Raw genomic sequence first — 72,089 nt, 5'->3', positions numbered from 1 at the left:
GGATTGCAGTAACAGCTCCCCAACTGCCCCCCCTGTCAGTACTCTTGCCTCTTCCAATCCATTTTCCACCTGCAACCAGAATAATCATTCTTTTAAAAAAAAAGGGGGACAAATCTTCTCTTCCACTAAAACCTTTTTATGTCATATTTTTCTTCAAGCATAAAGTCCAAATTTAGAACATGGCCTAGAATTCCTCTAAATCTCCAGCCTTATTTCCATCACTTTCTACCCTCAACTTGGCCATACCAAATACCTTCTGGTTCCTCCATGCCCCTGCTCTCTTTCACATTCACTCTTGGAGTTGGACCCAGTAAATGTTTGTTGAATTAATAAACAAAGTCTAACTTACTTTCTGGGCTATTAATAGAGACCTCATAGGTATTTTCTCTGAGAAGATTCCTGTTATTTCTTAATTCTTCTCCTTCTGTTATAAGGAGGGGAGGTGGAGGCAGCAGCGACTATAAGTAACAGTATTAGCTAATAGAAATAATGGTACAGACAGGAGCAACCTAAATGTAATGACCAAACACAAGTGTTTTATTGCCTAATGACATTTCAAAAGTATTTCCTGGCATTTGAGCCATTTTCTACTAGTTGCTTCTCTAGCTAGCATCTAACATTCACAGAGGTTTTACCTCTAGTTAACATTTTTAAACATCTGTCATGTGCATAGCACTTTATATACAATGTATAAATTATTTCTAATCCTTTTAATAAACAGACAGGTGGGTATTATTATCTCAGTTTTAAGGATGAGGAAACTGAGGCTCATACAGTTTGACTGATTTTCCCCAAGGTCACAGATTCAACAAGTGGCGGAAATGGGATTTGAACCCGGTCCTCTTCATGTACAAAACCTTCTCTACTCCCCCACACTGTCTTTCAGCTCAGTAAAAACTGTCATACTGCTAGGCAAGTCTGAAGTGATGAATCATGGATGACAGGAAGGGAAACTAGGGAGAGAAGCACATGGGAGTGACCGAGTAAACAGGAAGGGAGGAGGGAAAGGCATGGAACTTACAAACTCCTTAATTATAAAGAACTCAAGCTAGGTTGTAAATTCTATCAAGGAAGGGTCCAATTCTTTTACTTCTTTATCTCGCACGCTGCCTAGGACAGGGCTGGGAACAGAATGGATGTTTAATGAAGACGTATGAATTACCCACTTATTAATAAGTTGTTGATTAAGTATCACTAACATTCATCACTGCCTGCTTCTCCGCGCCCTTAAGATAGAGAGTAGTAGAGGTCAGGACAAGGTGTGGTGGGTGTAGTAAGGCTTATCAATAGAAGGCATTTGAACGCCTATTAAAGGTCTCCTTATTAACCTTTCTGACCCAAGATAATATTTTAAAAAGTGCTGAGTTCCAATAAGCCAAAGTGCTGTGTTTGGACTTTCAGGGAATTGAGCTGATGGGAAACAAGTTGGATTTCTATCAGTGAACTGTTTAGATACTGGTTCTTATAATCACAAATATTTATTAAGCATTTACTGCAAGCCAGCCAGTGGGTAGGCATTATGACCCAAACATCCAGATGTATCCAGATGGAATAAATATGCCTTGAAATGTCATTTTGTTTGCCTAAAAAGTCCAAACAGAGACCTCTATGGAGATTAAAAAAAAGCCATCTTGATTATTGCAACAGTTATGTCATCCTTGACAAAACAGTTTCAAAGAAGTGTTGTAAAACACTCACTTTCCTGCATAGATGGTCGTGTGTCTGCATTCTGCTTCTTGGTGGGAAAGCTGCTATGGTCCATCTCTGTGAGGAAAAGCCTTCTGCTCCTTCAGAAAATCTCAAGGCCTCTGTCTTGAGTGTGTATATGTACGCTCATGTGTGTTCATTTTTGGAGGATGTAGAACAAGATGCGTCCCAGGAAAATTCAAAACTAAAGAGGAAGTCATATGAAAAAAGAAGAAAATTGTGAAATCTGGAGAAGTTAGAAAGGAAACAGTCCTCTGTGTTAAGCTGGTACCTATGATGTACTTAAACCAGAATTTTCACAGGGCTGTGGCATCAGAAGGCACTTTCCATTTTCCCAGCAGTCAGTGGAACTCCAGTACTTTATACCTTATCCAGGTAACTAAAGCAGGATCCAAAGAGAAGGTATCATAAATGCTTAGAGGTGGAAGATATGTTACAGGCAGCTGGTCCAGTCTTCCTAAATGCTGTTGCCATCAAAAACACCTGAGACACTTTCTTAAAATTGGAAACTTGAGACCCACGCCACGTTCCTAGATTTTCCAGTGAGTAGGAGCTGGGAATCTGCTCTATCAAGTCCCTAGGTTATTCTGAAGAGAAAAGATGACAAATAAATAATGACAAATGTCAAATAATGAGTAGTTATTTTACCATTAAGTGGGGTTTTTCAGGAAGAAAGAACAGATTGGAGAAATAAACTCAGAGAAGAAAGGTGTAACAGAAATTATAGCTTCAGAAATATATTGCTATTACATGGTCAGAAGTAATCATATATAGGCCCAAACCACCAGATGAAAAGTTCAAGGACCGGCTTTCTTCTCTCAGGTGTATGAGCTAGAGGAAGTCACATGACTGCTATCTAACTCCTGAAATCCACTAAATAGAAACACCGTGCCTGAAACATAGGTGTGATCGACATCTAGAAGCTTCTGTGCCTCAGTTTCCTCATTTATAAAATAGGAGCGCTCACATGAATCCCCTGAAGACTAGTTTTCTCATTCCAGAAGTAGAGTTGAAAGAAGTTTTTTCCTCTTAATGAGTGAACCTTTACATAGAAACACTACTTCATAGAAAATGTAATACAAACAAGCAGATTTATCCTGCTCCTGTCTTTCAGAGACCCTATGGGGAAGAAAGTACGGGATCTCTATTCAAAGAGAGGTTTTGTGTTACACTTTCTCACCATTCCTGGCTCGATTCATTGTACATGAAAGTGAGAGAAGACTGAGTGTTATGAGTTGAATTGTGTCCCCCAGAAAGATATGTTGAAGTCCTAACTCCTGGCTAGTGAATGTGACCTAATTTGGAAATAAGGCCTTTGATTTTATCAAGTTAAGATGAGGTCAGTAGGGTGGGCCATAACACAATATGACTGGTGTCCTTCTAAGAAGAGAGAAATTTGGGCACAGACATGCACAGAGAGGAGAATATCACGTAAAGACACACACACAGAAGGGGAAGGCCATGTGATGACAGAGGCAAAGATTGGAATGCTGCAGCTGCAAACCTAGGAATGCCAAGGATTGGCAGCCACCACCAGAAGCTAGGAAGAGGCAAGGACCGGATTCTACCCAGGCTCTCCAGGGAGCATGGGCCTGCTGACACCTCAATTTCTGGCTTAGCCTCCAGAACTGTGAGACAATAAATTTCTGTTGTTCTGAGCCTCCCAGTTGGTGGTGCTTTGTTATGGCAGCCCCAGGAAACTAATGCAGTGAGTGAAGTCCTCTAGATGCGCGACCAAAGCAAACCTCTTCTTGTCCTATCAAAGTAGAAAGATTACTTCCGTCCATGTGTCTTGGCAGTTCAGGGGCACGTCCTTCTGATGCTCAGAGGAACGCCCATCAACCCTTCCCTGGGTATAATCCCAACACCTCCAGTGGCATCACAGTGAGGGTGGCCAGACATTCCAAAGATGGGCTGATAGGGACAGAGTAACTCTCCAATCTATTAAAAGCAAAACAAAACACAGCGTTAAAAGCTGTAACACTCATTCATTTCAAATTTGGAATTAGTATCTAAAAGCCAAAGTGCTGAATCCCACTCAAGTCTTTATCCATTAGTTTTATATTTAAGGCCTATATTTATAACCTTCACATATTCTATGGGACAGTTTGGTGACTAAAATTTTATTACAAAGTGACATTTGCTTGGGAAAACCAGGGCCTCATAGAGGAAATTGTGCCAGGACACCTTTCTGAGATGTTTTTTAAGCCAAAAGCATTACCCCAACATAAGTATTGTTGCTGGTTTCCTCTCAACATCGTCTTGCAAAATAAAAAGAAGAAGGTTTATTATTCCCATCAGTTCACTGGTGGAAATTAAATAACAGGGCCGAGAAAAAAGCAATGTATGTTCTCACTGTCAGATATGCAAATAGAGTGTGTGAAGAACTATCCCATTAGTTTGCTGTCTGCCCAGAGAGCCAGGCCTCTCTCCGTCATCCCCTATAGGTTAATTGGGGACGGCTGCTTGCTTAAAGAGTCTAGCAATTATTCTGAGGAACCAACTAGCCAAATCTATTCCTTTTGATTATGAGTGAAAATGCAGAGCTTAAGTATTCTCTAAAAACAAAAAAAGCAGGTTTTGAAGGTGGGAGGAGGGAAATTTGAATTCTGCCCAACGGTTGATGCTGACATTTAATTCTGTCGAGAATATTAAATTGTCTCATCTAAACTGCTTTTTAAGCCATAAATTACAAATAGGTGAGCTAGACACTCAATACAAAGCAGTTTCTGTACTAGCTGGGGATTTCAGTGATTCTAAAATATTCTAGGCTTGTGGTCTATTTCACTGTCTCTGTAGAATCTTCTGATTAAGTGAGGAAGCCCAGAAATACAGGCATAAAAAGAAGATTTTATTTTTAGTCATTGCCTTTGGCAGAAGTTCTCTGCCTAAATGGAGGGAATTTATTCTCAAAAACGGAGTTTTCTTTTCTGCCACGTAAAGAAATAAAAATAGGAAAGGCCTTGTAAATTATCATTCCTCAGTGGCAACCTGTCTAGTTGTGGAGCAGGTTGTCAGGTGAGGGCTGTTACAAAGTCACTCTGCAGGCAAGAGTCCCCTGCCTATTTCCTAACACTAAAATGACAACTGGGAACAGATGAACAGGCCTTTGGGCAAAAACATATTTTTTTCCATGAATCAGAGATGGCCAGAGATGACACAGACTTCCACATCATTATCATACACCTCTCTTCCACCAGCAAAATTCTCAATGTCAAAAAGTAGTCACAGGCCTCTTGTACCCTTCCTAAAGGATGTCAGAATCGGATGAGCTCCACATGTATAAGCACTAGGGAAACCTTCTCCTCACCCGCCTAAGCCACCTTTTTGATGAGCCTGCTGAAAAAGACTCAGGATGGGTCAGGATTAGTGACTGGGCCACAGCCAACGTATCTCCACAGTTTGATCTAATTGACCTAAAGCAGGAGAAATTTAAAGAGCTCAACATACTGGATCTCAACATCTCCACTGTGGCCTTTACTCTTATTCTAATGGTTCCTTCGCATGCTAGGCTGAATGCTAAGATTCTGCCCCCTGCCCCAAGATTTCCCTCTCTATTCCCTAGGACGTGAATATGACGAGATATCATGCCCATGATTATATTACTTTACATGGAAAAAAGGGGACTTTGCAATGCAATGAATGTTACTAATCAGTTACCTTCAAATAAGGAGATTGTCCGAATGGTCCTATTCTAATCACATGAGCTCTTTAAAAGCAAAGAGTTGTATCCAGCAGGTAGCAGAAGAAGAAGCCAGAGAGATTCAAAAGGTGAGAGGGATTTGATGTAAGAGAAGTTCTCCATTGCTGAGCGGACAAGGCCATAGGCCAAGATCTGAGAGCAGCCTCTAGGAGTGGTCCCCAGACAATAGCCAGCAAGAAAATGGGGACCTCAGTCTTAGAACCACAAGGAACCAAATCCTGCCAACAGCCTGAATGAGCCTGGGGGCATATTCTTCCCCATAGCCTCTAGATAAGCGCCCAGCCTGATCAACACCTTGATTTAAGCCTTCTGAGACTCTAAGAAGGGATCCCAGTGCAGCCCACCTGGATTCCTGAACTACAGAACAGTGATCAAATAAGTGGATGTTATTTCAAGCTGCTAAATCTGTAAATGATTTGTTACTCAGCAATAGAAAGCCAGTATACCCTGCTCCCAAATCACTATCTCTGTGGACTATCCAGGAACCCAATTCATCTGAGACCAGGGTCCTACCTTCCTCTTACCAGAGCCTCCCGCTTCCTAATCAAAATTCCAGCCCAGTGACTGCTACCTGCTACCTGAGGGATTATGTGCTTGCCCAGATTCCTGAAATCCCTGGCCTCTGACTTACACATTCTGGGGGATACCTGATCATTGGGCTCCCTTTCCTCATCATATTAAATACATGCCCACATCCAATGCCTATTATTCATATAAATTTAGGAAAAGAGTGTGGACTTGCAAGCAGCCAGGATTTTGAATCTCAGCTCTACCACTTAGCAGTTATGTGGTATTAGGAAAGTCATGAAACATCCAGGGGCTCCTTTTTCACATTGTAAAACGGAAACAATACCATTTACTTAGTGCGATTTTCAGAGGATTAATCATAATGTATGCAGTTCACAGGAGCTTATCATCATTACCGCTTTTCATATTAATCCACACAACTAAACAGTACATTCTTCCTGCTGAAGTGGAATTCTTCCCAGAGCTTTCAGCTGGATTTGTCCCTCCAATTTCCGCTTCGGTGGGTGAGTCTCCTTCCAAGTCCCCAGCACTCCCAGTTGGCACACCATGTTAACCTCACCATGGCCCATTTCCCAATGTAGCACACCCCCACTCATTCATTCACTCATTCATTTGGGGCCTTCTATATGCCAGGCACTGTAAAAGGCACAGGGAATAATCGTGAGCCAAACAGGTAAGATCTCAGAGTTTACGTTCCGGTGTGATCCTTGCTTGCTGAAGTCATTCCATAAGCTGTGGGACTTTATTGCAATTTTGAAGTTACCTCAAGAGTCCTAACATTACCCTGAAAATGTATGGAAATGTGATCAACATCATTCTTGCCCCAAACAGCAAGCGTTGTGTTTCACATCTGATAGCTAACATTTAATATTTCTTTTACAAGAGAAAAGAACAAAGTTAGTAACTTTTACACGGTAATGAAATGCTTGAGTTACATACTTCAGTGAGTTAGTGAAAACAAACTCTTCGTTTCAGAGATTTAGGTAATTAATCCACAAAGAGAACGTAAGGCTGTGGCCAAGGCTGGGAGTACTGTAGAAGTACGTGAACAATTTGCTGGTTAGATCTCAGCATAGCTGCTGCCTCTTGATTAAAAAGAAAAAAAAAGAATCCTCTTAACCGCCCTTTGGAAGCAAGCCCCGGCTCTCCCTGGAGGCCATTTTGTAACCCAAAAGAGCTTGTTCCAGAGAACCACTGAATTTATCTCAATGGCAGTTTATCACGATGGGTGTCAAGGCTGAACAGCATAACTGCATGAAAAGCCTGTCTGTATCGGACCCGTCCAACACCGTGGGTTTTGTAAGGGAGAGTCCCTCACTGAGGTGTTGGCCCAACACCATCAATATCGCCGTTTACAGCTTGTGCTGCAAAGAAGTAAATAAAAAGTGAGGCTGAAAGGAAAACAGAGTCTTCATTGAGTTGCCTCCTATTTACCAGGAACCCCACCGGGTGTTTTTTTGGATTGGCGAAACTGAGCTCTACATATTTACGTTGGTAACATTTTCCAGGAGGTTCTACCAAAAGGTATCTGAGCACCTTGTGTTGTGAAATTCAGAGAAATGGAAAATATTAAGACAAATAAGCCTTGTCTCTCAGTACAACCTCCTGGAAAAAAAAAAAAAATTCTACCTTTCCAAGGGCATCAGCCTAAATGAGGCCTCAGTTCTTAAATTCTTTAATCAGTTGCCTTAGAAACCAGGAGAACGTGGTGAGCGCCTCCAGTCAGCAAGGTAATACTGTGATAGGTTTAATCACCTGTTACTGGCCACACACACACTTGAGTGAAGGTGAAATTGGTATTATTCATTGTGACTAACTTTCTGCAGTTTGCAGATCTTTTGGCACCTAAATAAAAAGTCTATCTCAGGAGGCTGAAGGAGGGAATGTTAAGTACGCCGGGATAAAGAATTCTTGTTTATCAGTCATTGGTGAGGTATCTCAACTGGAAAGCACTCAAAAAAGGTGGAATTCAATCCAGTTCAACAAATTATTTCTTGAATTTCTACTACGTGCAAGGTATGGAGTGAAAATCAGTAACCAATTATATTCACTCATTCCTGGAGAGCACAAGGGGTTTAGAAGATAAAATATGGTACACCATGATCTGAATATTAAAATAGTGAGAGAAAAATGTTCTATCATTTCTTGAATTTCACCAGAAGCCAGACATTGAGTTTACAGGTCAACTAAGGAATCATCACATTTTTAAGTTCTTTGAGACCTCCAAAATGTTTATTATTCATTCAAAGATATATAACTAAAAGTAAAGATCATAGTTGTGGGTTCAGAAATCTGTGTCTAATTGCATCTGCCAACAAGATTAGATTTAACTCTTAGCTAGCATCATCGAATAGAGGCTCTCGTAGTCCTAAAATCTCCTCTGTGTGTCCCGCTCCAGGCTTATTCCAAGCCTCTTTGTGTGATAGAGAAAGGTAACAACACTTTCTCCATCAGGGCATTTAATTCTGAGCTCCTAGAGTTGTTTGTTGTTTGGGGGTTTTTTCTCTTTTTTCTCATGTTCTTGCTCAAAGTTGATTCTATATATATTGCATCTTTTTTTTCCTTTTCCTTCTTTTCTCACCTCCCTTCCTTCTCTTTCTCCACCTCCCACCTAGATAACAAATGTTGAACAATCTAGTTTCATATTTCTCCATGCTCTTGTCTTGTGGCCTCAAGAGGAGAGGGGAATAGCTGTTTGTTTTACCAAAATGGTGTCATATATGCAAGAATTACATCTTGCTTTTCTCGCGTAACAGTGCATAATATCCTTTCGAGTTAGGAGATATAGGTCTGATTTATTCTTTCAGCAGATTTACAATACCCCATGTTTCAAATACAGCGCAGTTTATCCATCCATCCTTCTATTAATGGTTGTTCACTTTGTTCCTCAGTATTATGCTTCTACAAGCAGAGCTGCTGTAATCATCCTGGTAGACTAGTACCTTTATTTTTATGGGCAGAATCACAGGAATGGAACAGCTGAGTCAAATGGTATGTATATTTTTTATTTTAAAAAATACTGCCAGATTGCTTCCCAAAAAGCGCATTCTATCAATTGTGCATGAGACTATCCTTTTCCCCAAATTCCCACATATTGTAGACATCATCTTCCTTTAAATTTTTCAAACTGATGTGTAAAATGAGTTATTTCATTTTTATTTTACCTTGTACTTCCCTGACTAGTAAAAAAATTGAATAGCGTTTTATTTGTCTATTGCTGCTCTGGACTTGTTCCTTGAAGAACTATCTGTTCAAATCCTTTGTCCACTTGCCTTTGGCGTGTTTGTCTTATGGTTATCAATGTGCTGAGTCTCCTTTTATCTTACAGGTAAGAGCGCTTGAACTGTCATTTGTGTTTTAAATATTTTTTCAACTATCGATTTTTACATAGCGCCTCCTACATTTTCTTGTTCTAGTTTTCACATGTTGTGATTTAATCTTTCTGGAATTTTTATGGCAAAAACGTTGAGGGTCAAATTTTATTTTCTTCTAAATGGAGAACCAGTTTTACCGGCACCATTTATGAACTAGACCATCATTTTCCCACTGAATTCAAATACCATGTCTTTTTTTCTGCCCCTGATCAGTGTGCCAGTTTCTATGTCAGCACCTCCCTATTTGGATTATGGTAGCACTACAGGACGTTTTATTATCTATTGTGCTTAATCCCCCCTCACTATTCTTGTTGTCTTAATTTTATTGGCTGTTCTAAATATTTATTATTCAATATGAATTTTTAAGTCATCTTGACAAATCCTCCCTTCAAAATACCCTCTGGTTTTTAATTGGCATTTGTACTGAATTGACATATTAATTTTGAGAGCATGGATGTTTTTACCATTTTAACTCCTCTCACCTAAAAATATGACTTATTGATCCATTTGTTCAGAAAGTTTTACCTCTTTTACATGAGAGTTTACAGGGTTTTTTCCACATAGATCCTTATGTTTCTCGATGAATTTATTCCTAAGTATTTGACAGGTTTTGTCACTATAGTGAAGGTAACACATTTTCTAAATTTTCTACATTTTATTTCCAGGTGATTATTGCTGATATATGGAAAAACTATTACTTTTTCATACTTGTCTTATTTCATCAATTCTGAAACACACATTTTGACATCTCTGAAAATGGGATGTGTCCTATAATGATGGCATCTTAATTATAATTGGAAATTTTTTCCTTCTTGGGGATACATAAAGTAATGGGATATCTTGAAATCCATGGCATCTTAATTTCTTTGAAAAATACCAGTCAACTTACCGCATTTTCTTCTTCTATTTGGTATTACTGGAATTTCTAAGGTTTTCTGAGTACATAATCACATCTCCAAGACAATGAAATCTCTTCTTTTCCAAACTTATGCCAATTGTTTCATTTTCTTGTTAAGAGTAAATATTGCTGTGTTGTTTTTGTCTTAGGGAATGATTAGCATAAACAATTTTAATTGCTTGCTGTTGGTTTTTTATGTCTTAACCATAGGTAAGTAATTTCTTTTCCTACTTTACATAGTTTCTTTTGGGAATGTCTGACGAATATTAATAAACGCGTTCTAAGCATTTTACTTTTATGGTAAAATCACATGATTTTTCTCCTTCAGCATATAAAAATCATACTGATAATCTTCCTAATTTTGAACCATTCTTGCATTCCTGCAATTAATCCTACGTAGTAATAGTATATCATAGTTTGTGTTTTTTTAAATACAGTTCTGGGTTCAGTTTGATTATATTTTACTTTGAATTTTTTGCCACTGTATTTGTGAGGCTGAACTGGAGCATTTTGTGTGTGCTGCCTTTATTAAGTGTTAAGATTACGATGGTTTCATGAAATACGTGGGGAGATTTACATCTTTTCCCTCATCTGAAATCGTTTAAATAGTTTAATTTGCATGATTTCTAAGGATTTGATTAAACTCAGCCACAAAGCCATTTGGTCCTATTAACCTCTTAAATGGCTTATTTTTATTCACCTTTCCAGTATTTTCTATAGCGTTTAGTATACTAAAGTTATCCTCCTTTTAGATCAATTTTAGTCATTGACAATGTTATAACATCAATTTCCTCTAAGTTTTCAAATGTGTTACCTTAGAGTTTCATGAAATTTTTTCTTAGGTCTTGTAGTCTTTTCCACATCTGTAGTTATGATTCCTTTCTCTTTTCTAATCTTTTACATTTAGCTCTTTCTCTTTGCTTTAGTCGGCTTATGAGAGATTTATCTATTTTATTCATCTTTTCAAATAGTCAGGTTCCAGGTTTATTTGCCTTTTCTTGCTTTTTTTGTTTATTTTCTATTTTATAAATGTTATATTAATCTGGTTTATTTTGTGGATATTTTAATTTCTTAGGATGAGTACAAGCTATCTTCATTTTTAGAGATCCTTTAATAACAATGCCACTTAAAGCTCTAAATTTCATCTGATTCTAAGTTTATGTTTCATAAGTTTTGAGTTGAAGTGTTCTCATTTTTGCTGCCCTGGGGATACTTTGTCATTTCTGTTTTTTGGGTTTGGCGGGGGCGGGGGCGTGGTTTGATCCAAGAGTTATTGAGGGATGTGTCTGAATTTGTATACCTATCAGAGGACATGGATTGTAAAATCTACTGTTTGGGTTTTAAGATTACTTTTTGGCCAGGCACGTGACCAATCATTATAAATATTCCAGGGACATTTAAAAAAATTATACGATCTATTTGAAGGATGTAAGGTTCTGTATTGGACTATTCATAGGTTTTGTTGATTATTCATTTCTTCTATGTCATTACTTTTGTTTACTTGATCTAATTTTGAATATGTATGTTGAAATCTCCTACTTTTTTGCCTTATAGTTTTTGCTTTATATATTTAGTAGCTATGCTGTTTTGTGCCATCAGGTCAAAAAAAAAAAAAAATGTGAGTAAAAATGTATCTTCTGGTTTGGGAGAGTTCAAAGAAGTTCCTGGCCACTGTTTGACCACTATCCAGGCTTATATTCACTCACAGAAAAGATCCTACTGAGCACTGCAAACAAGTTCAACAAATATGCCCGCTTCTATCTGAGCAATATAAGTAGTTCCACAAGCATCTCCTTATCTGTCCAATTATTTTACCATTACCTATGCTGCTGGGAGGCAATGTGTTTAATGGTTAAGACTGTGGGTTCTTGAGTCAGAATGCCTGGCTTCTAAAATCTGGTTCTGTCACATAAATTATGTAATTTTATTCAGCTCTATTTTCAGGTCTGATAAATGGGAGATAATGCAGCATATCTCATAGCATTCCAATGATGGAATCCAATGGGAAGCTCAGAGTCAGGCATGTAATATACACTCAATAAAAATTACCTATTGATATTATACTAAGTTCTTAAAGCTTCTTATTAAATTCTTATTAAAGCAGATAAGAGCAATGCAAGTGCTTCAAAAATATAATTGTTATATATAATTGTAGAGACTAAAATTATATGAAATTATTTCTAAAACAATCCCAAAAATTAAATGCAAGTTCTTCAAGGACAAGGACTGTGCTCCATCCCACAGCAATAGACTCATTGTCCCAAGAACAGAGCTATGTACACTGCAGATTAAAGCAAAATATATTTTGATTCTCTGATTAGGTATTGTTCTCAATAAATGCTTGCTGAATTAAATAGAATAAAGGTTCTAATTTATTATCTCATGTCTCTTTGCTACAAAACAAATGCTTCTAAAATGTCTTATAAAAACACCTTTTGAAGCATCACTGGAGTAGTACAGAGTCATGATTTGAGTCGAGTCATCATTCAGAAGCTCAAAAAACAGAAAATTAAAAACCGTGAAAGCTGACAAACTTGGAAAGACATTGAAAACGTCATGCCTTCATTTCCTAATACAAAGAATAGGTTTATATTTTTCAAATATTAGGATATCTCAATGTCCTTGACACTTTGAATCCCTCTGAGTCAATAACTTTTGCAGCATTATGCAAAGTGGTTTAAGGAGATTAAAGAAAAAAGCTATGTCTCCTGTCTTGAATGAGTTTAAATCTAGCTTCAGATTCCCAGCACACACTTAAAAACTTTAACATATGGAAAGTATGATCTAATGTAATGCAAATTAAGTACCTGAGCACTGAGGAGAAAATTGAAGAGGCTATTAGTGTGAGATAAAATTCACCACTGATCATCTGAACTCCCTAGGACCAGCAGCTCTAAAACTTTAGAATCCTTAAAAATCACCAGTGGAACTTGTTAAAATGCAGATTTCAAGCTCTACCTCCAGAGATTCTGATTCAATAGGCCCATGATGGGACCCAAGAATCAGGATTTTTATTAGCTTCATAATCAGAGGAAGGACATAATGTCTCTTTTTCTTTCCCTGGAAAGTGAAACACAAAATAGTGCTTGGCATGCAAAGATATGGCGTGCCCACTTTCCCCTTGATCTCTTCACCAGACAGATGGGGAGGAGAAGGTGAGACAATCCGTGAAGACTCTTCTAGCTCAGTGAGGCATATGTTTGTAAAAAGGCCACGTGCATCACACAGATATGTTTAAAATGTACAAAAGATCTGCACTATCTAGATTTTCCACCTGTTTTTACCATGGATAAGTCTTCACTTATAGTATGGTAACATAGCATTACTAACACCGTTAAAAATTGCATCATCATGACAAATTAAAAATCAACCAGCCAACCAGAAAATATTTGCAAACAATATGACACTAAAAATCAATGTAATTAATATAAAGAAAGCACTTATAAATCAATAAGGAAAAGCATAAATACTCTAATAAAGATGGGAAAAGACTATAAGACAATTCGTATACAAGAAATATAATTGGCTCAAAAAAACCTATGGAGAACATTCAACTTCACTAATATTTAAATAAGAAGCAAGTTAAAACAACAAGAATTTCAATTAACAAAGATGTTTTCAATGATAAGAACTCTATTAAAGAAGAGGATTATGAAAAATGGATATTCTCATACAGTCCTGGTGTTGATTTTTTAAATTTTCTGAAAAATAGTTTGTAATATGTGTCAAGAAACTTTAAAAGTCAGACCATTTTAGTTAGTAAATCTGGTCTAGGAGTAAATGCTAAGGAAATAGTAAGAAATTCAAATAAGAATTATTTCTTGAAATTCTCATTATAGAATGATTATAAGAGCAATAAGTTAGAAACAATCTACACATAAATATGAGAAGGTGATTGCATAAATTATGGTCTGTTCATTTTGGGGAAATAGTATATAGCCACTAAAATTGCTTGTTTTTGAGGAACATTAAGTAATGAGAAAATGTTCAATATGAAATAGTAAGCAGGGGAGGAAGGGTTAAAATTACATTTTGTAAATATCCCAAATATTTATTTTGCATATGTCTATGTGCATACATAACTGGAAAAAAATTGCATCAAAGTCTTGAGTGTTGTGTCTGCGTAGTGGGATTATTGGTAATTTCAATTTTTCCCCATATAATTTTGTATACTTTCTAAATATTCATATGTAGTCCTTTCCTATTCATGCCTTAAAAATTTAATACCATAGCACAGCTAAGGTTAATAGGGCAGAATCTGTTCCCCAAATAAATTAAACACTTTTATTTCCAACCAAAGGCAATTGAAAAGCCATTGCTCACATATATATACAACTGGAACAAGGGCTGAAGCAAGTTAAGTCCCTGTATCGTTAATAGAAGTGATGGAACCAGTGTGAAGTCTTCCATGCGCTGTCAGCATGTGTGTATTTGGGAAAACCCCAAGCCACAATTCTTTAAAACTAATTAGTGTCTCTGAAGATCTGAGGAAAAATTGATATATGAAAAAGTTGGAGGCCACCCAAAGAGAGAATTCAATGCCAACTTGATTCACGAAATTGTCTCCTCTGGCCCAGATTGTCCTGAACAACCGCTAGAAGAGGTCTACCAGGCCCCGTGTCCTCCCACAGAGGCTGGGAGAATAAACACGCCTGTAATAATTAGAAGGCTAGTTAGAAAATCAGGAATTTGATGGAGACTTAGAATCTGCAAGCAGGAAAGGCTGCACTGGCTCCTAAACCAGCTACACATCAGAATCATTTGTGGAGCTGGTTCACTGTCAATATCTGACCCCACTCCCAGACACTCAGAAGAGTGAGGTAAGGTCCAGGAATGTGTATTTTAAACACATATCCCGGGCAATTCTAATGAAGTCCAAGTCCAAGGACCAGCATTGGAGAGCCACTGAGCCACTGATCTAGTACCAACAAGGCAAATGAGGCCCAATGGAATAAAGATCAATTACTTACTTAGTAACAAAGCAAGAAAAGCACCTGGATGCCTTGCTATGTGAGACCTAAATGATAACAGAAGGGAAAGCTTGCAAAGAGAAATGTTCTTTCCTGAACATGAACTGTAACGAGTTTGAGAGGATGAGGGGAGGGGCAAGGGGCTAGGAAGAGGAGGACTTTTGTAGAGTAGGAGTGCACTAAGTCCTTTATGGGGACAAGTATCTACCGGTAAATCATCCAGGGATATGTGGCTCTTACAAAAATCCTGCATGTCAGAATGTTTCCTGTGACGACTCAGAACCCAACTTGAAAACTAGCCGCATATGGTGAGATTTTTTACCAGTTCATATTTTTCCATTATCTTTTTTAAAGATCAACTAACCAAAACTCAGCGTACATTTGCTGTGTGATGTTACAGCTATTCGAACAAAACAGACATTGACTGTTTATCTAGCTGTTTTACCCCTGGATGGTTTCACTAGCTGAGGTTCTAAAATGGGGAGTTCTTGCGAGAACAAATCATACAGCAACATCATGTGAACTTTTATATCTCCAAGCAAAGGGAGGCTGTACTTCCTTTTTACCAGGCACCTACTTTGTACCAAGAACATTTAGTTAGTCTGCACAAACCTTGTTAAGCAGTCATTATTATTCCTCATCTTACAGATCAAGAAATAAAAAGAAGGAAAAGCATGTTAAATATTTTTTCAAGACCACAAAACCAGAAAGTGGCCAAGTGGGAATTTGAACCCAGGACTAACTCGTATGCTCAGGCTTTTTCTACTTCCCCATAGTGCCTTCTTCATAATGAAAAACATCTTTGTCGGTAGAGGACATTTGAATGAAAAGGCCAAAATGTAGATGTTAACTTTTTAAGCTAAGTTTTTTCTGTACTTTATCAACAACTATAATTCTTGATTCACTATGTTCTTGCCCCATAGAAGTAGGAAATATACTCTGCATCGGATTTTTTAAAGTTATTCTTATATAATTTACAGGAAGACATTACAGAGCTAAAATCACCTCCTTGGTATTTTAGTCCTTGAGAGAGAATCTAAATTGTGCACTTGTTCTTTTTAAATGACCACTGTTTACAGGATTGTTGTATCAGAGTGGTCTACTTTTTTGAAATTTGCCTGTGGGTCACTGTATTCTCACATATGGTGCGAGCTTCCCCAGAGCATTGTGCCAAAATTACAATGGAAGTTACAACAGGAGTCTTATCACTTGCCAGTTTTTCTTTGGGTCCAAGAGCTACCTGGGAAATTTCCCTTTTGAAAATCAGTCTGGTTTGGAACAAGAAGAGAAGAAAGCTAATGACAGAGTGGTTGTAAGCAAGAGCGTATGAAATGAAGACAGTTCAGATATATGTTGTCTTATCAGACTATTGCCTCATCTGATTTAAAGAAGCAGTACCTTCCAATTAAAATTTAGGAGAATAGCTGATGATTGGATAAAGAAGATGTGGTATATATACACAATGGAATACTACTCAGCCATAAAAAAAGACAAAATTGGCCCATTCACAGCAACGTGGATGGACCTCGAGGGTATTATGTTAAGCGAAATAAGCCAGTCAGAGAAAGACAAACTCTATATGACTCCACTCATAGGTGGAAGTTAGTATATTGATAAGGAGATCTGATTGGTGGTTACCAGGGAAAAGGGGGGGGGAAGGCACAAAGGGGGAAGTGGTGTACCCACAACATGACTAACAAAAATGTACAACTGAAATCTCACAAGATTGTAATCTATCATAACATTAATAAAAAAAAAAAATTTAGGAGAATAGCATGGGAACAATAGTATCATCAGGAAGACAAACTTCTAACACATAGAATTATTATTTATAATTATTAGCTTCATTGTCATCATCACCACATTCATAAAGCATGTGAGTTATAGAGAAGCTTTCAAAAGCATATTCCTTTGCCACACCAGATTCCATAGACTTTGAACTTATCCCCCATAGGCTGTTTTTACTGGAGTTAAAAACAGTAAGCTGCCTGACCGAACTGTGAAATATCCGTAGATATGCATCCCTTGGGCCCTCCTGAGTTTTTCTCACTGGGCCTCACTAGGTGCCTGGGAAGCAGAAGCAGGGGTACTATCTTCAGTCATCAGATTAAAAAAAAAAAACAAAAAGCAAAAAACAAAAGATAGCAAGTTTGTCTGCTGAAGTCACATACTACCCCAATACAGAGGAAATTCAGGTCTTGACATATGAATACAATGAGAATTCATTCCAGATCCAGTTGTGTAGAGAACAGAGTATAGGGATAAGGTGGGAGAGAAGGAGGAAATAAAGATGCCCCCTACCCTTCTCCCCTTTGCCTTTCCTGTTCCACATTCTCCAAAGGAGGAATGAGGGAATTCTGAAGAGCCAAAGCAGAAGGAGGGAATCATGGAAGAGGAGGCTGTATTTCCTGTTTTAGTGTAATGTTAAACTAACAAAACAGGCCATGTCTTTGGGTAAATTAGCATAGAATCTCCAATTACCTCCAATTAGATGTAATGAAATCTCTAAGCATACACAATTGTTAACAGGGCTCAATTTTCCATCTCTGTGTTCCCATTCTTAAGAATGTATCCACTTCCATCCAGTGTTTAAATTCTCATCTTTACCTTAATCAGCACAAATTTTGTATCTCCAACACTGATTTTTCAGTGAAGCTTTAGTTCCGTATTTAGTTCCAGGAAATAGAATGCCAACAGGACATTTCCCCAGAAATCCTGCTTTAATTCCTGAATAAGCTTTCTTTATGCGTGGCTCCATTCTCTCCCACCACATTTTCCAAAGTACTCAAAAGCTTAAACCTTACACTTATCTTCTAGTCTTTTCTCTACCCCACCCCTAATAACCAATTACCAAGTTCTTGCATCTTTTTCCTTTTCTGGTGTTTATCCCTAGCTTCTCATTCCTTCAAATCTAGACCTATATGTTTATACAGATTTGCAGTTTCCAGCAAATTTTCAGCACTAAACTTTCTAATACACCAAAGCTACGTTAGTCTTTATAAAATCTCTAATATCATGCCATTTACTTGTTTAAAAATCTATACTCTTTCATTGTGGCCTTTCTAATCAAGTCCAAACTCCTCATGGCAGCATTTGAGATTTTCCATTATCTGACCTCACCTTGCCTATCCAACCATATAGAACCCCATTAGGACATGATTCCTGAGTCAATATCTTTTGCTTTGGTCAGAGAGTTCCCCTTAATGCTCTCTTCTCTCCCCAAAGCACACTGCATATGCTTATTCAAGGTGAGTATGTAACCATGAACTCCTACTTGCAATGCTTGACCTTCCATTATCTAGTTGCTACAACTTTCTAGACTCAATTCTGATGTCAACTTTTCAGTGAAGCTTTTCCTGATAACTTCTGTACAGAACAGTTACCTACTTCTCTAAATGTGTCCAACACAGACCATGTGAATCTGATTACAGAATATCATGTGTTGTTCTTCTAGCTGCCTTATTTTATAAACTTGCCTCCCTCTGGAGTGCAAGCAGTTGAAGGATCTTGACAACAAGAAGTGGCTTGTTTACTTGTTTCTTCAGTAAAAGTAAGAGAACAAAACAGTTGCAAGACTATATGTTGTGTTTGATTTTGTCTTAATTACAATCATTTAAAATTTCTTTTTTAAATGTTAAGAGTCTTGAGAAGTCTTTGACTTCATTTCTGATTGTGAAATTTCATTGGCCCTACGTAAGACCTGAGGTCATTTGGTTAGAGAAGCACATTGAGACAGAGTCATAAATTCTCCCCCACACGTGTCAGTTTTGCTCTGTTCTTTATTTACATACCCCTATTCCTGGCTAGATACTTAGTTAATGTGTGAAAGAGGATGCTAATGGACATTTACGATTTTATCACGGCTTTTCTAAAAACAAAAGAAAGCAATGATGGGTCAGTAGCATTTTTCTCACATTTGAAAGTGAGTCCATAAAGTATATGAAGATATTTAGCAGAGAGCATAGGAAAGAGTATAGCAAGAATAAGTGCTTAATATTCATGATTGACAAAGGAGAAAGGTTGGTTTGACATATCTGATTGTCCTAGGCTGGGTGTCCAGGAGGAGTCCCCACTAAGACAAGGATTTACATGCATGTGACATAGTAAGGAAGGGCTCCAGCAGAAACTGATAGGGAGTAGGGCAAGCAAAACCTGGAAGGAGCAGTCAAATGTAGCATGATTTTAGGCAAAGTCTCAGCCTCAGACTGATTCCAGAAGGAGCTCTGGAGGTGAATCATTCATTCACCAGTCAGTCTTGGCTACAGACTGACCTAGTGGGTCATCAACTCCCAAGCACTTCTATCCCTCTGTGTGTGATGAAGCTCCTCCAGTCACCCCAGGGCAGCCTCCAACAAACGAAGGAAGCTGGCGAATGGGCCCCAAACTGGTAACCAAGCTCCAAGTGGATCTGGGTGGAGCACTGACAGTATTTTTACCAGGATGTTCCTAGTTCTGCAACAGAAATAATGTAAGTGCTCATTTATTTCAAATGTTTGTGTGCGCATAGGAAAAATGTTAAAGGATATAAATCCGGTTATTAACTGTGGGCTGTGCAAGTGGAGAAAGCACACTTTCACATTTTACTTTCCACACTTCTACATTATTAGAATTTTTACAATAAGCATTACTTCTGTAAAGAAAAAAAAACTGTTAGTGAAACAGATATTTCTACCAAAAACTCACTGATGTATTTTGTATGATTTAATCACATATTACTGTTGTTTTTGTCGCAAGTAGTTCTAGGAAAGTAACACCATCTGAATAAAAATTGATTATCTAGACTGTTAAAATACTTGAGTCCATTCATTAATTAACAAACTGCATTCTTACCAAGTATAAATGCTATCCACAGTACACCTATAAAGAAATAAGTTTTATCTTGTTAAGATTTAATTCCAGAAAGGGAGCTATCTGGTTTGGCAATCTGCGGGCACTAGAAGTTTGGCTCTAATTGTAGGATATGGTCCACCCATCCTATTTATCATCATCTATATCAAAAAACATTGCAGTAAAAAATTTTTAAATTGCCTTTAGAAATGTAGTTTAAATGTATTTTGGAAATTCAGATGAAAGGTAGGATCACGTTTGTTTATAAAGAATGCCTTGACTGCTTTGGATATAATTGGATAATAGCAATTGGTCAGACCTGTGCATTAAGAAGAGTAATCTGGTAGCTATATACAGTGTAAATCAGAAGGACAAAAGAATGGTAGTGGGAAGGCCAGTTAAAATCTACTAGAATAATCCAAGTAAAAGACAGTGCAAGTGATAAATAATGGTAAAGAAACAAGCATTTATCCTATCTTTGCCACAGGAACTGTGCTACTGGTAACCAAATAGTAAATGAGGACAAGGATGGTTTTAAAACTTAGAAGACTTCCAGGAATGACTCTGGAGTTAAAACTTAACAGAAACTACTTAGATAGAAGGGCTGAAGGAGAGAGCATGGTCAAAGGTAACTGAGAAAGATAATGACTGTTTTAGCGAGACAATGTTGAATTTGTAAGGAAATACTGAATGTTAAACATAAGGTGGATATAAACATAAGGATATTCAGCATTGGAAATAAGTGCCTGGAACTTTTGAAAGGGTTAGAAATATAAATTTGAGCCATCACTAGTAGGGTGATGTTAGAAGCTAAAAGAGCAGATAAGGTGAACAGAGGGTACGAAGTAGAGGAAAAGAACAGAGAATGGAACCATAAGTAATGACCATATTTGGAGAGCACTGAGATCCTGAATGAGACAAGGAGAGGGGGTGGAAGGTAAGAAAGTGAAGTGTCACCAAAAGCAAGAAAGGAGGAAATGTCAGCGAAGGTGAAGTCACAATATTTTGTTGATTTTCACTGTAAGGAAGCTGAGAGTTATAAAACAACCTTATTTTCCCTCAATTTTCATAGCTCAAGAATCGGAGTTCTAGAAGAAATCAAAAGCATTTTTCATTCTACATAATCAAAAATTAAAATAACTCCAAAAAAAATATCACATTTTGTCTGGCTAAATTTCCCCTAGAGAATGCAACTCTGCCCTATTTGAAATTTATTCAAATTACCCTTTTATCCTCAATGACATAATAAAAAAATCCTGCAATCTTTGGACCACGCAAAGAAGGAATTAGACCTGTCCTCGTAAGTAACTAAAGATTTCATGGGCTTAAAGTATAATCCAACAAAACCCACCAAATAAAGCAAATAATCCTGATTTGGGTCAGCTAGCCAAGCTGGCGTTGAAAACACAACTGGGGTGAGCAAATGCAAGAAGTTAGGTGAGGATTCAGTTAACAAGCCGTGGGTAGGTGCAGGACGGAAAACAGTCTTGAGAAAGAAGGAAAAGTTTCACAGGTAAGAGCATACCTGCTGAGTCTTGCACCTGAATGGCAGTCACGACATTGGGACCCAGGCACTCCCGTGCTCTCATTTGATCTACTCCTAGCCCAAGGGCTTGCTTACTTCCCTCCAGAGTCTTGACCTGGATTGTCCTAAATCTTTAGCCACTACAACTTCCAGCCTTTAAATTTAAGTATTCAATTTATGAATCATCCTCAGATTACTAATATTTCTTCCTGTTTCATGCTTTTTCAGAGCAGTTCATACCTGATCCAAAATTCACATTATATCTTATATATATGTATACATATAGGCACTTTAAAGATTATGCTATTAACTATTTTCAGAAATCTGATTAAACCTTAGACCCTAAATTTAAGATTAATTTTTTTACTATCACCATTAAATTGTTCCTTGGTATGAAAGCGGCCCAGATGTTCAACATGAAATATATTTGTTATCTTAGTTATTTGCAGTTTGGGAAACCGTTTTCACGGCTCAGTGACTTGTATCATATAGGTGGCATTTGTATTATTTTAAGCACCTACACACATCCCTGTTATGATTACAGTTATTAAAATAAATACACTTTCTAAATGTTTGAAGGAACTTAATAACACTGTTCCAGAAACATCTGTCTAAGCCGCTAGATCCGTGTTTATGCCACATGACGTGAGCTACACTGTACTTGAGAGTTGAATCATGCCACCCCTTTGGCTGAGTTTTGTATGCATGGGATGACCATTGCAGATGATGGCTCACGTCATTCTAGTCACTGCATTCTCCTTGTCATTCAGCATTTTCAAAGAATCAGCACCAATAGCTTTACACCATTTGATTCCTCCTTTTTAGAAGGAAGTGGGAGAAAAGATTGGATTTTCCCATGGTATTGTCCTAAAATAAATAGAAAATTATTTCTCTGTAGATCTGAGAATAGGTATCAGGATAATAAACCTAAGATTATTTAAATTATTGACTGCTTTGGTAGGGACCATCTATTAATTTTTTATGGGGTATGTTGATATGTTGCTGACTTATGTGTCAAACCTTTGTGATTTAGTGTCATCAAAAAGGTTCTTTGTGGGAGATAAGATAAGGAATAGAGTGGAGTATAGTATGAGTCTGCTCAATAAGTTGATCAATTTCCAGTAGTAAAGAGATTCAGAACAAACAGCGTATCTCTGCTAATTTTCTTCCCTTGCTCACTGACAGCCTTACACTCTCATCAGTACACATTCCACCTTTGGATATGGGACGAATTCAGGGCAGTTCAATTTAATTCTGCAAACATGGATTGAGCTCATTGTATCTGTTCATTGTGCTTTGCACAATGGGAAGGCAGAGATAGTTGGTACAGCCTCTGTCCTCAAGTAGCTTATAATCTTATAAAAGCAGATGGATAGCCAGCTATAACATTAAGCTGAATAAAATAAATCTTAACACAGATATGTAAACAAAATACTGCCAAAAGAAAAAGCCAGAAATGGAGACTTTAATTCTTAATGAGAGAAAGGAAGGCTCTTCAATCTTTGAGGATTACTTGCTTTCCTAACAAGAACCATCAATATTGATTTTTCTGTAAGTCATTGCAGATGACCAGAACAACTGGGCTAATTTTATGTATTTCACCTCACATGTCACTGATCTCTGCATTCAGTCATTCAACAAATAAATATTGAGCATTTATATAATGTGCCAGGGACGTCGTTGGGAATACAATGATAGATGTGATTTGGTCCTGCCCTCAAGGGGATTACACTTTGGTAGACATAGAAAAGGCATGAAAACTAATAAATCTGATAAATATTAGAAGTTTTGGAACAGAACATACCAAGGCAGAAAGGGAGCAAAAAATATAGCAGTCAGTTCTTTTTCCTAGGGATGGGAGGTTAAGTTAGGTCAAAGCCAAAAAGCTGAAGGATAATGGACACTCAGTTTAAGGTGCTTTCCCTTTGGTTGGCTATCAAAACTTCAAACAAGCAGGGCAATGATATGCACAAAATCAAGGGGACAAATGAGTGGAGGCTGCTCCCAACGCATTGCCTGCTTGTTCCTCAAGAAATTCCCTTAAAGTGCACTGTGCTTGGTGAGAAGAAACTGCAGGGTCAGAAGAGCCAGAACCCTGGGTTCTCAGATGTTCAAACTTTTAGGCTGCAGAAGGTACAGTATCATCACCCATGAGTCCACCCATTTCATACAAGAAATTCTTGCTGGACCACAATTACATACCCCCTCCCTGCATCATCAGGCCTATATCACACTTGACCATGGCCTACAACAGTGGTCAGAAAAGGGTTCAGAGATCATTGCAAATTAAATCCACATACTTATCACCATCCCCACCCAAATCTGTCTAGAATGACAATAAAGAAATCAAAGTAAAAAACAAAAAAAAACACAAGGTAAACAGAATAGGAGTAGAGACAATAGTTGATAAGGATTATCAGCAAAATTTTGGAAAATGAAGAGGGAATAGATATGTATTAGCTGACATTACAGATCAAAGTGGAAATAGAAGTGCTTATGGAGGAGAATAGCAATGAGTAAGCGAAACCCCAGGAAAACCCAGGAAAGGGGTATCAGTTACCACCCAGGAATCGGCAAGCTGAGTGAAGATGCGGCATCATGCTGAATACAGGGGAATTCCACATTGGGAATGATGAGGTCCCCTAACCTCCTTCCTTTGATGACCTCTCAGTTTGCTGGCAGCCAGGATTATACTACCAGGATATCTCTCTTTATCTCCAGAATATAAGAAAAGAGTATTCCTCTCTAGGAAAAATAACTAGCCCAAGAGAATGAAACCCACAGACACTGATATTTTGACAGGTCCCATCACCCTGCAGCAAAGCTGCCCATTCAATAAACTTGAACTCTCCCCTCAAACACACATACTCGCAAACACACAATCACAGAGCCTCAAATCAGCTTTGTATAGTGCCTCACTCTAAGATAGAAATATACATCAAGGTGCAATGGATATTCATGGAAATCCTCTAACATGGAGCAGAGAAACCAAAACAGAGAAACAGAGATAATGCAGGGAACATGAGGTAGAACTAAAATAAACCAACAGAAATGAAACTCTCCTTATTATTCTCAGAGAGCTATTCCATCCATAAATTAAGAACAGATAAACTTTTTTTTTAATGAAGCATTAGGAGAATTATATGCTGCTCTTGGAAATTGAAAACATAACTTTAAAAAACGTTTTAAAGTCAATGGATATTTACAGATTACACTGAGGAAATCTAGAAAATAAAATAAATACCAAAGAGCAGGGAAATAGGAAAATAAAGACAAGAAGATTAGGGTGGCAATCCATGAGGACTGACATCCAAAAAGGAGGAGTCAAGAAAGAATGACTGGAGAAAACGGAGGGTAAGAAATCATCAAAGAAAATTCTTCACATCTAAAGGAATGAGTTTCTTGATTGAAAGAGCCCACCACATCTCCAGCAAACAGAATGAAAAAAGACCCACACCACAGGATATATTATTGTGACATTTTGAATCACTAGGGATAAAGGCCTGAAAAGCTTCCAGAGAGAGGGGAAAAAGCAAACCAAAATGGCATCAGACTTCTCAAGTGTATCTCTGAAAGGGAAAATACTGTGAAGCAATGCCTTCAAAGTTTTGAGGGGAAAAGATATCCAACCTGGAATGCTAGTCAGACAAACTATTAATCAAGTGTGAAGAGAGAATGAAGACATGTGAGAGGATGTGGAGTACATTCCAGGCCAGGGGTCAGTGAGAGTCAAACCCTGAAGCATTGCGCATCATGGTGGCTTGTTACAGAGTGAATACTTGGAGGGTGAAGGCAGAGTCATGTCAGGGGACGCCTTTAGCTATGCCAATGAGATGTTCATTTTCCTACTTAGCCCAGGGGAATTGCTGAGGACTTCAAGAAGGAAAGTGACATAATCCAATTTCTGTTTGGGAAATCTGGTCTAGTAACACTGGAGAGACTGGGTAAGAGTTGAGCTGTGTTAGTGGCAGGTGGAAAAACTATATCTAAACACAAGTTGATGTGGGCCTGACCTAAGGTGACAAGCAATGAGGAAAGAGACCAAAGGACTGACTTCCAGGTAGTTACAGAGATAGCATCACCATTAGGTGTTTGGGATGTGGATGTTCAATGGAGTGGTCTAGGGTGACTCCCAGGTTTGCACCATAGGTGACTAGATGAATGATAATGTCTCTCCCTGGCAAGAGGGAAGGATCTAGGGGAAAGGAGAGTTCAGTTTGGGACGTGCTGTGTTAGCATGCAAACTTTCTCTTTCACCCTTTGCTTCTGCTTGGAATTCCACCTAATCCTTCCCTGAATTATACTAATAGAAAAGAAAAGATCATTCACAACCTCAACCAAATTCACATTTTACATATTTTTGTGTTCCCTTCCAAACCCTGTCTACCTGCATAATTTTACATAGTTATAGCCATAATAGAGACATAATTTTATACTCTGCTTCTTTCACCTAAAATATCTTTAAGTATACTTCTCTGCTATTCCATAGTCTTTATAATTGTCATTTTTATGACTGCATTAAATCAAGAGATGCTTTCTTATTTTACTTATCATTTCCGCTATTGTTGGACATATAGGCAGTTTCCAATTTCACTGTTTTGCTGAATAATGCTACAATGAGAATCTTTGTGCACATATCTTTGTGGTGTTGTTGTTTTTCGTGCATTTTGTCTTTGAGGATATTAGGAAACAGTGATTTTTCTTTAGCCTCGATGTAGTACTACAACTCAAAAATGTAAAAAAATTTTATGGCTGCGTTTTGTTTTGCACAGACGTGGGAACATTTTTCCACGCCAAATCTCTGTCCCTCCTGGGCTTCTCTCTGCTCACAGATGAGAATAAGTTAGTGATCACTGACTGACCACATAATAAGTGATGGCACTGCCTTCTACTGGCCCAGGGCCTTGCTCCGGTTTCATCTGCTCACCTCTGCCACTGTGCCGTACTGTAGAACTGCACCCTCCCACCCCTGAGGGCTTCAAACCAATGGCACAGCTGAACTGTCCATCTGGCTTTGGTTCTGGTGTTTACCACTGGGGGTAGGTGGTGTACACTGGTCTACAGATTACCTCGATTCTCGGCTGCATGCAGCTTGTCAGCAATTCTAACCTGTGCCCATGGCCAAGATCTCCTACCCACTCAAGTCCAGCTACTGAACTCAGTATGTTGAAGAAGAGGAATCAGACATCATGAGAACAGTAAGACCAGTTCAAACTTTTAGTACCTCTCATTTAAAAATGCCCTTCCTGGTTTCCCTCCCTGCAGTGTTTAAGGTCATGGACTCCACAGTCAGGTTTGAAGTTGTGTCCCCTTGAGAGAGTTTGGTTAGCCTCTATGTACCTCAGTTTCCTCATCTCTAAGATGGGAGTGTATGTGTAAGTGCTTAGAACGATGCCTGGCACATGGAAAGTCTTCATAAGGATTTACCATGATTAGTCCCCTCACAGCCCTGGGGAAATTAATATCATTGGCAAGGGCCCCTAAAAAGGCATAACTCTCATTAGAAAATGATAATAGCTCACCATGTAGAGCACTTGCATGAGTGGCACTGTTCTAGGGACTCTACACACACTGTCTATTGAAACGTCTCAACACCACCTGAGGCAGGTTCTATGAACCTCGTTTAAAGATGAGTAAAGTAAGGCACAAGAGTATTACACATCTGCCTGAGATCTCACAGCGGGGTCAAGAAACAGGGATAGAAACCTAGGAATGTGCTTCCAAGGATGCACTCCTAACCGCTAGACATATGGCCTCTCTGAATAAAGCAGCAGAAATTTAGTGGCTCATGAAGGCGAGAGTGGCTAACAAATTACCCCTCTTTAGCAATGTTATTCCTTTGTTGCTGCTCCAAGGGAAAAAGTTGAGTTCCAGGGCACTAAAAACTATTTACAGCCTCTACCTCCCACTTTCCTTGGGGCTTTGAACCGCATCCAAATTGAATTCAACGCTTACAGTTTTCTGATGCCATTGTGAGTTAATGGTTCTTTTAATTGACATCTTATCTCCCAGCTGTAGTCTCTGTGGCTCTTCCTAACTCTCAAAGTGTCAGATCAAGGGATATGAGGCTTCAGTAAATCTTTCAGAGTTTCAGATTAATGAGAAGAAAAAAATGTCTGGTGTCAGTTAAATTATAATGTTCTGTAGTTCTGCTTTAAATTTCAGGAGACTGAAATGTGTTTCTAAATAAAGAAAAAAAATACTTTGTCCTGTGCTCATTATGCAGACGAGAAACAGTAAAGAAACATCTGCATAGTTAGAAGATGAGAGCCCCGGGAGGACCTTGTTGAATAAAAGAATTGATACTAATATTCTGTCTATGTATGAATGTATTGCTGCCAGATCGCCACCACCGGCAAGGGCTGTGTTGTGAGAGCATTTGGTTTCCAGTACAGACGAGGTGAAGAAGTAGGAACTGCTGTCATGGAGAGAGGACAAGACAATCGAGATAAGTTTTGGAGGCCATGGCTGCCTTTGAAAAGGGCATCTCAAAAGTTCAGGAATATATGTTAAGTGGAGAAGGAAAGAAGAGAGAGGATGGAGCTGGAAAGGTGAGGAGAGGTCAGATTATAAAAACTTTGTAAAGCAATCCAGTGTGCTAAAGAAGGTGAATATTTTCCTATAGAAAGTGGGAAACCACTAAATGATTTTATGCTGACATGACCAGCATAAAAAAAAATGGATTTCTGGTTAAAAATGATCTTTCTAGTTGCTTGTGTACGATGGAGAGAGGGGAAGGGAAAAAGTAAGATTGGATACCAAAAGAGGGTAGAGGGCTATTTGCAAGTAGTACAATAGACCAGGGAAATGATGCTGCAGAGGGACCCAGGACTCAGGCAGCAGCAATGGAAATGGAAAGATGAAAGATGAACTTGAGAAAGATCTGGAAGGTGGGAAGGACAAGTTTCAGTGGCAAATTACATATGCTTTTTAAGGCGTATGGGAATATTCTAGGAGAGTGTTTCTCCATTTTTAAATCCATGATTCCTTTTTAATAAACACAAAACCTCATATTGGCCCCTCAACAAAATCGTTATGTACCCCTTTAGTAGAGCATGCTCCGCCCCAGCACATAAAACTGACCAGAAAATATTTTGTCAAACTTTATTTTGACACTTTGTATTACAGTAATAGGAATTTTTTCAAATGTAAACTTACACATTATAAAATAGAAATGTTCAATCTATAGAATAATCTAGAGAGATTGGTCTTCCCCCACCCCCACTAGAGTCAATGCACTAGGATGGCTCCTGGGTTTCCAGCTTGGACAGAAAGGCCAATTGTGGTCCTTAAAGAAAATAGTGAATACAGGAAAAGAGGCTTAAGGAAGTAAATATTGAGTTTAAAGTGAAGCAAGGTGATTCACTAAACCGAAAATGACTGGAGAGCAGGGAACACTTCTTCCTCCTGAATAACCCAAAACAGTGAGTGACTGGCCCATACCTAAAAGGAATGTTTTTAATAAAAAATATGAGTTGATCTGAATTAAAGTGCCTGCTGGACATCTAGAAGGAGACTGAGTAGGAGAAGCAGAGTTAGAGCTGTGGAGGGAGGTCTGAAGGGAGATAGATAGTACTTTGGGGTGATAATGTTATAAGGAAAGTGGTTTTTAAACTTTTGCTCATGCACCATTTAGAAAAACTAATGAAAGCTATCGATTTTTCCCTGTATACATATACACAAAATATGTACATACAATTTCTTGGACGTTCATTAACCTCCTGAAGTCTTACTTGCATCCTTTAAGAATTTGCAGGACCTAGATCAAGAATCTCTATAACCAGTGACAGTTGAGTCTTGGGTTAGGTCTACCCACTCTGAGATGGGGTAGGAAGAGAAAAGGGCTAAGGACAGAGCCTGGGGGAAAGGACAGAGCCAGGCAGACAGGAGCAGACGATCTTCAAAGAAGAATGAGCACAGTAGTCATAGAAGTAACAAGGAATGGGCATGAGCGGTGCCATTAAACCAAGGAAAGACATTCTTTCAAAGAAGAGGAGATGGGGTCACAATGCAGAGAGACATCGTAAGATGATTAAAAGACATCACTTGGATTTGGGCATTACTGGACACTTGCTGTTTGTTGCCCAGTTTTTATTCTTCTGCCTTCTGGAAAGAGAATTCCAAATTTCCTCTGAGAGCTCAATCCCCTGCTTCACCCATTCTCAGCCATATAAATTGTCTGGGATTGACCCCAGCCCTAGTTCCAGAGGTCCGCACCTCCCTGCCACAAGTGATAGGTTCAGAGATGGGCGTATAAAGATGGGCTAGGTGAACCTTAGGATTTTATTGGAAATTCTGGGACACTGGGACTCCAGATGTGAACAAGAAAGCAAAGGACTTGTGAGCTGCTAGTGGCCGTCTCGAGACAGAAAACCAGAAAAAAGCCAGGTCGTTGGTCACCTTGATAGACCACTGGATCAAGCTTTTCCTAAAGCTACTCTAGCTCTGAACATTTTAATTTCATGAGCCCATTTCAATCAGACCTGCTGATACTTTTGACAGGAAGCATCCAAACTGATGCATGTCTTTGCAGAAACGGTCTCAGTAAAATGATAGTGACAGAAATAAGACTACTATCAGCTAATGAATGACTGGGAGATGTAATGCTTAGCAACCCAAACTACATGCTTTATTTCTAGCAGATTTTATTGTGGCCATTTAAAATACAACAGAAGTGTTTTGTGTTTGGGGGTTTTTTTTCTGCGTTTTTCCTCCCCAAATCCCCCCAGTACATAATTGTATATTTTAGTTGTGGCTCCTTCTAGCTGTGACATGTGGGACGCCGCCTCAGCGTGGCCTGATGAGCGGTGCCATGTCCACGCCCAGAATCTGAACCGGGGAAACCCTGAGCCACGGCAGCAGAACACACAAACTCAACCACTCAGCCACGGGGCTGACCCCTGGGTTTGTTTTGTTTTAAATATCTTTCCTCATATAAGCTTTAGGAAACATCGAAGAACAGTGTATTCTCCTTTGACTCCTTTTCTAGGACATACATGATAGCCCAAAATCTTAGAAGAAGAGATAAGTGATTCTTCCCCTAATTTATTAACATACTTTGGTTAGTCAACATTGAATTTTATCCACCACCTTTCCTTCCCCCTAATATTAAGCTAAGCAGTGTAGCTCTGTTGACTTCATATTTTCCTCCTCAAAAAAGCAAATCTAAACATTCTGGAAGCTCCCTATCCAAACCTCATTATCTCTCGCCTCAACTATTGAAACTGCACACTACCGTGCATCTTTGTCTTCATTCCTGCACACTTTCACTCTAGATTCTGCATAGCAATCAGAGTGATCTTTCTTTAAAACGTAAAGAGGATCATATTCAAAATTTTCCACTTGCTTCCTACTGCACTTAGAGTTAAATGTTTAATAGGGTTGCTTTGAGAATAAAATTAGATTATATTTGTAAAGAGCTTAGAACAATGCCTGGAACATGTATGCATTCAATAAGTGTTAGCCTCAGTATTCCTTGCTGTTCTCTCTGCTTGAGACAACTTTCTCCCACCTTGCCTGCTTAGCAAACTTTACCTTCTTTAAGATTGACTTCAAATATCTCCTCCCCTTTTCTAAGCAAAGACAAAGACTTTCTCCTCTGTGCTCCCCTAAAACCTAGTTCATACATTTGTAATGAAATTTACTGAATTGTTGTACAATTATTTATTTACTGATCAGCATCAGTAAGCGCCAGATAATTTTGTGTATCCAACATAATGTCTGTCACCACATGGCTGACATGTTCTATAAATAAATGAAATTACATTCTTGTTGCCCTTTGTCCACAGGCTTATAAGTCCCAAACACTGGAAGATTATTTCTTCCTCTTACAGAACCCCCATTCTACCTTTCCTAACTGGGACTGTTTGTTATAATGGATTACTAACCATTACACCTACCCTTTGTTATGGTTTCTGACAGGTGGCCAGATGTAAAAGTGATCTTTACCCGTCAGTAATACCAATGTCACTTGTTCCACATGTCCTATTTGTGCCAAAGAGGCCCTGAGGTGATCTGGCAGTTTCTCTTGGACATTGAGTAACTGGAAGGCAGTATGACCGAAGGAAAAGATCTCCATCAGGATTTGGCTAATTTACTGGTTATCTCTAAACCTGCTTTCTTCACTTATAAGATCACTCTCAGAGTTGCTGTGCAACCCAAGTGGGATAACAGAGATAATAACTCAATAAATGTCAAAGGACTGCATATTTCACATCAACCATACTGAGCCTTGACTATCTAGTACTGCACTCTCCAATATGGTAGCCACTTACCACATATGTTGTTAAGCACTTGAAGTGTGGCTAGTCCAAAATGAGATATGCTGTATGTGTAAAATGCACACCAGATTTCAAACGCTGAGTATGAAAAAGGAATGCAAAATATCTCGTTAATAATTTTTATGTTGAGAATATGAGGTGATAATATTTTGGATATCATAGATTAAATAAAATGTATTGTTAAAATCAATTTTATCTGTTTCTTTTTACTTTTTTAATGTGGCTATTAGAAAATTTTAAATTACATATTTGGCTCACATTATATTTCTATTTCTACTGATCTAGAAAAGGACTTCCAGCTTCTTATGCTTCTAAAAACATGTTGCCATGGGCCTTGGTGCCAAGAATACCTTGCAAAGGGGCACTTCAGATGGCTTTTTCAACTCTTCTACAAAAGAAGGTGAAGGATTTGTGCTCATACACACTTGTGGGTATTGATGTTACATTTTCAAGAAGGCTGGTAAACAAGAGAGGCAGAGGTGATACCATGGAAGTCACCTAAGCTAGCTGCCTCACCCCAGGCCTACTCCCCATTGTTGAACTCATTTGCTCATTAATCAAATATCTTTACTCCCTTTCTCAGCTTCTGTCACTTCGTATAATGTCTATGTCCTTGTGGGTTTAAAGTTATTTCTAATTCACAGTAGAAAAGTATCTTTGTGTTGCTCTAAATATGTGCAATTAGTATCCCAAATGCTGATATGATAGTAGCAAAAGTGAAGAAAAATTTCTTTCTTATTTTACTAAAACTTTGTTAAATGTCAGCTGAAGCAGACATGTTTTCTGGTGACTAGGTTTGGAATTGCTCCATGAGCTATCTGCCCTTTATACTCATAGCGTACTTTCCCAGAGCATGAACTAGTTTCTTAACCAAAACTGAAATGGAAATCTAGTCACTTCTCCATTTTTCTGTTGGACACAGAAGTGAAAATATGCTTCCTATCAAAACAATAGAACAATGACTCAAAGGGGAGAAAATCAGTGACTCAGTGGCTTGATCAGTAGAAGGTAAAATGTAAGACCGTCCTAATGAAAGTCAGGGCTTCATTGGCCATCACTGCACTTTCACTGTAGAGGAACTATAATTTTTTAATTAAAATGTAAGCAGAGAAGCATGACTGCAGAGGAACTGAAGGCATCTCGATGACTAAGGAAAGCATGCTGTTAATCATCACTGTCATCTTACTGTATTATTACCTGAGTAATTGAGGGAAGAGAGAATAAGTGTGGTGGGAGAGGAATGTATGTTCTGGGTGTGATTTGGGTTTGTTTAGGTGTGTATATATGAGTATCCTTACACATGGGGCATTTCTTTCATTCATTCACTCAACAAATATCTATTAACATCCATTACTTCCCAGGGCAGTGTTCTAAGCCCAGGGAATCCAGCAGTGAACAAAGTCCCCACTCCCAAGGACCTTACATCTGAGTAGAAATTCCCTAAAAAGAACTATGTACCTGATGTGTGTGATCTAAATTTCTCTTAATATCATTGCTCCAGTGGCCTGCATTTCCCACCTTCCTACCCCCTCCATACCTACATTGGATCCATGTGAATTAACTATCATACACATAGAATCCATTCTTAGAGTTCAGGAGAGAGGGAGGAGGATGGGGGAGCTCAATTCTGGAATCCCCTTCTAACTGGCAGGGCCTTCAGAGTTCCATAAATAACTCTTGCTGAAAGAAACCCTTGTTCTTTCTTTAAGGCTGATAAGAAAAGGTAGTTCTTGCTACAGTTGGGTAAATAGCAATCGCCTTGTTCCTAATCTTCCTCCCTCCTCTCACATTCACTCTATGTGCTGTCTCTGGTGTCTGCCTCCCTGGCACGGGGAGACCAGTGAACACAGTGCTAGAGGATGCAGAATTGGACTGTGGCAACGTCTCAGTGCAGAGGGCTTTTATATGTGAGCCAACAATCCATCTCAGGGAGTCAAGTCCTGTTCCTTTCACAAACTAACTGTGTGACATTGGGCAAGTCACTGACCATCCTTGGACCTGATTTTCTCTCCTGTAAAGTGCAGGTCTTGAAGTCTTGAGGTGTTATGCCTTCAAATAATTTATATAACACAAGGAAAAGTGAAAATGGAGAAATTAGAAGGTAGAGTAAAAGGCCAAGAAGGAATCTGTGAGCCATATTTGATATTTATCCATAGCAATGGAAGATCAGTAATTAGAGAGAAAACTGGTGTGTCCTCTAAAGTGACTTCAATAAGGTCACCCAGTGAACAGAGGAATGGAATTGTTCTTACAGTGTCTTGTTGCTTATTTTTCAGCAAGGCTCAACCTATTACACTTGTCAGTTTCTCAACTGGACTTGTCATATCTGTGTAAATTACTCTACAGCTGTAGCCAGCTGTTTTGTCAGATGTAAGAATCTCTAAGCATATTTCCTATCAACTAATGTAAAAGCTGAATCTGGTATTTTCTAAAAACAGCTTTTTGCCCTGAAACCACAGACCTAAGCTAACATTGCTGACCTTAAACATAAAATGCACACACAGAGGGCATTTACCCTGGAAATTTTCGGGGGTGTTACCACTACATGATCCGCATTATGATTAGTGACCCAAAGGCTGGGTAAAAATACAGCAGGAAAATTTTTTCTACGTTTTTCCTTTTCCTCCATCCCCAAATTGGAAAATATTCACATGGGGGAATCCTTAGAAACCAAAAAAACAGTTTTAAAAAAAAGCCTAATTTTTCCAGTCCTTCACATTTCTAATAATGGTGGGCCTGGCAGGTTCCACTAATGTTTTCCAAACACTACACAGACCACATATCTGATATAAATAGAACTAGGTCTAAATAACTTATGAAAATAGCATTCAGGGCTCCCGCAGAGGCCATCTGTGAGATGATTCTTTCCTAATGAGCCTGTGACTTCAGGGAGTCACAGATTCACCCATTTTCATCCAAACCTTTTTGGAAGGATTGGTAACACTCTTTTTCTGGGGGCCGGAGTCTGGTAGAATTAGAAATGGGGAAAAGGATGAGGACTAGAGAACGGTCAATAGGAAGCATGTGTCTAAGTTGCAAAGACTAAAAGCCTGGTCAGGAACAAGGACAGTTTTTGTGGTTGAATCCCTCTACCACTGAAAACATTCAATTCAATAGTCCCTTCTCCCTTGATTCTCAGTAAATACTTGACATTAAACACGGAGCATTTATTACAACGTCCTGTATTTACTTAACCATAAGCTCTGTTTATTAGGCACATTCCTGATGGAATTTGCACAGTGTTTTGCTTGCCATTGCTGTTTATCATTTCTAGCCACTAGCTGATCAGAGAGCAAACCTGGGAGCCAAAGGAAGGTGAGGGAAAAGGCAGGGGTAGATTGTGAAAGATCCTTAGAAGAATCTAATGTGCAACTAGAGATAAAAACTATGGGGCCATGTTTCTCAATATTTGCTCCACAATCTTCTGCATCAGAGTCACCTGGAGTGCTCTGTAAAAATGCAGATTCCTGGACCTCATCTCAGATTGATTTAATCAGAATCTTTAAGGACAGAACCTAGGCATCTGAGTACTTACAAGCTCCCTGGGTAATTCTAACTTACACAAAGTTCTGAAAAGCCTTTGCTTAAGAGCAGATGTTCATGATTAGGGCACACATCAGAAATGAGGAGATGAGACTTGCCTGCTATACCCTCTGCACTAGCTGTTTTGCTTTAGGAGATGTGACAAGGATCCAGACAAGCCCTGCCATGCCCTGTCACGTAATTTCGATATGTAGTCCCAGTTGAACACGATTAGACTGAATTTTAATAGATGAGAAAGTTCCCAGGGCAGACAAGTTTGAGAAATGCTCAATCCTATGTTCTCTTTGATTTTCACAATACACATTACCAGCACGGGACATATTCTGGGGAATCCTGCTTCAATAAAATTCTTTGATGCTTTTGTGCATTGCTTTATAAAGTTCATATACGTTTTTTCAGTGAACCCTCAAAGCACAGTTAAGAACACTGAGGTAGAGATCTCTGGCCTAAGATCTCTGGTAGTAAATGGCAGAATGATCTGGAACACAGTTCTTTTGACTCTCGTCAGAAGACCCTATTGGTTTCACCACCCCACAGCTGTGCGCTAGGTAGTACAAGAAGAACCACATGAAAATATGAGGAATACCATTGTCCCTGCATTTCTTGTGTAGTTGTTGTTTGTTATTTTTTTTCTTTTGAAATATTTCCTTTGAACTGATTTCTCTACTACTACGAAGAGGAGGTGGAAGGACAACCCCCCAGAACAGGTGTTTGTGATAATAGCAGCCTCCTACCACCAGATGACCCATATTATCTCCCATCTGTCACAAACCTAATTCATAGAGAATGAGAAATAACACATTTTAGAAAAAAAATTCTTTATATGTGATATTATGTTCTGTTGCATTATTTCATTGATACTTTAATCTGTATTTTTTAAATCTTTGTAATCTACATAATGTCATACAATGATATTAATTTCAAAACAAAATGGATTTCAAATTAACAAGTACACAACTGCACATGCATTACTCCAATTAAATGATAAAGCTCACTGCAATAGGCACCATAATACACTTCAACCTCTGGCCACCTCTGTGACAGTCATTTAGGCTGAGTATAATTATTAAATCCATTTGAAGGTGCTAGGAAAGTAATTGAAATGCTTACTTTTAAAGTAACCATTTAGTAGCAGGTCTGATTACCAGCTAGCTAATCAAGTGACTTCAACCAATTGTTTTCAAAACATGTACAACAAATATAGTCTTCTCCAGTAGGGAAAAACTTCCACGTGTATATAACCTCACAACTGTGAGATATCTCACAACTTGTGAGAATTCAATAAGAGACTCAAAGAAATTGTCTAGAAGTAAGTGGCACGCCAATATTTAATCCAAGCCCACTGAACTTCTGTCTCTACATTTTTTTATCTTTAGAGAGACACAAGATGCATGATTATTTCAATGTGGATTATTTTAGCAATTTAGTAGAGGAGAAAATATTTTTCATTTTAAAACATTTTTTATTATGTCTCTCCTAACATTCTGTTTCCTGGTAAAATATTTTGGAGATGTATGTTAATACTAATGCATTTAAAAGACATTAAGCCTATTTTGTTTTACCTCTTACTTTGGAGCTTAAATGACATGATGTTGAAGAAATCTCCTGTGTTACTGCATTCTGTTTTCATCAGATATAATGTTCTAAGTACGTTCATGGAAAGATGTGCTTCTGGAAGTTTCTGGAAATTTTTGGAAAATTGGATCATATTACAAAGTGCCCTGAAAATGTTTGATATGAAAAGAAGACTGGTGATGACTCATTTTATAAAGAAACATGTCTCTTTTTTGTTAGTGGTTCTGCAAGACTGGTTCAGAAAGACTGACAGCAATGTGAGGATTACCAAGGGTGCTGTCAGAAACTGATGAAATACAGGGCATGGCATTAAGGTAGCAGGAAGAGAAAAGAAGTCAGATAAGCCAATGCTCATTCATTTTGAAGCCCAGAAAATGGAACTCATGCAGAAGAACACATTAGGAAAAGAAAGAGTGCACCCATGAGATGAAAGATTTAGCTTCCCATTTAGTCACCAAGTATTTATTGAGGATATAGTATGTGCTGGGCAGTGGGCAGACTACTAGATGTAGAGATACAGCTGTGACCGAGAGAATCACAAGTCCTGCCTTCATGGAAACTACTGTCTCACCCAGTGTTTCTCAAACTTGGGAAACATAAAGCTCTCCTTTTGATGGGCAAAAACAAACTCTCTCAGATACCTAGTGCAGACTTCAATTAATTGTATTTCAATGTTACATAAAAATATATAAACATAAAACTAGACATGAGTACATTATACATCTAGCTCGTGGAGCTATAAAATCATATCAAAATTATAAAATAAACACAAGCAGAACTTCAACACTGGTAAAATTCAAATTAGCATCAATAATTGAGTATCCTAAAAGATGTTTTGTTGAAACCAACAGTGACTCACACGTGCTTCCAGTTCCCTAACGAAGTGTGCTGTGTCCCTGCACGTGTTCTCTATATGAACGCCTATAAATCTGTGTTTAGGTGGCACCCTGTGACACTATATGATCTTCACTTGGCACAAATGCACAATTTACATGTTGGGTTCACTTCTGTTCTACTCTCGTTTAGCCATGACAATTAAAAGGCCACTACTAAGTGCTGACATAATTGAAAAAATATACATGTTTTAGATTATAATCATAATGACAATATAAAATCTAACTAGTCTTGATCATTGATAGATTCCCCTCATCCAAGAATACATCTGTTCATCCCTTTTTCAAGGAGAAATAGGATTAGGAACTTGATTAGAGCACTGCTCTGGTGAGGATGACAGATGGAAAGTAAGTTATTATAGGTGTGATGGGCTACAGTAGTAAAAGGGACAGTGTAATGAGGGCACAGAAGAGGAAGCACTCGCACAGGCCCCTAGGGGATGAACACCTCTTTGAAGGGTAATATTTAAACTGAGACTTGAAGAAAGAGTTGATCTTAACCTGGGAGAAAGTAGGGAGGATGATGAGGGCTAATTTTCAACCTAACACTAGAGTATCCGTGCTCCATTTGAGATCCATCACGGACCTTGTGGAACTGGTTGTTAAATATTTTGCATTTACCCACCAGCCTAAAGAATCCTCATATATGAAGTAGGGGCTATCATACTAACCTCACCGCATTCTTGGGAGCATTCGATGAGTTATAGTATGTTGGTCCTTGGCACAGTGCCTAGTGTGAAGTAAGCACCTTTAATTGGAGTTGCAGTAATGGTAGTGATGATTCATAGCAATTTCGTCAGACGTATATATTGATCAGATTGACAGTATGTTTGCTAACTATAAAAGCAAAATTTAATCTGCATCCAGGGCCTATTTTTCTACCCTCTCCATGGATGAGAAGAGGAAACTGGGACTCAACTGTTTCGTTATGATAAGCATCGCAGAACTCTCATGCAGCATTTGGGAGGGAAAAGCAAAATACTTTTGGCCTCTCAGAGGACAAATTACTGTCAAGACTTATGCTATGTATATGGCTTATGTAGGACGATACATTTCTTAGTCTATATAAAACAGTTGCCCTCTGTGTTCCCTTTCTGTCTCAGGGAACTACGTAAGAACTTAAGAACTCTGACATACCAGACTTCTGTCCTGCAGACATTTGTGCCTCTTAGCAAAAGATAAACTGTCAAACTAGTCTCTTCACTCTGAATGTCAAGAGACAGAGTTGAGGTCCATACACTCTGATCCCACAGACTTGGTAGCCCCCGCCACCTCTGTCCCACACTCATGACAGCCCTCCCTCATTTTGGTTCATAAAGGATGGTTCAAGGACTCTCTGCCCAAGTTCTTCCCTACACTTAATAATCTGGGTCCAGAGTGAGAACAAGAGTTGCATCCACATTTCTAATGTCAGCGACCACAGATCCCTGGTTTTCTAATAATTTCTTATAGACTACAGGTTGGTAGACAACCCAGCCAGGAAAATAAACCCTGATTCATAAATTAAAGATGGAAATAAAAGAAACACTTAGAAACAGGCAAATGGGATCTTAGATACAGGAAAATTCCAATGACAACAAAGATGGAACTCTGTTTAGAATTTGAATATATAATCTACAGTCCAGTCATCTCAGAAGCTCATCCCTGTGGAACACAGCCCATATTCTAGTAGAAAATGGATACTCAAAGTCGATGCTTGTTACTATACAGCCCCTTGATTGTACCAATCTTGTCATTTTGCCGTTTGTTTCTTGGTATGAAATGACTTACTAAAGGTCACTTAGCTGTCCAACTTCTAAAGTAGGTCTACATTACAGGCCTGGTTGGTTTTTTTTTTTTGGTGAGGAATATTGGCCCTTAGCTAACGTCTGTGCCAATCTTCCTCTGTTTTGTATGTGGCACACTGCTGCAGCATGGTTTGATGAGCAGTGTGTAGGTCCACGCCCAGATTCCAAACCCACCAAGCCGTGAACTTAACCACTATGCCACTAGGTCAGCCCCTACAGGCCTTTTGATTTTTAATCCAATGATCTTTCTGGGGATTATCATTACTCCCTCCTTTCCCACATGTTTTACTGCAGATAACATTTTGAAATCTCCCAGCATTTGTGCCGATTTGCATCTAGGAATCTTTCCAAGCTCTGTTTCCCAAACCTGAACTCTCTCTGTCTCTCTGTTGTATCCCTTCATGACTGTTGCTTTCTTCCTCTCTGCCTGCTTCCTTGGGTTTGACACTTTACACCTCCCTTTATTATCTGTCCTGTATTCACCTCATACTTTAGCATCATTACTTTTGGCTCAATGTACTGCACCAAAGACCAGCACCCTTAATTGAGATCCTGCCTTTTACTCTTGCTTCTAAGTGGGCACAAAAATAACCTCATCATGTTACTAGCCAGTTGCTTTTCTCGGAATTTAACTGCTTTGCCATAGGATAAATAGAAAACTGAGGGCCCTAAAATTTAACACCAGCCTGAATGGTTCTGGTCACATTCTTGGCCTGGTACCTAATACCTGCATCCCACGGTGAACTCTGCTAATTTCCACTAGGGTTGATGCCATGACTATTGTCTCCTGACCTTGACTCAGTTCTGACTCCTGCTACTTCCTTGGCAACCTGGCCTCTCCAGAAGGGACATGGCAATCACAGGAGCCCAAAAGCAGCTGGCACCTGACCCAGGCTATTGGCAAATGCGTTTTTCTACTGGCCCATCAAACTGGTGAGCAACAGAATCATCTCAGGAGGAGAGTGAGGTGGCATTCACAAATGTGAATGTGAGTAATGTGAGCTTGTCAGGCCTTATGCTTCTAAAAAACAGATTTTGGTGACAGAATTAGATAAAGTTTTATTTCAAACTTGCATAACTCAGCATTATGCTATGCAAGTCTTTATGCTTTTAATTTCCTGCTAAATTTCATGGTCCAAAAAAATCAACAGATGCTGAAGAAAATTATATTTATGTAAAAGAGCTTCTAATTCAATATGAAAATAATAAAAGAATGAAAGCTTACTTGTGCAGCTCAGAAGGTCTGGGCAGAATTTTGAAATCCAAGAGCTTCCCCTAGGGGGTACTGGCATGCTACAGTGACCAGATGACATCGATGTGGCCCTCCCCCACACAAGACATCTCTTCCTCAACACCAATCATTGTCTTCACAATGCTTAGCTTCATCCCTTTTCCAGTGATTTAAGTATGTCTGGTGCTTTTGCCCCAACTTTGATTTTTATCCACTCAAAGCAATTACATTTAAGAAAAACTATTTCAAAAACATAAATCTCCCCCAGCCAGACATCTTACAAGTAAGTGCTATTGGCCTCAAAGCAAACTTGGAGAGAGTATGAATGTCTGTATGGGTTTTGGTACATAACAAACCACTCCAAAACTTAGTGGTATAGAACAACCATAATCATTATTTTATCCCTAAAGATGCTGTGAGTTAACTAGACTCAGCTAGACAGTTCTTCTGCTCCAGTGCTGTCAGCTGGAGCCACACTCCTCCAGAAGCCAGACAAGACTAGAGTCCAAGATGGCTAACTCACATGTTGCTGGAAGCTCAGCTGGGGCTGTTGACTGGAGTACCTGGGTTCTCTTTCACGTGGCTTCTTCATTTTACTTGGGCTTCTCACAGGGTTCCAAGGAGTGTCATTACACAGCATCACTTCTACCATATTCTACTGCCAAAATATGTCAGGATCAACTCAGTTCAAGGGGAAGGGAAGAAGACTCTGTCTCTTTATGATCCATCACACTATCCAAATTCATCGTATCTGTGGAGGAAAAACAAACCAAAGGTTTTATTGTTGAGGCACAATCCCATTGTTGTTGATAAAGAACCTTCTGTCAATAGACTCATTCCTAACAGGGACCAGAGGAACTGACTCACTGCTTTTGGATCCTCTTTAAGGCAAGACGAGAGTGAGAATTTCTCAAATTAGTCACGTTGGATTCAGATTTCACGGAGGCCTGGGGCCCCTCGAGACTATTTAAAAGATCAGGGGGCTGTGCAGGCTTGAAAATTTCTGCAGTTTATGACCCTGTTTGGGATTTACCTTGAACTGTACAAATGCAAAACAACCCAACTAATTTTCCAACAGATTCTGTCAAATGAAAGCATAGTGGGCCACTTAAGTATAATTGTTGGGAGGAAAGGGACTTCACTGATTTGTCCAACAAAGTGTTAAATTTAAAGATGATTTCCAAAATCACCAGTCGTTTGTATTGTTCTCCAGCCCTATTAGAATATAAGACTAGAGAGGACAAGACTGTGGATTCAGTTCCCAGGAGAGAAGTCAAGCTTTGCTTCCAATATACCTCTCAGCCAAACTGGCCATGTTGTAGACCTGCACCTTGACTCAGCAATGGATCTGAAGGAGAGAGTACCCCATCCTTGACACTGAGAACACCTCAAACCATAGGGCCTTCTACTGAATGCCACTTCATCTCTTCCCATTTGTCTTTATCCCAACTCCCACTCTGCTATTAAAAGTCAGGAAAGAAGCTAATTGTTATTGGGCTCTTCCTATGTGTCACCCACTGTGCTAGGATATTTTTCCTTTTCTTTTTTGTTAAACCAATGCTGTGTCATTTAATCATTACCACACAGGGCTTCACACACTACAGGCATTTAATAAATAGTTCTCATTTGACTTGCTGCGTTATGAGGCTGGTGGTCAACGTTGGCATTAGCAATGTTTCACTGGGTGAAAAATCTCACATATTTTTGAGAACAGCCTCCCTTGGTTCTCAAGTATGGAGGCTGGGTATCCTTGCCAGACATAGAAATCTATTATTTTTTGGCTCATATTAGCTCAGTATACAATATTAAATTTGTAAAACACGGTAATAAAACCCTGAAGAAATAGAAGACATTTTCATAATTGTACTTGAACCTATGTAAGATATTTTGTCACTGAATATCCGTGCAAAATGCCATTTGACCATGATTTGGAGATGTTGCTTATTGCAAACATTTTACAAGCTAATTTTGGACGAATCTACTACTTTAGCAAATTTGCAGTTCTCAAAAATAGGAATTCCATCCAGAATGGAATGGCAATTTTCCCTCAGGGTGTGAATGATCATTCTCATTTCGTTGAAATATTTCAATATGCTGAATTTAATCAGAGTGGTTTTAATTATCCCCTTGCTCTGAGCCCCATTTCCAGTTCTGCCTTCACTTCTAACTTCCAAATTGTCTTTAGCAGAAGTTTAATATCTACACTTTTTCCTTTCTATAATTGCTATCAATGTAGTAACCCTTGAGTTTCTGAGAAGTTAAGATTTTCAAATTAGAATAAATCATCTCTAGAAATCAAACGACATTTTAATGACAGAGCAACTCACCTGGCCTTTGGAAAATAAAATCCCTCTAAAAAAATCTATTGATCAAGAAGACAGAATGAAAAGTGTACGAGGGTCTCTATCACCAATTTTAAGAATATAAGTTGAGATAGCATGTGAAGAGAGAAATGTAAAGAATGAAGCAAATATCAAACTATAGAGCGACTTGCTAGATGTTACCACGAGAACAAGAAATTTGAATGTAATCCTATCTTGTATAAAACATCAACATTATTTGCTTATTTAAAGCAAGGTTGCCTTCAAAAAGGGTTCTGTTGCCTCACTTACTTTTATGTTTACAATATCCTGTCCTCTGAATTAAACTGTGTATTTCTAATTAGTATAGATTTTATTTGGTTGGTTTATGAACTATTCCTAGATAATTGCAATGCACATGGAGATATGTAATATATTTGAAGTATGTAGGTATTTTCTGAAAAAAATATTTTATCTTTTGTGTGTGTGTGTGTGTATATATATATATACACATACATATATTCTGTTGAAGAGTTTGATTGAGGGGTGTGCCTCCTTTACAGGGTTGTCAGCTTTTAATTCTGTATCTAACTATCCCAGAAAAAGTCATCCAGCTACCCGAATCTCTACCCTGTATCTACACAAGGTACTGAATGTCATACCTCGTAACAAGTTGGAGCCATCAAATATGACTGAATCCCTGTTCCAAGTTGTCCTGCCTCCAGAATCTGACTTCTGTCATGCGCTGACACTGATACACGACACAGCCACCTGACTGCTGGTGTTCAGAGTCAGTAAAGTTTCCTCGTCCCTTTTAGGAATGGTGATTTTGAACCCAGCCTGTGTAAACCATCTATGTGAGTATAGTAAGTTTGTGGTGGTGTGCTATATATAATACAACATATTGGAATAGTGAAACAAGGTTCAAGGTGGTACTTTCAGAATACAAGTTTTCAGTTCTTTAAGTTGAATCTTGCTTCTGAGCGTTCACATTCATAGAGGAGAGCCATCATCCAGGAATTACCAGGAGCCTCAAGGATGTCTCCAAAATGACCACAACTCATTCCTTGCGGTCTCCTAAAAATAGGCATTCAGGTGCCAAGAGTTGTTCATGTAGACATTCCGTGATGACTCTAACATGCCAAAGAATGCCTACATTTGTCCTAAATCTTTTTTTAGAAACCAATTGTTAAAATAACCCACAATGTGTAGATCAACTGGGGAACTCCATAAACAGATCCACTTTATTTTCGTATCTTGGAAAATATGTCAAGTACTGTTTGCTAACTGCCAAAGAGAAGATTACATCAAGTAATAAGTAATAGGTTAGCTCACCCTTAGCTTTTCTATTTAAAATGAATCAGCTTTTCAGGGCGTCCCATTGACATTCTTCTTATCACAATGCCTATACTTCTTTGTGGTGAACTTCTTGTCAAGATTCAAAAGCAGCCCTTGAGAAGGGCTCTATCTCTGAAATATCCAATCTATGAAAATGACCCCTTACCATGTCTATTACCAATTTTTCCCCAATAGCTATCTCTCTAATGTACAATGGAACCCTGAAGACAGATTCTTCTACCCTCTTACCTTCTGCCTTTGTAAATTTGCCATGTGAGAACAATGTTTCATTTGTATAACAGGCTGCTTGGAAAAGGATGTGTGGTGTTATGAGTGGCTGTCATGTTCCATCTCAGCAGAGTTCCATTCTGTCTTAGCAGGCAGAGTAGTGCTCTCTTATAGGTGGAGTCAAAATAGGCATATCTTCAAAGAGTTAAGCTATCTGTGGTCCACACTATCAGGGTTCACCTCATTTCTCAGTCATCTGCCATATTCCAAGGGGAAGATGGTCTCCAAAGCAAGCTCACAGCTCCAAGCAGTAGGATATCCACCTGCTCCATAAAATGCTCCCAGATGAAGATCTGAAGAGGCTTTATAAACAGATCACCAAGCCCAAGTCCCTAGGAAAACAACGTGAGGTCATCTGTACAAGATACTGGGTTGTGACAACAAAACAGAAGATAATACAAAAAAAGTTCACTTTTCCCAATGTTTTCTAGCACCTGATTAGAAATGATAAATAGAGGAAATATTTGAATGACCCCTCTTTTGACAGTGAATAGACTTGGATTTCCATATCCTAGAAGAAACAAATTTCTTGGTTATGTTTATGCACTGGAAGAGTTAATCCAAAAGACAATGTTTTCCTGAAATCTTATATCTCATCAGTACGGCTAAGATCAAATATCCTCGCATTCCCTCTCCTCACTTGTATTCGGGATTGTGAAAAGTTTAAGTTCCAGATGAAAGGGAATAGATAAGTATTTTGCAGCATAAAAATAAACTGCCTGTTAAGTATGATCTCTTAAGTAGCATAAAATTTCTATAAGCTGGTATATGTGTTACATGTGGCTCAAAGACTATCCTTCATTTTCCACCAATCTGGTTTTTAACCTGCTGTTCCAAGGCCATAAACTCTCAGAGGGAAGTCTTCTGTAATTTTATAAGGAATTTGATGACTTAGAGGCCCATGGCAGGAATTAGAGAGAGAGTTTTCTCAACTCCACAGCTCCTATAGAGAGACTAAAGCTCATTATCTGAATCTTGGACTGGTTCATTTTACAAAGCCACAAAATAGCATGAGCTTTGTTAACTCCTTCAGTTTCATTCTTTGGGTGAAGTATTCTATACACCTTCTAGAAATATATATGAAATGCCACTGGATAGAGAGAAAATAAGGCCGAGTATGCCCAGAATATTGGAGGACATATAGTGGGAAATCAGAAGTTAGAAGATTAGCCTAGTTGTTCATTGGGACAATCCTTCAAGCTTTCCCAGGAAATAAAAGGCTTCTAGTGAGGGGAAACAATAGACCTGAACAGCAGGAGTGTTTGGGATGGGAGCCAGAGAGCAAGAGTCACTAACAGAGAGCGGTAATTTGGAATGAATTGCTGTTTTGTATTGTGAAGCACCAGGACACAGCTGGTGTACTGGCTAACCTGAGGATTTGTAGTGACTGCATTGAAATGGTAATGAAGTTTTTATTTTATGATTGCAGACGTTTGTGGATTATTGTTATTAAGCTTATTAGTGTAACAGTACAAATATGAGATTTTTATTTACTTGGCCTCTTATTTATGGGAACTTTGTTAAAGTCTTTTTAACCCAAGTCAAGAAAACAAAAGCCCTGCAATAACCAAATGTGCTGAACCATCAGGCAATCCTTATTGTGTGCGTGTGAGTGTGCGCACGAGTTCGTTTGTGCACATGCGCTGAATGTAGGGCTCTCCTACATTTGAGATAAATCTGAATGTTCCAATTCTTGTTGTGCCTTAGGTAACATTGTCAAGCAATGTTCTGCTCACAGGTCAAATGATCAATCACTATATTTACAGTGGTCATTATCACTGGTTCTGGAGTTGGATTGCCTAGCCAACTCTGCCATTTACAAGTTATGTGAAATATTAGACACTTTTAACCTCCTCATGCCTCAGTTTTCCAACTCGGTAAAATTGGGGTTAAAAAAGTGCTACCTCTTTTGTAAAGTCATCGTGGGGATTAAATGAGATCATTTGAATAGAGCACTTGTTGATTAATGTTAGCTGTTACCTAAAAGGATCTTTTGATGTGGAAGAATGCTTAAGCATTTTATTCCAACATTTTTGAGACAAAGAAGTCTGTTGGCAACTCTATCTTGTAGAGTGATCTGTTTGATCAAATAAATCAAAGAAGGTACACATATGTATATTTTGTGAATAGCTGGTTTTCAAGCGATAAAATAAATAGTTTTCAGTTGTTATTTTAGAATTAGGCATAGTATGATCACTTTTGATAATTCAGAAACTGCTGAAGAATCTTGAAATCCCTCAAGATATTGTGATCGGTGAATATCAAGTCGCATCATGGAATGGAGTGACAAACGTGTTTGAGATTCCAGTTATAAAAATTCCAAATGATGTTGCTTTCATTACAGTTCTTTTCCTAGCTGGCCATAAGGACACAGTAAATATGTAGGAAGAGAAATGAGCATCTCCAGGAAATTCAATTTCTAACTTGCTGGAATAATTTCCTTAGGTTAGAAAAATCAAAATCAAAATCCCCCAAAATATCCCATATGTAAAAATAAAGTCATTACCATTATGCATTTCAAAATGAAAATGATTACTAGTTGACCAATTAAAGGAAAGCCTCTTTCATATTGACTATTCAGCAATTCCCACTAGTGTCGTGATGTGATGTTGATGATTTAGACCCAATTTGGGGCACTAATGAAGAATCCTGTGATTCACAGTCAGATATTTCTAGAGTCTAGTCATAAATTTGCATTAAAGTTGATGTTTAATAAAAGTTCCCAGATGGGTATATCTTCTGTAGTTTTCTAACAAAGTTCAATTAAAAAATAGTTCAATTCAAATTCAAATTCAATCTTCATGGTCAGAGTTATAGAGAGTAATAGCTTAAGATTTTTTTTTAAAGATTCCATTTTAAATATTATACTACATAGTTTACAAAATCGTATGTTCACCTTAATGTATTGAGAACCTACTTCCTTAACCCAAGGTGGCCTTTAATGACTTTAGGAGCAATAAGAAAACACTGTGTAAATTTGGGGTAGGGCACTTTCAGGGAATTGAGAAGCAAACTGAGTTCTAAAACACATTAATACTTCTGAGGGACAGCTTCCATTAAGCAGTTTCATGATATATTAAACCAGCATGCACCAGTACCATAAGGTGTCACTTGTATATAAAAACAAGGTCTTCAGACTGGCACAGATGTTAGCTCAGGGACAGTCTTCCTCAAGTAAAAAGAAAAGATTGGCAACAGATGTTAGCTCAGGGCCAATCTTCCTGACCAAAAAAAAAAAAAGAAAACCAACAACCAAGGTCTTCAAAAATTACATTTTATATCTCATTATTGTAACTTGATTATGATTTAAATACTTCTAAATTCAAAAACAATTCACTTAAAATATGTTCTGTTCTCTAGTAGAGATATTTTCCAAAGTGGAATTTCTAACTATAAGCATAATGTAAGCCTGCTGCTGCCAGGGACCACTGCATAGAGCAAGACTTCATGAGGATGAAGCCAACCCAGAAGAAAGCTGAGCCAATAGATGGAGATAGACAGATACTGATGACATCATTTGAGGCCTCCAGATTCAACCATGCCTGGGCTACTTGGTTCTGTAAGCCAGTAAGTTCCCTCTATGGCTTATGCCTGTTGAAGCTGGATTTCTGTCACTTAAAAACCAAGAGACTCCTTACTAATACAGCAACTGTGGTCAAAAGTTTTGGGGAAGTTCTTCAAACTATATGTGTTTCTTGCAGATTCACAATGCACACTAACTTATTAAAAGATCTGAGAAAACCTGCCGTAAAGCAACTTGTTTTTCTTTGTTAACCCACTGTTTCCCAAACGTGGTTGATGGCTGTACTTCCTTTTATGCCACACCTATGAACATCTACTCCTCTGAGCACAGTTGGGGATGTGATGCTCTTCTATGGCATGGAGGAAAGAGAGTTGTCAAAAACATATGAGGACTGCCATGTTTGACCTCAGCAGTGGTCCAGAGACTCACTGAAGAGGAAGCCATTAGGTGAAGTAGCCTCCTATTAGATGAGCAAATCTAAGTGAGTAGGGAGCTGAAAGACAGGTTTCCTGTGCACCCCACCCCTCACTTCCCTGTGGCACCAGGGTGGGGACAGTGCAGCCCACCATCATCTCTTTAAATGGCAAACTATAAGATGCTCACGATAATCTACTGGTCCTTCCTCTGCCATGCTCTAATATTTTGGAAGTTTTTCCTGACTTCATTTCTCTCCACTAGGATCTCCGCCACCTGTAAGATGAAGATATGCCAGGCCATTTGGAGCTTCTTTATTTAAGGTGACGGAAACTTCATCTTCCCAGCTCCTATCACCTTTCCCAATCCTGCATTTGCAAGCCTCAGCTTCTGAAATTGGTCTTGGCACTCAAATTCTGCCAGGTAATGGCCATCCGTTCTACAACCACTCAAGTCTGAAGGCTTGAGACCCAGGAGAGCCAACCAATGGTGTAAGTTCTAGTCTGAGTTCAGGAGAGCAATGTCTCAGCTTGAAAACAAAGAGAGCAGATTCTCCCTTACCTTGCCTTTTGTTCTCTTCAGGCCTCCAAGCGATTGGATTATGTCCACCCACATTGGGGAGGGCAATCTACTTTACTCAGTCTACTGATTCAAACATTAATCTCATCCAGAAACACCTCGCAGACACATCTAGAATAATGTTTAAGCAAATAGCTGGGCACCGGGTGTCCCAGTCAAGTTGATACATGAAATTAACTATCACAATAACAAAATCACATACGCTTCTGTTTCACTAAGTCCTGAGGATTTATCCCAGAAGCATGAGCTCTTTGGGAATTGGACAGTCCCCTCTTGTCATCATAGCCTTTGACATCACCTTAGTTCAGCGGTTCCCAGCCTTGCTTGACAACAAAATCTAGAGTATTATGAAAACATGGATTTCTGGGCTTCCATTACAGTCTTTTGAATCAGAATCTGAGTTTGATGCCAATCTTAGATCAGAATATAAGCTGGAAGCCCAGGTCTATTTCCAAGGATTTTAAGAATCAACCTCACTAGGGAATAATTGCTTTAACTATGTTATAAAATGCACAATCACTAGACACATTGACCTCAAAAGCTAGAGCAGGGAGTAGAGTTTTCAACGATATAAGTGCCTCCCTCTCACTTCTTCTGAGTTTCTCTCTCCTCCTGGCCCTCCCCTTCCCAAATTTAGCAGGGAACCAGGAAGATAGAGCCATTTACTGAGTTACTAGTACATGGCACGAATTGGACTACGTACTTTACATATATTATTTTAATCCTCTAGTCAACTCTGTGAGGGGGAAAAAAGGTCTATTTTATAGATGAGAAAACCGAAACTTAAGGAAGTTAAGTAATTTACCCAAAAGATTAATTAGTAAAAAAGCTGGAATTTAAACTGTAATCCATTTGATTCCAAAAACCATGCTTTTCCCACCACATCACACTCCCTGGTTAGTTTAGGAATATCAGATGATTGGAATGAATCAAGGATTCAGAAACGATAATGCTTGAAGCATCTTGTACTTGGTAAGCAATCAAAAATAGGCTCAACTAGTTGACTACACATGGAGAGAGCAGGTGATATGGTCGTTTCCTATTCTGTTAGGAAAATTCATAGCACCCTCTGGACGGAAATGTTTAAAAAGCTTATTATAGTCACAGGGGCATCAGACACTTTTATGAAATTTGCAATGTCCCTGTCCCACATCCCCATTCAACATAACAGGCACTCAATCAATGACTCTTGGATAAACAAAAAATGATATATAATTTACTTACTACTTGGAGTTTTTTGAGGAAAGGATTCTTCAATAATTTCTCCTTTTGTTTGTTTTCACCCTGAGAGTAAGAATAAGAATACTGGATATTTGCATAATCTCAGCTAGAGAAGAGCTCTTCAGTAATTCCCCATTCAATTTATTTCATCTTTAGATAAAAGGTGAATTAGTGTTAAGTATTTTAATCAGCTGTTCAGAAAGGCATCCTGTGTTTCCCTTTCTGAGTGACATGGAAAATAAGTATTTAGCTGGCACACTATAGTCCTGAAGACTATTCTTATTTAAGAACTTAATACAGTTCATCCTTTGGGTGTTCAATAAATTGACTTTGAGGAGTAGAAAGATTCTCTGACTAGTGGAAACATTAGAACTGGTTGTCACAGACCCTGTGTTCTGCTTTCATTTCTGGTCTTTTTTTCTGAAAAATTTTCTTATATTTGCTAGTATCAGCAATATAAGAAACACAAAAGTTCAAGTTTGGAAAGATCAGAGTATTTAAGATGCATAGGAACAAAGTATTACCAAATTTCATGTAGTGTAAGTCTGTGACACTAAGTCAAAGCTAATGTAACAGAACTGGTAAAAAACTTCACTATATCCCCTAGAACCCGGAGAATCTAGAGGATATCACCACTAATTAATAAATGTATTCTTGTAGTAACAGTCATCTGAATGATTTGGCTAACCAGCAGTTTATGGGTTGTAGTGAAATGTCAGACAATGATGATCACTTCCCTAGGTTCAATTGGTCCTATATGAAGCATCAGTAAGGACACAAATCTCAGCCACCAGTGGCATTCCTTAATGGACTACACTTGTTGGGCCCTGGGTAGTTATTCAACATATAAACCTCTTAGGAGATGTTGCAGTAGATCTCTCTTTCTAAGCAAGAATTCAGCATTGTTGAACCTTGGTTTTATCTCTTCTAATCCAAGAACTAATTAACTTTCTTTCTTCCTCCTCTCCTCTCTCTCCTTTCTTCCCTTTCTCTCTTCCCTTCTTCTTCCCTCTCCCTTCCCTTCTTCATCTCTCACTCCCTTCCTTCTTTCCTTTCCACAAGAATTTCTTGAGTCTCTACAGTAGTCCAGATGCCATGCTGAACATGAAAGATACAATGATGAACACTATAGTATCCCTGAGTTTAAGATATTTACCAAAAACTGAAGGTGGCACAATGTAAAAGCATACATAACACACCACAACATAAGAACACATAACACAACATAAAAAAAGATGGAATTCAGAGTGTAAATCACTGATTACCTACAAGGTTATAGAATATTACCAAAGCAAAGGAAAGTCAGCAAGTTTCAATGGCAGTGGCGAGTAAAGAAATTTATTCTGAATTTGAAGTTATATGTGTTCAAATAAATTGAAGCTGATGAAAACATTGAGCTCACTCAATTTTTAAGACTTAATGACTTTATAATGGGAGAAAATCATAAAGCAGGTATTCATGATATCCAAATTCCTTATATATATTACATTTGATTTATCAGAAATAATTATTTACTTAGCGTATAGCAAAGAATTTTACCAATACTTTGAATATGTAACCATATTTGAGTAATATTTGTTTTATTAAAAACATTTTCTTGAAACTAAAATGCACACTAAATTTTTTTCTGAATTCTTAACTATGCTTTTACTAAATATACTTGAAAATTTTTTTCCACACTTAATTCGTTTAACAAATATTTATTGAATACCTCCCATCTGCCAGGTGCTGTGTCTGTGCCAAAAAAAAAAAAAACAGACATGGTCCCAGCCCTCATAAAACTTGTGTAGTGGTAAACAGTCTCAAATTGTATAGTATAAATCATTGGAAAAGTAGAGTTTCCTTTGGGAAAATGCACTTTATAACAAACTTGGCTAAAACACAAATATCCCAGTAAATAGGGCATGACTGCCTCTGCTGTTTTAGACCCACAGTTCTGAAACCACACATCCCATGCTTAAAGTGAAATGGAACTCAGTTCAAATTCAGCTTTGCTCCTTCTTGAATCTCTGACTCCATCTGTAGAATCAGGTTAATAACCCCAACTTCACAGGCTCATTGTGAAAATTACGCAGTTTGCGTGCAGGGAGGGGCTGGCGTGTAGTAAGCACCCAAAAAGTGGTAGCTTTTGATACTGCTACTGCTTCTGTTGGTATCTTATTTTGTAACTAAACCAGAAGGTTGAACTGAAGTCAAATAAAACCTCAGCGCTTGCAAATGGTATGTCCTTGTACCTGTCTGTAGTTATGATGGACTGAGGGATGTCTGGAAGTTTTTATTTAAACACTGTTGTTTGTAAAGTCTCTCAAAATTATAGGAATCATCATTCTTGCTTTAATACATTTAGTATGGTCTGAGAATAAAGTAGTATTTTTCAAACATAAGAATTTCTGGATCCTAAATTGAAGGTGCTGGACTAGAAGATATTTGAACCTCTGTTTTTCGGGGGGGAGGGTGTAAGGGTATGAGTGTTTGAGGACATTTCAGTGCCTCTTTGTCAGGGTCATTAAGATGAATTAACTGATCAGTACCAAAGATGTTGATGTAGCAAGTGAGAGTCGAGTTGAAAATGAACTGCACGGACATATTCTGATATCAGTTACTGTTTTTAGAACCCATAGGAAGTGTTCCATGTGTCCGTTGATGTTGGTAAAATCCCTAATTTGACTTTTTCCCGTTCATTAAAAAAATCATAATCAATTACAAATTATGAGTCACTGTATTCCGGTTGAGATTCCACACCACTTCTCAATGACCTGTGTAACAACTTGCTTCCCCCTTTCCCATATAATTCTACTTACTTCACCAAATGTTTGCAGAGGATGTTTAGATGTTTGTTACTTTGGATAGTGACAGAAGGATCACTTAAAATTAGAATTGGAGAGTGTCTCAATTACTTGAAAAGAACTGTAGTCTTAAAGCATTAAAATGAAAATTATTTGGTAACCATCTAGGAAAGATTAATATGTGGTAATATTTTCATTATTGTTTGCATTACAGAATTTACTGCTTTTTCGTATATGCTCACATATTCCTTTCTTTCTATTCCAATAAAATATTTGTGTTAAATATAATAAAAATTAAGCAATAATAAAATTGATCAAAATAAAATTTCTAAAATGAACGCTAACATTTTCTTCCTATGAAAAAGTACTTCGTAATAAATCTTTAAAATCACATATATGAACCTATTTCAAAACAATAGGAATTCTTTCTCCATTACATGTGATGATACTCCTAGTCAGAGCAGCCACATGTCACTATTTATTCATTTACGCAAGATTCACATTTCATAGATGTCCATGCACCCTTTTATCCTTAAATAAACAGCTTTATCGGAAGATGTATTACTTGTAAATCTGTATCATAAAAGAAACCTTTTCCCTTTTTGACCTGACCTCCTCCCACCCCCACTTCCTTCACAAAGACTTTTTTAAGGAGAAAGGGTCACAGGAAATAGCTGTGGCAGGGAGGTAGTATGAGGTGATCTTAAAAGAATAAAAAAGCAGCTCATGTGGCAGCTGACAGTTGCTTATTTGGCATATAAGTGACCAGACTCTATCTAGATGTCTATCTCTTACCACTATCTAACACTGATAATAATTATATGTAAACACTTTATAGGTGGAAGGTGTGATTTCTATCTCTGAGGAACTCATAGTGTTTGGCAGGATCTTTATTTTTTTAATAAATGTCTTGAAAAATATTCCTGCAAAGAAAGCACAAGTGAGCCAGCTCTTTTTCAAAGGCTAGGGGAAAGAAAAGAACAGGAAGAGGCCAAGTCAAAAAACATGCTCACAGATTCAGTCCTGGAACTGGAATGCTCAGGTGTGTGTGTGCATGTGTATTTGCACATCCATTTCTGTCTTTATCTCTCTCAGTTTTAGGATTTCACTGTTTCTGTGCCTCCCTAACTGGTTTCCCACTGTCAATCACTTCACCAACGGATCGTTGCAAAGCTAATTTCCTCTGTCCTTCTGAATTGTTCTTTACCAGTTTATCTTATACAAGCCATAGGTTTCACCCCTTATCCCAAATCTTGGAGTCTACTCCACTAAAATATGGCAAACTTGGGTGAATACATTTGGTCTGATGGTTCAAAATGCCCTGACATACATGGCAGCTTGACAGTAACTTCAGAGAGGGTAGAGCGGGGAGGAACATCTGATGAAGTAGAGGAAGAGGTTGTAGATATGTGGTGGTAGTAATTATAAAGAGAATCTTATAAGAAATGTCTGACTTGCACAATGACCAGGGCAAAGGGCAAAGGGCAAAGGGCAAAGGGAAGGTACTGCCCCCTCAATTCCTACACAGTCAATAAACCCTTACTGAGCATGACTAAAGCTCCAGATACTGTGCTGAACCACATTCAGGACAAAAAAAAGCAAACAAGGCCATGGTGTACCCACTTGAATTTTGAAATGCTACGAAACAGAAGAGATAGGCAAGTAAACTTGGATAATTATAAAGTGAAATGTGTTATAGTAAACTATAAGTTTTTTAAAAACCTGTGGGAGTATGGAGAATAGAGTAATCCTACCCATTCATATATGTGATTTATTTCCCCCCCCCGTTTATGCTGCTTTAACTTTTGGTCTAATCTGATGTCATCTTTATAAAATTTCAGGCAATGGAGGGCAGCAAGGAAGGGCATAAAATATAATTTGCTCTGGATCATTCTTATACCCTCAGTGCTGCTCCCCTCCTTGAAGGGCACCTTGGCCCATTGTCTGATGGCTAACGTTTCCCACACCTGGAAACTCTCACTAGTATTTGTTGTAAGTAGACTGGGTCAGCAGTGTCATAGGTACATCCTTCTCAACAAACATTCCAGCAAGGTTTTTTTCCTCTAAATAACAGTGACAGAGATAAAGCACAAGTTCCCTGGGTCTGCGGGTTGGTAGTCCCCATCTCCAAGTAGTCATTTAATTGAAAGGATATTTTTGACTTATTAGAGAGAAAAGTGACTAATAAAGTTTGTCAGGAATATCTCAGCATAAAACGTCAATTCTCAATTTGTGAGAATGTGAAAAGTGGCAGATGATTACTCCCTGACTTGGTCAGTTAAACTTGTGTAATCAAAAGTTGAGAGACATTTTGAAATATCCACTAGTGGATGTTAGGCAATTTAAATATCTCCCAATGTCTTGGAGTATTTTCACTCAGACTTGTGCATTTGTCAAACTGGTTGGCAACATGCCAGAGTCAAAATGGATTTATACCAATAAAGTGCTAAGAATTGAGAGAGGGTTTCTTAGAGAGCGAAGATACCAATCTGGCATTGTACAATTAGTAAGAGATGAATTTCGGCCAAAGGAAAGAGAATTTTATCAGCTCTTGCAAATTGTGGTACCAGTGGTGGTGCTGGATAACTTTGATTTCATTCCTTTTCCAAAGAATCTACTCTTTCAGATGCACGTTTTTCGGCCTTTTGGCTAAGTTTCTAATTCTGAATGTTCATAAAGAATTCAAAAATGTAAATTATCTATAGAAGGACTAAAAAAAGACTAGGAAAATTTTTATAGTGAAAAGTTTATTAAGTGGTAAATTTGATATCATAGGATGCAGTAAATTTCCATGGCCTTAAGTTTTCAAACATTAAGTAGATTTTCCCCTAATCAATATAGAAATTAATTATTATTCCTTAAATGCCTCTTGAATTCCAACCGTGTTCACTGTGGCAATAGTGAGAATGCATTCCTTGTTATTGACATTAAAATCATCCTAAAAACTGCAATTGTGTGAAATCCTTACCCCGTTCTACCCATGGCTGAGAACACACACTTACATGCAGCTTATCTCTTCTTTAGAGTCATCACTCCAAATCAGCTGCAAGAAAAAAATTCACAGTATGAGTAAAGCAAACACACACACACACACATGCACGTCTAGTTTGTTGAACATAAGTGGTCCTGACAAGAGAATTAATTTTCATACCTCTGAGTATTTCACTAATAAATATCTTGATCCCTAATCAAACCCTTGCTAAATTCCATTTGCTGCATTATAAATACATCTGTGAAGGACATTATATATTCATTGATCTAGTTCTTGTTTTCTTTTTTAAATTGATCTAATGACCAAAATCTCATATTCCCAATCATTGAATAGTTGTACTCTCTCAGTGGTTATCAATCTATACAGAATAGGGAAAATTCAGCATAGTGGTGGCGTATTAGTCAGGGTTCTCCAGAGAAACAGAACCAAGAGGAGAGAGATATACCGACATAGTTATAGATATGGTTATATGTACAGATATAGATATGAATTGGCTCACATGATTATGGAGACTGAGAAGTCCCACTATCTGCTATCTGCAAGGTGGAGACCCAGGAAAGCCTGTGGTATAATTTGGTCTGAGTCCAAAGGCCCAAGAACCAGGAACACAAACATCTGAGGGCAGGAGAAGACGGATGTCCCAACTCAAGCAGAGAGCAAATTCTTCCTTCCTCCATCTTTTTATTCTATTCAGGCCCTTCAGTGGATTGGAAGATGCCCACCTGCATTGGTGAGGGCAATCTTCTTTACTAAGTCTATCTATTCAAATGTTAATCTCTTCCAGAAACACCCTCACGGACACATCCAATAATAATGTTTTATCAGCTTTCCGGGCATCCCTTAGCCCAGTCAAGTTGACACAGAAAATTACCCATCACAGGTAGTGTTACCTGCTTCGTTAACAACATCACCTCTGACATTCACTTACAGCCTTGTATGTGCCTGGCACTATGATAAGCATTTTATATGCAAGATCTCAGTTAGTGCCCCCATAACCCAATGTGACAAGTGCTGTATAACAATTATCCCCATTCTCCAGACTAGGAAACTGAGGCTTAGCAAAATTCAGTAACTTGCCCAGGATCACAGGGGAGGAGGCAGAGCAGGCATTAAACACACGTCTCTCTGACACCAAGAAACTACACCCAATCTCCAATCCTCTAATTGCCCATTTCCAACTTGAAAACAAGTGCCAGTCTGTTTTAAAGCATGCTGTATAAAACCTATTTGAAAAGGCAAGTGGTGTTAATATATTTGGTTAAGTAAACAATGTGATTTGTAGACTTTCTTGAATTGAGAGCTTTCATTTATTTACTTATTTATTATTTATACCCTATTCTGTCTTAGAGTTACAGCTGAGATTTAATTTTTAAAAATCTTCATAAAAAGCAGTTGGTCAGAGAACCAATCTGGCAAAAACAGAAAATGTTCAAACCAGCATTACACTGGCTACCATGAACACATGTCACCCGACATCTTTTTTCTACCCAGGGCCTACTGGGAAAGCAGTAAGTCCACCTAAACTCCAAGTTTCCCGGGGTTTGGCAGGCTGTCTCTTACTGAGGGCTGGTATGGCCACACAAGCAGTCCAAACAGCTGCTCTGGGACCAGGCCACTCAGGGTGTGGCTGTTTAGATGGGTGTGGGTGGTAGCACTGAGCAGGCCACAGGGCCAGGCTCCTATAATGGTCCTCTCAGAATTCAAGTGGCCACAGGTATTCTCTCCCACTCCTCTCACTTACGCCACTTAATCCAGAAAGGTTAGTTGGATGGAGCGAAGCTTCCACTCCAACTACAAGAACAAATTGAGGAGGTAAAATTACCCCCCAACGTGGGGGAGTGCCAGGCTCCAAGCAGCCATGTGCCATTCGCAGGAGCTCTTGGGTATGAAACAGCCCTGTCAATATAGGTGTCAGCGTTCATCCCACTGATGTGACTCAGCTGGGAACTCGCTCTGCTGTGGGGGTGGGCCTGTCCTTTTCATTCCTCTAAGGATTTCCTGCGAGTTGAAGGATCACGAGGAGCTGCCAGAAAGAGCATGTGCAGATGGCAGGTAAGCTTTCCCATCAGCAAAGAACTAGCATTTCTGTTTTGTTCAGGAATGGCAGGTCAAAATCCAGCTATTCACACAGGAGGCTCAGTGGAGAAGTCAAAGAGAAAAGCACGCTGGCATTTGCATTAGGCGGAAAAGGACCGATGGAGCTGTTAGAAAACCCAGAGGGAAATGGAAGCTAAAGAAGTTTTCCTGTTTACACACTAATGATATTTACCTGCACAGAGACTGCTTCTGTGCTAGTATTTTATGTACAATTTAGGGGCCATTAAAGTTGAATTTAAGATAATTCATAATAAATGTGTCTTATATTGGAAGGTTCAGAATAGTAACTCAAACATTTCAGAAATCTCTGTTTTTACTTATACTGTGTTTTGCCTCCACCCCGGAGTGAACGGCCCAGATACAGTAACCCGCCCAAAGTAATTGACTCCTACCTCCAACCTTGCTTCTGAATATTCACACACACAGCTGTGGGAGTGAAGTGAGAGGCAGGAAACCTTGACAGCGAAGACAATCTCTCTTTTTACATAAACTCAGGCACCTTGGGGGGTTGGGTGGTGTGTTTTCCAGAATGTTAGACACACTTCTTCAGTCCTAATTGAGAAGGTTGTTATCAGCATCCTGTAATTGCAAATGCCAAATTTAAATATCAATTTAAATTAAACAGGAATGAACAAAGAAAAAATTCAGAAACACTCTAATAGAAAAAGTTTCAATTTCCTAGATTATCTACATCTTGTTATATGGATAGCTATCTAGGTCCATGTCTGGATATTGTGTTTTCAACACAAAGTAAAGGAATAAAGATCACAGTCAAGTCTAGCTCCTATCCCTTCATATGACATTGGACGAATCATTTACACACTCTATGCCTTGAATCTTCATCTGAAAAATCAGGAATAATACCTAGGTAATACAAGTAATAGAGAATGTAAGTTCCCACCAGCTTGTAAACTTCATGAGAACAGAGAATCTGAGGTTTTTGTGTTTTTCCCCCTAATTGCTCTATCTTCAGTACCCAAGACATTGCCTGGCATGCAAATATTTGTTGAATGAGTGAATATTATACACAATAAAAGAGATGCTATGTGAAGTATCTGTCTGCTAGTTAATTAATAAATGTTTGTTTCCCCATTAACCTCCAACTGACTCCATCTTCATTCCCAACATATTAATTCAAACATCTAAGGCTGAATTATTTTTAATCAATTCATGTAATAGATTCATGTTCAGATGTTCTTGCACATTTACACTAAGAATTATCCTCGAGTCCTTCCTTTCTCTTATTCCCCTTATCAACTTCATTAGCAAGTACTGTTAATTCAACCTCCAGAATTTACCTCAGATCCGTCCACTTCCATCTACCTCCACTGCCACTATGTAATCTAAGCGATCCCCTAAGTGGACTCTTGCAATAACCTCCTAACTGGTCTCTCCCATTCCACTGTACCCTTTCAATCCATAACTGGATCTCCAGTCTCATCTTGTACCAGTTTCTTCTCTCTTGCCCATGCTCCAACCATCCAGACTTCTTATCTGTTCCTCACGTATCAGGCTCTTTCTGTTCTCAAATCTTCATACTTGTTACTCACTCTGCCTAGGAATGCTTTAACCTTAGCTCTCGTGTGGATGGTTCCTGCACGTGCACCAGGTCTCTACTCAAACATCCTCAGGGAAAGAGGGGCTTTCCCCATTTACCCCATTTTCTCTACCATGTTTCTTCATATTTCTTATCTATTTGCTCAGTTGTTTAGCCTAGGCTAAAATCTGGCTCAACCATTTACTGGCTGTGAGAACTTAGGCAAGGTGCTTAAGCACTCTTACCCTTAATAACTTCACCTGTAAGGTAAGGGTAAAAATAGCTCCAACCTCACAAAGTTGTGAAGAATAAATGAGATATTGTGTGGAAAAAGCTCTGAACATTACCTAGAACATATGCTTGCTCACTTAATATTAGTTATTTTTATTATATTCACCTGCAAAACTACAGATTCCTTGAGGGCAGGGGCTGCAGCTTTTCCATCACTGCATTGCTAGTTCCTAGAACTGTGCTGGCACTAAGTCAGTCATCCATAAATGTTTGCTAAATGAATGAATGCTACCTAAACAGGCCACATACATTTCAGCTGAAGAGCTACTTGTAAATGCACACGTGTGTTTAAAAATATGTGGGTTAATTTGCCATAACACTATGTGATGTATGGAGGAAAAGGGAAATTGCTATCTGATCACTTCTTACCAGCTCTACACCATTACCCTGGCCAAGCCACTGAGATTGCTCTTGTAGCCTCTTCATTGGTCTCCTTTCTTCTACTCTTACCTCCCTACAATCTATTCTCTACACAGAAGTCAGTGATCCTATTAATACACATATCAGATCATGTCATTCTTGTGCTTAAAACCCTCCAATAGTTTCCCATCACACTTGGAATAAAGTCTAAACTCCTTGTCATAGCCTGAGGCTTACATGATGTACCTGCCTCTTGACTCTTCAAACTCATCCTCTACTACTCTGTTCACCTACATGCTGATCCCTTCCCCATCAGCCCCACCCATGCTACTCCAGTCAGGAAAGAAGTAGAATCTAAAAATCATACTATAAGTGAATATAAAGTTGGAATGATCAAGGAGAATAGACATAGCAAAAGCACAGTAAGGAACATAGAGGTAAGAAAGCAAACAAAGTGAATGAAACTAAAGAGTGAAAAGAGAAAAATAGGAGAAATGGAAGACTGACAAAAGAGATCCAACATTTGTATACAGGGGAGAACCCAAAAACAAAACTAGAAAATTTTAACAAAATGAATATTTAAAGTTACAACTTAAGAAAAATTTGTTTAAATATAGATTTGAGGGTGCCAGCCCAGTGGCATAGTGGTTAAGTTTGTGTGCTCCACTTCAGTGGCTTGAGGTTCACAGGTTTGGATCCCAGGCATCGATATAGCACCGCTCATCAAGGCATGATGTGGAAGCATCCCACACAAAACAGAGGAAGACTGGCACAGATGTTAGCTCAGTGACAATCTTCCTCACACACACACACACACACACACATAAAATAAATAAATAAATATAGATTGGAATCTATACTGCAAGGGCACACTGTGCTATGACAGAAAAAAATTGACCCACAATATTCAGTAACTAGTCTTATACTAATAAAATTACTAAATGCTTGAAATAAAGAATTAGACATCAGGTAAAGATATGAAGTTACTTATAAAGAAAGGAAATTATATTGGAATCAAATTTTGTCACAGCAATTATCAATACCAGAAACAATGGAGCAATGCCTGCAAAATACTCCACAGAGAAAGGGTGAATTTGAGAGTTCTATACTTAGCCAAAGTGAACCTCAAGAATAAAAATTACAGATGTTTTAAATATGCAAGAATTCATGGAGTACTGTTCTCATGGACACTTCTCTGGGAAACTACTAGAGGAAAAACTTCAGCCCGCCAAGATGATCTGGAGAAACTACAGCAAAAGGACTGGTAGTGACCGTGGAATGTATTTAACTTTACAGTTAAGACTAACAGGAGTTGCAGTTTATGGTGAAAAAACATAATGTAAATTGCATATACCTGACAATAAAATAACTCAACTTAAAAAAAAAGGAGAGAAAAGGGAAAGAATGTGAGTGAAATTGTAAGTTCTTCCATCTGCAACAGCCAAGAGTTAAATGCTATAATTTAAAACTGATTTATAAGCATATATAACTCTACAAAAGAAAACATTAAGAAAGATAATTGACTGGGACCAGCAGCATGGTGTAGTGGTTGAGTTTAGTGCGCTATGCTTCAGTGGCCTGTGTTTGCAGGTTAGGATCCTGGGTGCAGACCTACACTTGTGAGCCATGCTGTGGCAGCAACCCAGTGGAGGCAGATTGGCACAGATGTTAGCTCAGGGCTAATCTTCCTCAGCAAAAAAAAGAAAGAAAGAAAGAAAAGAAAAGAAAGATAATTGACTAAAATTGGAGAATGAAAGAGAGAGATGTGGAAAAATAGTAAACAAGCTACCTTTCTCATTGTTCATAAGAGGAAACAGATTCTGTTTAAAGTAGATTAGGACTAATGGCATTATGTAAAGATACACTTATGAAAATATTAAAATAAAAATATAACCTCCCTAAATCCCAACAAAATTTCACACTGAGATCAAATAGCAGACAAGGCAAACAGACCATGCGGTAATAGACATATTTAAAAAGTTATAAAAGAAAAACATGTTATAAAATAATAGCAAAACTAAGGCCCAACATTTCTGTCGTATCACTAAATGTAAATTGTCTTGATTCATCTATATAAAGGAAAATTTTTACTGATTAAATCACAAAGTAAAACCCTACTTTATGCCAAATACAAAGAAAAATCTAAGATAAAGTCTTAAGATAAAAGAATGGTCAAAGATCTACCAAACAAAGGTAAATAATATAAAGCAGAAGTCATAATTTTAATATCAGATGAAGTGTAAGTCAAGACAAATCTCATTAAATAAGACAAAGAAGAGAACTTAATAATAGCAAGGTGTGCAATTCCCAATAAAGACATTACAATTAAGTATATCTATGCACCAAATAACATAACACCAACGTTCATATAGCAGAAATTACAGGAGATATAAACAGTAATAAACACGAACATGCTAATCTTGGGAGACTTCAATTTATCTCTCCAGTGCATGACAATCAAATGGACAAAAAATAAATAAGGATAGAATGATTTAAATATCATTATTGATATAATATAAGTGACTGATATATTATAAACACCATACCCTGAAAATAGAGAATATACTTTCTTTTCAAAAAGGGCAAATAGAAAACTTTAACAAAGTCTAAAAAATTCAATCACATAGATAACATTTTTGGATCATACTAACAAGAGACTGATCACACTATTAATAATGATGCAAATATTCTAAATAATATATTAGCAAAAAGAATCCTGGAGCACATTAAAAAAAAATCGTTACCAAATGAGATCATAATGGCTCAATACTAGAAACTCTATGAATGCAGTTCATCATACTGACAAATCTAAAGAAAAAAATCATAGGATCTCTCCATAGAGGCTGAAAAAGTATTGGACAAAATTCATCACCCTTTCCCAATACAACAAATAAACAAAACAATCAAGAAAATATTGAATGAAATAGAAATAGAGGGAGACTATCTTATCATGATAAAATGTATCTACTTCAATCCGAAGCCATCATAATGTTCCTGGCTTTCATGGAAATGCTATCACTGTGTTGCCTCGTATCCACTAACGCCACGATTTAACTATTTAACATTGTGCTTCAGTTGTAAGTCAACATGGTTACCCAAGAGAAAAACATTATAGGTGTAAAAATTGGAAGAGATGAGTAAAAATATCACCGATTGTAGACAACATGGTGGTATAATTGGAAGATTCAAGAGATTTTATTAAAAACTACTACAAACAATAAGACAATTCAGTAATAATCAAGTACAAAATCAATGTGCAAAAATCAGTAGTTTTTATATATTCAAACAACCAGTTAGAAGATTTAATGGGAAAAAAGTTATCCATATATAACAACAGAAAAAATAAAATACATAAATATAATGTTGTCAAGAAAAGTGTGAGACCTGTTAAAAATAAAACGTAAAATAGTACTGAAGGCCACAGAACAGCCTTTCTATGAATAGAAAGGCCATGTGATTGGGTAGGAAGGCTCAGCATCGTGAATGAGTCAATTCATCCTAAATTAACTTGTAAATTTGAGATGATCTCAATGAAAACCCAACAGTTTTATGCTACATCACCTGAGGCTAAATTTAGTGAGAAAAATATAGAGGGGGACTAGCCCTAAAAGATATTAAAATATTTTCAAAAACCTAAATAATTAAGAGTATCACCCTGGTCCATTAGCAAAAGAGAAATCCCAGAAGTAAGTATATGAGATTTATACAGGAATCAAGTATATAAAAAAGATACCATCTCAAATCATTGGAGCAAAAGGGATAAGTAAAGTAATATGTACATCTTACCTCACATGCCAGGATAAATTCCAAATGTACCAAACATTTAAATTTTTTTAAATGCAACCATAAAACAATAAGAAGACAACTTGAAACAATTTATTTGTAAATTTGGAGTTAGGAAGGTTTGTCTAACCTTTTGTGACTCAAAATCCCCAAATCATTAATTATTTTACTGGTAAATTTGGTCACATAAATTTTTTTTTAATTCACACAAAGAAACATCATGAACAAAGTTTTAAAAAAGATAAACTGAGAGAGATATTTGAAACTCATATGACACAGCAAAGGGCAAGATTCTCTAATAGATAAATTGATAGGATCATTGCTCATTAGAAATACAGAGAAAAGAAATGAAATTTACTCTTAAATAAGTGACAAGATAATCAACCTCACCCATAAGAAAGGAAAATGTAAATTAAAACTACACAGAATAAGGCCAGCCCTGGTGGCCTAACAGTTGAATTCAGTGCACTCTGCTTCAGCAGCTGGGCTTCGATGCCCAGGCATGGACCTACACAGCTCTGTTATCGGCCATGCTGTGCTAGTGCCCCACATACTTAAAAAAGAGAAAATAGAGGAAGATTGGCACAGATCTTAGCTCAGGGCAAATCTTCTCCAGCAAAAAAAGAAAAAAAAACACAGAATACCATTTCTACCTCTCGAGTGGCAAAAACTCAAACTTAGCTAACCACTCTGTTGATAGGCCTCTGAGGAAAAAAAGTATTTTCTCATACATTGCTGATTCGAGGATAAATTGGGCAATGTGCTAATAACTATACAAATTGCAAATGTATATACCCTTCAGCCTAGCAATTCCACTTCTAGGAAATCCAAGATATACACCAGTGATGTGTGGAATGCTGCATGTACAAGAAAAAATTTGGAAATATATTAATGTTTATCAATATGTAACTAGCTAAATAAGTAGTCATATATCCATATAATGGAATTATAGGTAGTTGTTAAAAACAGAAGGCAGAAATTCTCCCTGTACTGATATCAAGCAGTATCCAAGGTATATTAAGTGAAAATAGTGTAATTAAGTGAAACAGAATAGTGTTTGTTAAGTGAAAAGAGAACAGTGTGTATGCTATGTCATCTTTTGGGTAAAAAGGAGGAAAATAATATATACGTATATTTTCTTGTATATGCATAAAGGAATTCTAGCTGAACGCTCCAGGATTAATAATATCTGTTATCCAGAGGGTTGGACCTAGGGTCAAACTGACAGAATAAAAGACATGGATATAAAAGACACATTTTACTGTATAACTTCTTATTTTTTTTGAACGGCAAGAATGACGTATTCAAAACTAAATTTAAAATATTTAAATGAAAAAGCACAATTTGTTATGAAGCTAATACTGCTTTGTGGGGTTTTTTATTTTTCTTAATTTTATGCACTATTTAACGTATCTAATAAAATTTTGAAGGCATTGGTTGCGTCTTCATCTCACTATACACTATTTTCTTTTTAATAAAAATTTAGCGTTTCCATAATCCTCAATATTTCCAGCAGGAAAGTACATAGAAGAGCCACACTATAAAACTGATGACTCTTCAACTGCAAATGGTTTCACTCCAAATAGTTTGCCAAGAGTTTATAGTTTCCTGGTTATTTTTTTCTGATTATCAGAATTCTTATGAGCAAAGTATTTTTGATAATAAATAAAAGCACACTTAACAACACATCTTCACCAATAAACTTCAAAGGCAGTGAAATGCATAGCTGTACGAAGATTCCCGTGTTGGGACATGCTCCCTAACATTTAAGTGATCAGTGTATATATCCAGTGTATTAAATGTAAGAAATGGCATTTATCAATCACTCACCCCAAATTCTTTCAAGGACTTTCACTGAAAATAGTAAGAGGTGGTCAATTTCTACTCTCCCATCCGAGCAAGCACAGCCACCCCAACTCCAGACAAGCCACCACTGCCGCCTTCCCCTTCTCTCATGAAGTCTGCAAGCCAGTGGAGGCACTTCAATCCCCATGTCATATAGTTCAACCAAAGACTGGAGCCAGCCCTATCCCCCCGCTGATACAAATAAGAAAATCACCCAAAGAAGGCACTCATACTTTTATCATTATTATATCTGTACTTTAACTTCAGAATTAATACTCGGTAGGTAAAAAAGTAATAATCCTACGGCAAAGATGAGGATGGCTGTGAAGATTTAGCCATAAGCATTCAAGTTTTTGTGACAATTGCAATATACTTATTTTGTTTAGCCAAACAAATGCCTCACAGTTTTTCAAAAACCAGCTGCAAAACCTAGGCTTGGGAAGAGCATTGAGGGACTAAGTAATCCATGGCCACAATGAGCACCATTTGCAAAGGGAGTAGTAACATATACAGTCACTTTTGACTCAGTTTAAATGTCAGTCTGAACTGGAACAGCATCATGCTGACACAGCACATTCATAAGAAGAGGGGAGTTTCCTAGTCTTCCTTTTATGATGCTTTGTAACCTTGGTTTCTGGGACTCCTTGTTTTGGAAAAAAAAAAATCACTTCCTGATAATTTCTCTGCTGAAGGACAATCTGATTTAAAAAAATAATTAGAAAATGAACACGCTTTACCTAAGGATAAGCAAGTCTTTTTTTTTTTTTTTTGCTGTTTTTAATTCAACTTAAAATCTGACCACACGTTATTGTTTATCTTTGTAAGTATGCACAAGGAACAAAAGGTAAAATTCTACTGCTTCCTGGGTACTTCTAATAGGTGTTCAGTGTCACCAAGACCACACAAACCACATAATTGTGACAATTGCTATGGCAACTAACAAAATTTTCAAATTGAAATACTCACTGTCAAGACTGCCCCACAGAGCTCTTAGAACTGGCATCCACTTCCACTTCAGTGTACGGTGTGCAAATTTGGAAGCCCCTGCCATCTCGTAACCACAGTGAAGAGAACCGCCTACATTAACTCTGCTACTTCATTTTCAGTTGACTATTCCGTACGTCTGTCAGACAGCATCTCTCCATTCAAAAGTGGAGACCAAAGAGTTGGCTGCCCAGTCTAGAAAGCTGCATATAGAGCCTGAAGCAAACATGGTACTAAATTAGCAATACCACCCATATGTTTTCTCCTCTGTGCACTCAGAGCCATGAAGATAAGTCTATTAAAAATAACTCTTCTATCACACAGTGTATCTTTTTATTCTCCTGAATCAGGTCGTCACTTTAATCTGTCTGATTTAATTTTCTAAAACCAAGTCCCTCACATCAAGGGGGCCTTTCCTCAAATAAATGCCACACAGGAAAGTTGATGTGTAGTAAAATTGTAAATGGTCTGGTCAGAATGTTCTGTTTAGTTTTCAGAGACAACAGGACTTCAGGAATCTTTCAGCTCACCATCATGCACTGATGAGAAAAGACTCAGTATGGAGATGAAGGCCATTTGGAAAAAGCTGAAAAGATGGGGAAAGTGAAAAGGACAGTCCCTGCCCGAGACACACCCTTCTAATTGGGGAAAAAGAAGTCACTGGACAGATTCCACTGTGCTTAGCAAACGTCACTATGTGATTTTCTCTTCCTGCTTCTGCCTCAGAGGAAACAGAACTTTTAGGGTGAGAAAGCATCTTCTTAGCAGGACAAGCACACAAGAAAGGCAAACAAACAGAAGTCTCTTCTGTTAGGACATATGAAATTAGGCCATATGAATCCACTATTGAGATAGAAATTTTCCTGTCTGGCAGCAAAGACATCATCATAATAATTATTAACAACCCAACACTCACTGAGTGCTTATCTGTACCAACTATTGTTAAAAGTGTTTTACGTGAATAGACTCATTTAATACTTACTTTCAGTGTACCACTATTGTCCCCATTTTACAGATGAGAAAACTAAGATGCAGAAGGCTAAGCAACTCGGAAACTGTCAAGTAGAGCCCGCATTTCAACCCAGACACTCTGTTTTCAGGTTTTAAAACCTGAAGAGATAAGAGGTATCTGAAAAGGTGTATAGTATTTTCCCTTGGATTCTGTTGGCTTTCAAAGTCTGCACATGCACACGGACAAACACAATTTACAATAGTGATGTTCGATGGGACCAATGTTTGATGGTTTGTGACTTACGGCTGGGTCATTCAAACAGCTACTTTAGCCAACAAGTTCAACTTTCTGCCCATGAAAACTTCATGTATTAATTTTCTATTACTGCTATTCTAGTCTATTATTTCTATTATGCCACTAAATTACTGCAAATTTAGTGGCATAAAACAGCACAAATTAAGTATCTTACAATTTAGTAGGTCAGCAGGCTAGTACTGGTGTCACCAGACTGAAATTAAGGTGTCTGCAGGCTGCACTTCTTTCTGGAGTCTTTAGAGGAGAATCCGTTTCTAAGCATTCGGTTATTTGCAGAATTTAGTTTTTGTGATGGTAGGACAGAAGTCCTTGTCTTCTTGCTTCCTGAAAACTGAGTCCCATTCTCAGCTTCTAGAGGCCACCACATTCCTTGGCTCATGGCCCCCCTTCCTCCATCTTCAAAGCCAGCAATGAAAGATTGAGTCCTTCAAGTCTCCCCTTCTTCTCCTGTTTCATCTCTCTGACTGAACCAGGAAAGTTTCTTCCCTTTTAAGGACTCATGGGATTAGGTTGAGCCCATGCAGTTAATCCAGGATAATCTCCTGATCTCAAGGTCCATACCTTTGACTACACCTGCAAAGGTCCTTTGCCATGTAAGGTAAAATATTCACAGTCCTACACAGTTCCACATGTTCACATCTCCAGGTCCAGAGATAAAGACATGGACATCTGTCGGGGGCCATTATTCTGCTACCACACTTATGAATAGGAAGCTCTATTGGAAGGTTTTATTTGTTCCTCTTTTTCTCTTTAACATCTTTATTGAGCTATAATTGACGTACATCAAACTGCACATCTTTAAAATGTACAACTTTATGAGTTTTGACATATATATAGTATATACCCATAAATCCATCACCACAATCAAGATAATAACTATATCCATTATCCCTAAAAGTTTCCTCTTGCCCCTTTGTAATCCATACCTCCCTCTTTCATCTCATCCCCTAGCAACCACTGATCTGCTTTCTGTCATTATAGATGAGTATACACAGAATTTTGTATAAATAGAATTACACAGAATGTACTTATTTGGGGGTCTGGCTTCTTTCACTCAGCATACTTATTTTAAGACTCACCTATATCGTGGCATGAATCAATAATACTATACAACCTAGCACTTTCACTCCAGGATACTGATTTTATTGTTTCTGCCTGGACAGTGTGTTGGGAATAGAAAAGAGACTAAGGACACCTGAAGTTTTCCTCACCTCCAATCCACCTCAGAGACAAGTACAAAACCCCAGGGTAATTTAGACACTTGAAATCTTTGACTCTCAGGCAATATCCTATTCTATCAGTTAGATTTTGCTGTGGAAGAAACTACCCCCGAAACTGAGTGGCTTAGAACAATAGTCACTTTTCTGTGGATCAGTGATTTAGACTGGTCTTTCCTGGGCGGTTCTTCTAGGACTGGCTGGGCTCACTCTGTGGCTAAAGTCAGTGGGTAGATTGGCCAGGGGCTGATTCAACATCTCTCTCAATGTCTGGTGGTTGATGCCGTCAGGTGACGCTGGCTGCCAGTGGGATGATAAAGATGATTGGCCACAGGCCTCCAGCAAATTAGTGCAGGTTTATATTTACCTGGTGGCAGTCACAGGGTTCCCAAGAGTAGCAAGCCCCACCACACAGGACTTTTCAAGCTTCTTCTTGCATCACATTTGCTAATGTCTCATTGGTCAGAGCAAGTCACATGACCAAGCCCAGATTAAAGGATGAAGAAATAGATTCTGCCTCTTCATGGGAGTAACTACAAAGAAACACTGCAAAAAGGCATGCATACAGGTAAGGGAAGATTTTGTAACCATTCCTGCAGTCTACCACGTCTATCTCTTTGTTTTTCATTACCTCTACTTCCTCACTACCCACCCAGGCCTTGAGCCCTGTCTCAAATTCAGCTTCCTTACCTGTCACTCAGCAGAATCTATTTTCTCCTAAGTGACCAATGACCTTCTTGTTTCTTGCTAAATCCAGGGAACCCATTTCACTCATCATCTCATTTGGCCTCTTGGCATCATTTGACACAATCTTCTCCCTTGGTTTCAATGACACTACTCTTTTCCTTATAATCTTCTTAGCTATTTCTTCACAGTCTCCCTTATGGAAAAAGTGTAGAGCATGGTGCCTGGTGTAAAATATGCATTTAAAATTGGTTTGTTGAGTGAATGATTGAATGCCTAAATGAATGAACAAACAAAATTAGATTATAGTCCCCTACCCACCATTTAAATGTTGGAATTTGCCAAGCTCCAGTTACTGCCTATACGCTGATGAGTTCCAATTTTATGTCTCCAGCCCAGATCTCTTTCCTGTACTTCAGGCATGCACATGCAACCTCTGACTGGACTTTCTTCTCACTGACACTCCAGACTCAACCTGTTCAAATCAGATCTCTCTAAACTCAGGGTCAGACCTACTTTTCTTTCAGATTCTTCCACAATCTGCCCAATCACCAAGGCAAAAATCTGAATGTCATCCTTGGCCCTATCTTATAGGTCACCAAGTCCCGTTGCTTCTTCCTCTTGAAATCTGCCCCCTTATCTCCAAACACATTGTTCCTACTACTTTTGTTTAGGTCCTCATCAGTCCTCACCTAGATGCCTACAACCACCACTTTATTCAGTGTTTGCAAAATCTCTCTGGAGACAGGAAGCATGTGTTTTTATGTTTGTTAAAACATAGATTCCTGGACCTGCCCCAAATCTTCTGAGTCAGACTATCCCAGGAAGGGACCTGAGACTCTGTATGTTTCAAAAGCAACCCAGATGATTCTTGCTATCAAGAAACTTGGGAAAACACTGTCCTAATTTGCCTTCCTGACTCAAGAGTGGCCTCCCAGTCTACAATCCACGCTCCAGAGCATTGACAGAGTAACCTGTTTAAAATACAGATCTAATCTTATCATTTCTTTGGCTAAAATATTTCCATGGTTCTTCATGGTTTCTATATGTCTTCTATATGTCTATGTGGATAATACCCACATTCTTTAACAGAGCCTTCATATCTCTCCGACCTTATCTTTCAACCTCCTCAGATATGGACTCTACACTCTATCCTTAACTCTTCTCTAAATGCAGCATGAATGCTCTGTCAGACCACTGCACCAGCTGTACGTGCTACCTAGGCCACTCACCTCCCAACCCCTCTATTTATTCATCACACACTGACAGAACACTTACGTGAGACAGACACTGTTCTCAGTACTTTGGAAATCTTAACTCACGTATTCATCATTATAACATTAGGATGGGTAAGTGGTAGGTACTATGATTATCCCCACTCAGGGAGAGAAGTGAGGGACGTTTGCCTGGAGTTAAGCATAGTTTCTGGCAAAACCAAGACAAGCCCAGACAGCCTGGCTGTAGAATCTATGCATTTAGTAGCCATGGTCTAGCTAGCGCCTCTCCTTCATCTGGTTAAACTCATTGTTTCAAAGCTCAGCTCATGCATTGATACTTCCTGGAAGCCGCCTTAGATCTCCCAGTCTGATCAGCATTCTGGGCTTCCTTTGTGCACAGCACTTACAGCACTGTGCAGTTAAAGACTCTTTCTCGTCTCCTAAACCAGACTGTAAGTTCCTTAACAGAGGGAGACACATTTTTTGTATCCCCAAAATCGAGCTCAATGCCCAGCACAAAGTAAG

General features: G+C 38.3%; 1 long non-coding RNA gene across 1 annotated transcript; it reads right to left on the bottom strand.

Moving 5' to 3' along the window:
* Positions 1-41,217: 41,217 nt before the first annotated feature.
* On the bottom strand, positions 41,218-67,216 carry LOC139045164 (uncharacterized). Its single transcript, XR_011503045.1, has 6 exons — positions 67,162-67,216; positions 58,772-58,958; positions 56,293-56,333; positions 50,508-50,567; positions 44,729-45,099; positions 41,218-41,592 (listed from the first exon to the last, which is right to left on the bottom strand). It is a non-coding gene; the product is annotated as an uncharacterized lncRNA (long non-coding RNA).
* Between the last annotated feature and the right edge of the window lie 4,873 nt (positions 67,217-72,089).

The sequence above is a fragment of the Equus asinus genome, chromosome 4 (genome assembly GCF_041296235.1).
Source record: "Equus asinus isolate D_3611 breed Donkey chromosome 4, EquAss-T2T_v2, whole genome shotgun sequence".
Taxonomy (NCBI): domain Eukaryota; kingdom Metazoa; phylum Chordata; class Mammalia; order Perissodactyla; family Equidae; genus Equus; species Equus asinus.
This window is presented reverse-complemented; position numbering and strand designations above follow the sequence as displayed.